At 36.1% G+C, this 72,089-nt stretch overlaps 1 protein-coding gene across 1 annotated transcript; it reads right to left on the bottom strand.

Annotated features, from left to right (window-relative positions):
• Positions 1–27,421: 27,421 nt before the first annotated feature.
• On the bottom strand, positions 27,422–58,518 carry LOC108965511 (protein Optix). Its single transcript, XM_018927986.1, has 4 exons — positions 57,393–58,518; positions 52,481–52,599; positions 44,355–44,604; positions 27,422–30,487 (listed from the first exon to the last, which is right to left on the bottom strand). The coding sequence occupies exons 1-4, from the start codon at positions 57,674–57,676 to the stop codon at positions 29,764–29,766; spliced, it is 1,377 nt and encodes a 458-aa protein (XP_018783531.1). The 5' UTR covers positions 57,677–58,518; the 3' UTR covers positions 27,422–29,763.
• Positions 58,519–72,089: the final 13,571 nt, after the last annotated feature.

The raw sequence follows: 72,089 nt of genomic DNA, 5'->3' as shown, positions 1-72,089 counted from the left end.
GAGAAAGATTATCCGTTAATTTCAATTATATATCTCTCATATTGACCGACATATTCGATCAAAAGCCAACTGTAAGTCTAAAAAATCGGTACCTATAGATTTCCACAATTTTTATTTTTATTGGATTTAAATAATTTTGGGTGATAAGGTGGCACGTACTAAAAACATTGTTTGTGCAAAGTTTTATCCCGTTATATGAATTGCTTCTTGATTGGGGTACTGGAAGCTGAACGAATCAAGTGGAATTTAAAATTGTGTTATATGGGAGACATAAAAATGTATTTTCACACTCTCGATAGAAGTTCTTATAAGAGTTGTACTCAGCAAATTTGTTTGTTATAGCTTATGGTTTAGGAGATATTTACATTAAACTGGTTAGAGGGTGGGCATATGCCCTGGCTACTGCGATCCCCTGTACCAAATTACAGCTTTACATCTTTACATCTTTATGGCACTTTATATGTTTTTGGTTAATGGCGATTTGTGGAAGTGGCAGTGTTCGGATGCCGCCCATCTACCAACATTTCCCATTCATTCATCGGGATATCTCAATTCTTCAATTCTTGCTCAAGTTAGAGCTTGCACGGATGTAGGTGATACGTACGACCTTTAGGTGAACAAAACTATAATACTCTCTAGCAACTGGTTGCAACAGTATAAAAACGCTGCGAAAGACTTCAATACATACTGCTAACAGAAAAAGAGTAACATTAGCCGGATGTTTGACAATCCCGATATTAGTGATATGGAGTCTAGTGTAAGTTTTCATTCGATTTTATCCATTTCAAGCACAAAGATACTTAAAAGCACGTTCTGTTAATTACAATCACATTCATGGAGAGCATTATAACTGCCGATGAAACATGGGTTTATGAAATTGAAATAGCACTCGTTTTCAGTCGATCGCTGAAGGAGCTGAAGACCATCCCTAAAAGTCTTTCGAGGACTGGAAAAATCGTTGGTGTGGATTACTTTGAAGATGGAATAATAAACATTGATGAATAATTAAATATTTTGCACTTTATTTACAATTTCCGGGTACTTTTTGGTCACAATGTATCTCAGATTAATCGATATTTTCGATAAATGTTCGCAATAGGAACTTGGACTTATATATTTTATATCTGGGGCTTGAAAAGTTTTATTCTGGTTTTGACAATTTTCAGTCATAAAATGGCACACCTCAAAGATACTTTTTGTGAATTGTTTAATCGGGATAAATTGACTCTTGATTTGCATACTGGAAAATGAAAGAATCAGATTTATTTAAATTTTTTACATGAGAAGTAAGTGTATTTGTAGTCTGATTTGTCACATATTCGCACTGAAATATAATAATGTTAGGATAATACTACATGACGAATTTGGTCGATCGGTGTAGTAAGTCCTGAGATTTTTTACCCAAAAAGTTGGCGGTGCCTCGCTCTTAGTATAATTTCCCACTCCTACAAAGCCCTCTCGTACCATCTCGGATGTAAAACTTATTTAAATTTAATTACTCTGGTGTATTTTTTTATTTATTGGTCAAGCTTTTAGTCATTTTACAGGTTACCGTTATCTTCCGGTTATATCCAATTTTACTATGACAGTAGGGGTTGTTAAAGGATTTGCCCTGACCGAATTTGGTTGATGCTACGTCTGCACTGAATTATATGGGTGGAATAAGTAGTGGGCGAACTTGTAATTTCCAAAACAAAAGTAGGAGAAGAAGTTCGGACAACGACACACTAAAGAGTTTAGTTTCAAATGGTATACTACTATTCACAAAAGATACGGTTTCTTTACCATCTATTAATTTGGGTAGCGTACTACATTTGTGTATAATAATTACTACACTTCTTGAAAAAAAGTTGAAAAAAATTTTCCGCTTCCTTATTAGCTCAACTCAGCCTTACTTAGAAGTTCGAAAGACCACACATAGCAGTGCAAAGGTATATACCCTGAAGACAGAATTTGAAAGGTGGTAAGCAACTATCCAGGTTCTTCGTGCATACTATTACATTAGAGATATTATTACCAGAATGCAGACTATTAATTTCCAATGATTTGACTAAAACCGCAAATGGGTGTTAAGACGGGATTTTAAAGTGCTTCCGTAAACATACGTTCAATTCCGAGGATGCGGACATGGTTACAGTGGCTCGCACGTTATTTGTCTTATTTAGGTGCGTTTGTATGTATTTAAGTGGGTACGTATGACCCCATGCCGTGGCTTTACTGCATTATTGCTTACTTTGTGATAATCACTCTTCCTGAAAACCGAATGCTTCCATAAAGCGGATTTACAGATTTTCCCGACTAATATATCAATTTCGGTAGTAGGGTACAACAACAACGCATACAGCTGCAGATTATATCACTTGCAGAAAAAGGTTGTATGTACATAAGTTGCTGACTATTACACACACATTTGTACTTTCAAACAAACACACACATACATGTGGATATGCATACGCTCATAATACTCGTAGCTCTAATTGTCGGGCCACCGTATAATCGATGCGTGTGTATTTAACGATATTCTAACAAAAGTCCGATTCGCAATTGCCGGTAATTGCTGTGTATCACTCAGAGTCCTTTTTGGGCGCACACGGCATTGATTGCTTCTCAGCTTCAGTAACATGCACACACACCACCACAACGACATGTTCATATACCCATTTGTTTACATACACCGTTAATGTTTTGTTACAAAGTGCATATGGTTTATCTATAGTTTTCTACCTCCATACACACATACAAATATATTAAAAAATATGTGTATGTATATGTGTTTACATATATACATATACATATGTATGCTAGCAAATTCTGTTTATTTGGCTCAGCGCTTTAGTTGACTGCTTATGTGTATGTGTGTAGTTATCTGCTTATTTATAAATTTGTAATTGTTGGCTGCTTCCATGCGACTCTATTTCATTGTCGCATCTACCGTTTTATTTGTTTGCGGTGTGATTTCGATTTAAGGGATAATACGCCATAAAGGCAACACGATTGACTAGACGAAGCGGTGTTAACTCGAACAATAGGAGCCATGGCGATTTAAAAAAATTTCCACACACATACACATACCTACATATGTATGGATATGGGCTGGTTTATGTGTGTAGTTTGAAGGTGTATAGTATGTATAGTATGTTTCTATGGTTAGATCTTTTCGCATGAGACCGGATTATGTTTAAGTTCCTAATCTTCTGCTGTCAGCCAGCTTAGCACACTTTATGGTATTATTTTCAACCAAATATTTACTAAATTTTACAAATGCATGTTGGCGAATATAAAATTGGCACCGTCAACCGAAAGGAATTATAAATACTTCGCAGTCATTTCATCTTTGCACAACATCCAAATATGAATATATTGACATACATACATATGTATTTATACGAGTATATGAACTTGTACTTATATGAGTTCGCATACACCCGTCCCACGAAATGTAATATTTTTATACTTTATGGTTGGAACCATTATTTGTAACAAGTTATAGGTAACATAAATAATTATTAATATGTACATACCGTTTTTATACATATAATACTAGTGGATAAAGCCACGCGTTGCTGTAGTATACATTTTATTTATTTTTCATATAATAAACTATTCAACACAGTGAAAATTTTAGTTACGAATAAAGGCGAAAACACTTCTGCCGGTATAAGAATCCAATATGAAACATTACTGAATGTGTACATACCAATAAATTTCATTAAAAAGAACACGAATTTGAGGCTGCTTTCTTAATGTCTGGTTAGCAGCCTTTCTGTGAATTTTAGAGTTGTCCGCCTAATAGAGCGCCTATTTAGAGCTTTCACGGTATTTTTATACCCTGAACAGGGTATATTAAGTTTGTCACGAAGTTTGCAATACCCAGAAGGAAGCGTCGGATACCCTAAGATATCGTTTGCAATCGTCATTTTGTCTTCAAGAAGCTGTTAATTTGTCGGAGCTGCCGATATCGGACCACATATCTTCACGAAAATTGGTATGAATTATTGGTTAAAGAAATAATTTAATATCGGAAGAAGTTGTTCAGAGCGGCTCACTATTGCATATCGATCGGAATCAAGAGCTTGTATGGAAAACTTTCGCATTTGACCAGGTATCTTCACGAAATTTGACATGGATTACTGCCTAAGATAATAACATAATCTCCGAAAAAGTTGTTCAGATCGGATTACTATAGCGTATAGCTTCCATACAAACTGGACACATAGTTACTAAAACAAATGCACCTGTGAAGGGTAAGAGAAGCTAACGTTTTTACTTGTTTTATTTATGAATTTTTTTTACTATCGTATCTTGTGAGTTGTTTCGAACTTTACTAAAATCCGTTCAGTAGTATTGGAGTCCATCGCGGACACACAACGTGACAAGTACTTTTTATACTATATATGTATAAAGACTATACAGTATAACTGAAGTGATATATTTCGACAAAGTTTGATGCAGAAAATCCTCAAACTTTATAAGGTTCACCGAGTACAAATATCTTAGAAACATTTTGTGAGAAAAGCTTTTCTCATTAACTCTTCTAGTACTAGTAACTGTAATTCAAACTTCCATTTTGGAGGTCTAGTCTATTTTTGACAAGGTAATCTTTCAATTAGATATTCATACAGGTTTTTTTGCAGTGACCAGGCCGAAACTAGAGGACACAAATTTTTACTCACCAATGTAAAAAAATCCTACTAAAATATGGGTCAATGAGGGGTATTAACCAGCTAATGCAATCATTTGTAAATAATAGCTATTTTCAAACGTCCTGACTGGACATATGATCACCAAAGATCATGAATGCAATAGACATCCAAAAAAAGAAGCTGTTTCGGCGGAAATATCAAAACAAATTGCGAATAATTTTGGATGATTATTTTCAAAGGAACGTAGTGGACATATAGTTTATTGACATTTTTGCACAGGGACCCTCTGAACAACCAGGATTTTCAGGATTCATAAACGCTTTGAAAGAAGTTAAAAAATTCAAAGTTAAGGAGGAAAATTCGTCGGGACGCCGATACAATTTTTAAAAATATTAGCATATGTGAGTGCGCTTTCATAGCCTCCATATGGTCTCGATTCTCCAAGAAAATAATGCCATCGTCGATGCTGAAGTTAGAAATATAGAAAGCCTTCTTGTGGATTTCTGTGCGACCAGTTGAAAGCAATTTATAAAGAATGCAAAATTATTGAAGCGAATTTCGATCTTGTGGAGTAAAACTCCGGCATGGGATGTCGCCATCGCTCACGCTTCTGCACCATATAGCAGGACAGGAATAACTGGCGGTTTGTAGATTTTATTTTTGATTCGTCGAGTACTTGTTGGCTTGTTTTTGTTGTTGTTGATGTAATTTCAAGATAGACGAGTAGAACTACAACTTCAAACTTATCACTGTCATCTGTGAAGTAACAGCCAAGACATGAATGAGGTGATAGTTAATTTCATGACAGGAGATATTTAATATTGTCCTTTGCCTCAGCGAAAAAGTTATGCACAGAGAGATAGCACACTACAAAAAAATTTTTTAAACATTGTGTTTTTGGCAATTTTTGTCAAAATGTTCTATATATTTGTATTTAAAAATTTGTTTTAGGTATAATATTATATAAAAAAAAGCAAACACTAGATGAAAATGAACTTATTTTCTTCGAACATTTTTGCTTGTGGAATGTTCACCGATTTCGGCTGTGCACAGAAATGGCACCCTTCCGGAATTCTGTCAAAAAAACACGCTTTTATAAGAATGAGTATAAAAAAATTACTAGTTTACTCATTACCAGGTTAATACTTTTTGTATAGCCCCGATTTTTAAAGACAGACTGACATCTGTGAGGTAAGTTCTCCAACAGTTTCTGGCATCAACTCCGTGGAATGGAATACCAATCCTCTTTAATTCCTGCCCAAAAACTATCCAAACTTTTGAATATTTTTTTGCCCGATTTTAACTTTTACATTGTTCCAGAGGTTCTCTATTTGAGTTAAGATCGGGATTTTGCGCTGGCCATTTTAATACACCAAACTTTCGTTAGACAACCAATCCATTACTGGATACATGTTTTGGATCATTGTCATGCATGAATATATAATTTACAGGTATTGATTCAAATGAGAATGGCTCCGTTGTGTGTCTTAGGATGTGTAAATAGGCATACTGATCCATTTTACCAACAGCACTTTCTTACAGTTGTTTCGGATTTTATTTTTTATTTTTGTCTCTGGATCTGATGTAATGTCGTTATATACAATTTTTCTCGAACATTTTCAATATTTCCGCAATTTGGGATAGACTATTCCCGTTTCCATAGAGTTCGCATATTACGCACCGTTTATCTGGAGTACAATGTATTGATCTACCCATTTTTTTTTATTATTTATACAAATTAAAATTCTAAACTAAAATCAATTCCTTTCTTGCACAGTTTTCGAATTTCAAATGAGAAGTGATCAATAACAGCCAAGTCTGCTATTTCTCTGTGCATAACTGTATTTAAACACATTATACATTAGACGCATATTTTTAAAAGGCTAAATAATTTATATATAAATTAATTATTATTATATTTTAAAACTTTCATATTTAATAATGTAAATATTTGGCCGCTTTATTTTATGTTTCAAAAGCACAGAATTCACAGCAATATTACAAAAACACAAGCAAGTGCGTATTCTTCGCAACGATTCCCAGATGGCCTTTTTTCGAGAAGAATATGCCGAACCATATGTATATAAATATGTGCATTTGATAATACGAGTAGTTCAGAGGGTTCCGTCTATCCGAACCCATATGATGATTGGTTCTAGTGAATTATCTAAGTGAATTTGAATTTCAATTCAATTGAAATTTGGTAAGTTTGCGAAACCAGAGCGAGACGAACGAGCAACAAGCCAAAAGGCAACATTTCCGCTTGTCTTGTTCATCAACGACCTCATGGCAAACGAACCCAATTATCTTTCAATAAAGAGAGCACAAAGCATCCATCCTCAAGTTACACAAACTGTTTTCTTGCTTTTACTGCCCATTTTGTTGTTGTTGCTCATGTTGTTGTTTTGTTCATCCTATTGTTTTGTGTATGTAGCGGATTTGTATTTACTAAATCCAAAAAGCCAAAGTAATATCAACAGCGAAGTGGGAAAATGCTTTCAGCATTTGTTGTGGGCTAAAGCCGTCCGGGGGTTGCGGCAAAGCCGTGAACTTGTGAAAGGGGATGCGCAGCATTAGCTCCGCAAATTCGTAACTCGGCGTAGTTGGGCTAAACTGATTTAGCGTGCAGAGAGGGCATAGCTAAATGCGGCGAGTCGGGAACGAAATACAAATCTCGCCTGCGGGCAAGCATTTTTATTAATTCATAATCAAATCCAGACAGTTTGCGTACATATACATACATATGTAAATGCATGCATGTATGTATATATATATTTATGTACATTCATTCATATGTATGCGAATACTCGTTCATATCTATTTAGGTATGCCCTGCACTACCCAATTGGTAATTGTGCTGTACGAAGTAGCTTTGAGAAAAATTTTTTCACTCTGCACGAATACTTTTACAAACATGTACATATGTATGGACATACATGGATTATTTTGCTTTGCACTAGTGGCGGTAAGAAACGATGATTCTGATTTGACTTCGGCGTCCGTCATTGCTGTAATTTAATACTATTTTTCAATTTTCGAATTTTACAAGCATTCATAATAGCTTGCGAGCGCTGTTGGATAGAGCGTACAATAGTCGAAAGTATTTAAATAGACCAATGTATTATACATACATTAGGGCGAATAGTATATCATATAAAAATTATACACATATTAGCGTACACATAACTGTGTGCGTGTGCATTTTGGTGAAAATTGCGGTTTTACTGATTCAGTTTTTGAACAATCAATTTTCCAATTGTAGCCCTGCAAGCGAATCGTTCACACATTTGAAACACCTAATAAAGATATTAGATTGTTCGGTACACACGTTGGACTTGGTCGAGCCTGGAAGCGTGTGAGGTCTTTAGAAGCAAAAACAATCAGTAAGCAGCAGTTAATACGACTAGAGCTGTGATACGAAGTATATTTACTTTAACATGGGTTCTCTCATTATTTTCCTTTTGAGATTGAAGATGAGATAGGTACGTATTTGTATATTTATACAGGACGACATTTAGCAATATTCGGAGGTCGGTTAAGACATTTTAACATACAGACATTGAGATAACGACCTATAATTTTGTATTAACGTATGTATGTATATAATTGTTTTGGCTTCTCATGTGTCAGAGAAGTGGCGAGCCTAAAAGGGCTTTTATAATTCCTAAAACACGTTGTAAAAATTAAATTCTAGACTACGGTTATACATTATAGTACATATGCCCTTAAACTTCCATCCTTCACATTCTCTTATGTATCAACAAAATAGGTCTCTGTACTTACAGGTGTTCATATTGAACAGTGATATATGAAAATTTACAACGGAGTAATATTTATACTTAGTTCTCCCACCCGTAACGTGTTCTAGATTTTATAGTAGTCTTGCTCACATAACGGTTTTTGAACCTTAAAACTAGTCGAAAGAGATAGAGTTTTATGCCGATAATAGATAAATTATAAAGTCATTTGACTAAGTCACAGCGAAGCTCAAATTTGGTTAAAATGATTAGATCAGAGAGAGGTATATACGGTAAAATATTTTTTAAAAGCGTGTGCGACACAAAAAAAAAGCAAAAGTATTAACAAAAGTAATTGAGAACATGTGGCAGGGCCTCTACGGTCGTGCGATATAACATCTCTGTCTTATTTTTTGTGGAGTCATGTGAAGTCGCTTTTCTACGCGGATAACCCCGAGACGAATGACGCCTTGGAAGGGAATATCCGGCGCGTATTGCTGACATATCGCTCCAATTGGGCCTCTCGATTAGAATTTATTCGATCCAGCTGAGGCGGTATTTGCCCAAAATCATTTTAAAAACACAATGGTTAACTCGTATCCGTACAATAAAGTTATAAATAAAACAAGTAAGAAGGGCTAAGTTCGTGTGTATCCGAACATCTCTTATTCTTTCCACTTTCCAGGATACACTTTGAGGCACTTAAGGTTTGTTGGTTATATGCGCTCAATGCCAATTTTTCATTTCATTTTGTCCATTTTAGGTTTAAAGTGAAAATGTTATTAGCTAAACACCCTCTCTTCATTAAAATAACTTCCAAATTGGTATAAAGTCTCCTGGAAGTTCAAAAATCTTATTATTATCAAAGAAACATTTTTTTTCGAATTTCGATAACTAACACATCTCACATATACACAAACATTTTCGGCAAAAATTGAACCAGACGTACTGATATTGATTGGTGCTTAATTTCTGGAAAGGAAAGTAACCATATGAAATTTAAAAATATGCTATATGGGAAATAGGCAGGAATGTAGCCCGATTGCGCCCATTTTCAAAACAGAATAATGTTATAGATATTGATAGATTGAATTTCGGTATTTTAATTAAATGGCTGGTATAGAACCCTTTTGTATCATCCTGCGTGTAGAAATAAATGCCTCTGGGGCATTTAGTTACTGATTTATAACAAAACCGTTATATCGGGAGAGGGTGGGGCTTTAATCCGATTTCAACCATATTCTGACTGTCGATAAGAGTTGTCAAAAGAATTGCTCAAAGCAAATTTGGTTATTGTAACTTTAGTTGTTTATTTTGAAAAACGATTAAACATTTTTTTAGTTTGAGTTGAGTCCGGCTTTAAAGTTGAAACTCACTTGAGAGTGAGTTATAGAACCTAAACAATGAATTGGAAGTGTTAAATGCTTTTAGGGTCCGGCGTCGATATTAAGYTGAAATACATACATACATACATTCTGATGACCCTCATTGATAACATACAATAACACATAACATCAGATCAAATCTTCTCTCTTTGTTTCACAGAAGGTGTCATTCCATCGGCATTCTAATCTGCTTAGTTGAAGAAGGTTCTACATACAATGATATGCAGAATAGGTTTGATGCTATTATCCATGCGCTCTTCTTTACCATTCTCAGTTCCGCACTCCTTAAGCAGTATCTGCTTATGCATCTGTATGTGTAATCTGCATACTCTGAGCATTAATGAATGCAGCTGGATAAACAAAGTCAGCATCCAGATTAGAAAATGAAGCTCTCTCGCTTAACGGAACGAAAAATAACAAAACAATCGTCGCCCGTAACTGCCTTGTATGAAATTCAAGGGAATATAAGAGTATATAGTAAAAGCTTCTATTCTTGTTCTACGGTTGAGTTAACTGTTGGTAAAATATTAGTGTAATTTAAAAGAAAGTAGTTTAATAGTTGCATTATAAATACTTTTACGACAATTGTCACATTCTCTCCTACCCGAAAATACGTAAAGCGATGAAACTAGATTTTCTAGTGATGTTTAGCGTCGACGGTCGAATCATAAAATGAAAAGCGTCGAAGACCAGAACTAGTCCGTCAGTTTTTAATTGATCAAAATCAGACTTTTGTATGGAAAGCATGGATTATTGTCCAAATAAACGATACAACGCGAAGACACTGTTCAAATCAGGTCACTATAACATATAGCACCCATACAAACTGACCGATTTAAGTTCTTGAAGGAACTTTTGATATTTGTGAAGGGCGTTATAGCCTCGACGCAAAAAGAGTTTACGTTGTTTTTATTTTTATTCAACATACAGAACATTGTCGTTGTGTACGTGCTACCCAACATTCCAGCAGGGTTTGTTGATTTTAGTAGGCTTTATGGCTTTATTGCAACATAGTAGTAATGAATGTTTAGAAATGTAGCAACATACTAATGTATTTATATCTCGACTCTTACATTCATATATAATACTTATATGTACATATGTATATTCGCGCAACATATATCCTGCTTTCATTTGCGCTTACGGATGTCAGGCAAACCCCTATCTACTACATTTGGCGTGTTTATTCGCGCCATTGAGCACTTTTTAATCATAAAATCTGTTTCTAAATTCAAAAGCCACTAAAAAGGAATACATATATACATACAAACAAACCTTGCTATAAATAAAACCCAACATGGTTGCTCATGAATTTTGATGTTGTGGCAGTGTTGAGTTGTTTTTGTATTGCGATTGAAAACCTTTTTATTTAATGTACTACTAATCCGCTTTAAAATCTCTAAACTCTATTGCAACCACAACCACAGAGCTAACCCCCAAGTCACAACAAAGCGAACCAGCCCAGGAAACGCATGCGATATTCTCTTAATCTGCATTTCTCTAATTGCTGACGATACAACAAACACTTTGGGTCGCAGCATTTATTCAACGCTTGTCGCCCATTGTTCGATCTCTGCAGTTTTGTCATTTGTCGATTTCGGCGCTTATCAGCCGCACCATCATCATTACCACGGCCGACATGGACAATGTGTCACCAGCGGTGTCACGCTACAATGTAACTCCAATCCGAATATCCGTGACAACACAATCAAGTTGGCAATCTTGATCCTTGGCTGCCTGGTCTCGCCTCACCTTGCCTGGCCCGGCTGAGACTGGCTGAAATTTAGTTGGCATTCAATCACACATTGACATATCGAGTTATTTTGGTGGTTGTGGTTGTGGATGTGTCTGCTCCGCATCATAAATGGCTTTTAAAAAGGTTTTATGACGCTTTAACGCCTTCGTCGAACAATGCACCGGTAGAGGCGTATCGTCTTTCGCCAACATTCATCTGGCGAGTTGGCAGTCCGGCGTAGTTGTTGCATACCACTGTCACCACACTATAGCAGCGCTGTTCTCATTCAAATTACTTGTTACATACCTTTGTGCAATTCTATTCTCTTTATAAAATACCATTTTATTACTTATTCCTAAGAATTCAACCGAATCTTTAACTTGAAAATCCTATTAAGCTGAAAGAAGTCTCCAAATTCCATTGCAGTAATTGTGGTTGGTTGCCTTTTGGTAACAGTACTCTTCGCTAATGAGACAATAAGCATAAGTGTCAAATTATTTGTAACCGAGGGCGCGCCCACACTTGGATTGAGTTTCAAGGACTGAGCAGTGCTCTTTGGAAATTAAAGGAAAATTTCGCGAGATATACAGATATATGTTATGGTATACATATTTAAATGAGTGTATGTATGTATATGCTTTATTATTTGACTCAATTATCTACATTTTCCAATAGTTCAAATGCGTTAGCACGGATTATTTAAGTAAAGTCTTTTTTATTTAGAACATTAACCTCTATGTTATGTGTCGAGCGAGATTTGTAGCCAAAACTAGTAACAAAGGAATAATAGTTCTATAAATACTAGATCCTAGTGAAACTTTGAAGCGAGATTGACTTTGCTAAGGGCATGTTGTTCGGAGTACCACTAACGGCTCTCTCTGGGTCTGAAGCGTCTTACTGTCGCAGAAGTTATGGTTATTGGCCAGCGCTTGCCGCGTCTGGCCTTGCAATTTCCGGCGATTCCGCTGTGACCATTCCTCATACAAGTCTAATATGGAAAAATCTTGAACCTATTGATATTGATGTCATGCCCTCCTTAACTACAAGTAGTTTTGAGTGCACAGTCAACGAGCTCAAAGCCAGTATAGGCACTTGGCTATCGGAGTAAATTATGCCTCACTGAGGAGTACACTTAATCATTACATTCTAGTGCTACCTTGATAGCAACCACCACCCCTTGAAAGACGCTATAGTGGTCTGGTAACCTGAAATAAGAGTGGATGCAGTTGATGCTTAACTTCAATCCACCCGCGAAAATCTAACTGTTCCTCTTCTCCAACGGCTTCGTTCAGCCTATAAATCACTTTCAAGTGTGTACGTAGATACGGAGTCAGCAAGAGAAGACACCGCGAAGCAGCACTACCATCGAAGTAGTGAAGAGTCCTTTCCCTTATAAGCGTCAGCTATATATCAGGTATGAAGGGAGCGTTAAGATACAAATGTGTTGTTAAGGAAGACTTCATTTTTTTCCCCAGTCATTGAACAGGCAACATCACATTTTTTTTGAAAATTGAAAATTTTGTACGGTTAACGTTTACGGAAAGTATTAATTTCTTTTTTTCCATTTAAAGAAAAGTCCCATTGAATGATTGTCGGGGCATATGATGACCATACTCTATCAGAAGCAACATGCAAAAGATGTTTTCAACGGTTCAGAGATAATTATTTTGATGTCAGAAATGATAAACGTGGAAGACCACCAAAATAGTAAAAAACTGCAAACAATACTGGATGAAGATGATACTTTGAGTCAAAAGCAAATTATAACCATGTTGAATGTTGCATAACAAACCAGTTCAGATCAGTTGTGGAAAGATCCAAAAGTGTGCAAAATTGGTGCCACATAAATTGTAAAGACAAATCGAAAATCAAAAAACACTTGAGAAACCTGCTTTGAATTGTCGCAGGCAATAAAAATTAATTTATTTAAAGAATTCTAAACGGAGAAAACATGGCTTATTCCGGGACAACCATCAACATCGACTGCAAAAACAGATTGGTTCAGTAAGAAGGCAATGCCCCCTGTGTTCACCAGAATTGGTTCCTCCGGCTTACCATTTGATTTCATCGATGGGACTCGCAGTGGTTAATATTCTAATATTTTGACAACAAAACATTCCTCTTTCATACGAGTACAGCTGGTATGTTTATAGGTGTGTTGTCCTTAGTGCACAATATTAATTGTCCGAAGTGCCCGTGCATTTCCCTATTCCGCCACAACCGTTCTGTCATAAAGAAGACTATTGGTGATATGCCTTGACCTCAAACTTATTAAGAGCTCCAATAACAGACACCAAACTTACGTTGGTGAAGGCCTTCTCTTTATCAAGGAAGAAACGCACAGCAGAGCATTTAAGTGCTTCCTCCAGCCGTGCCAATATTTAATGCAAGGCATTTCCCATAATTAATGGAGAAATTAATGAAAGACGCAAATTGGAAAGTACGAAAGGTAATTGTAAAGGGGGGAAGAAATTGCATTTTTAGCACATTTTTCAAATTCGTTCACGACCTACATACATATGTGTATTCATATGCGGAAAAACACTAATTAGTAACACGGCTTATGAGCACAACATTACAATGGGCTATGCGAAGATAATCAGCTGTCAGACCGATTTTATTAAAGTTTCCCACACATATGGGTTCAATCTTATTTCGAAAACTTAATTAATATTTGCAGGGCCGGCGTAGGCAAATACCAAATTCTCTGTACTTTCTAAACTCTTGTTAAGGTATAACAACAAAATTTACCCTAAAATTATTTGAGACTCAAAAAGTATTCTTTGAAAAATAAGACCAATATTTTTAAAAATTTGGGGAATTAGATGCAGATTTGAAAACATTGTTTTTAAAATATTCTTCACCACAACTTACTCAAGTTGCATGATTTAAAACGTATTACCTGAATAGTTCGCAACTATATAATGGTTTGGGCACAATTGATTTACCTCAATTCAGGACTATGGTTAGGTTGAAAGCGTAAATGACATTCATTCATGACCCACATCATTGATTCAATAACTGTTTTCGCAACATCTGATGTAAAATAATGTCTGAAGAGGCTCTCGTTCTTTATATTCACGTATATATTTTTACCATTGGGTCGTTCACTAAGTAATTTCTTTTGATGATAACAGCTTTTTGCTGTTAGCTTGCACTTAACCGCTTTACCAGGCTTGTTTTGTAAACAATTGGTGGTCGAAATCGGTGAATAACAAGTCTAGATATAAAATTTGTCTAACACGACCGATCGCATGCAAATGAGATGAATTAATTTCCTTGCTATAAATGAGTTCTCATGTTCATAGAGCACAAACATTCCTTTTTCGAATTAACGATAATGATTTGCTTATAAAACAAGTGAACCATTTTTGAAGCACATTGCAAATCAACCGAAAGGTTAGATAAAATAACAATTTGGTGGGATTTCAAAGAGATCGTTTAATACCATGACTAATTCTGAAATTTACTGTGATAAGCTGGACAAATTGAGCGAATAACAAACAGATGTGTCAAAGTTGATCAATAGAAATTTGTAGTGTTGTACTTTTGAATGAGATGTGCTACCACACCCCCATAATCTCCAGACTTGTTAAATTCGCATTATTACTTGTTCAAAAAATCACTTGATCCAGTCTTTGCACGCAAGGATCAGAAATTATACGAGCGTGGAATCAATCCCTTGCCCGAAAGATTGAAAAAGTTATTGGATCAAAATGGAGAATATATAATTTCATAAAATGTTTTACACAATAAAAAAAATCGTGTTTAAATTGCACTTAAAAATGCAGTTACTTAGTGAACGACCCAATTTAAGGGCATATGTACACCACTCATGTATGTATGTACATATGTAAATATATATGTATGATTATATGGATGCGTGCGTACTTCTATGCCAACTTTACCTTTGAATGGCAGGAAGAGCTTACCAACTTACTCACTTATTAACGGTTGTTTACACTTGAATCAAATAGATGTCACCATTGGAAAGGGAGCGAAAGTCTTAGCTGCCAACGAGTTGAAGCTCGAGGCATTTGCATATTCACATTTTATTTTGTTTGAATTTCCTTAGTTCGACAATTGGATCTTGAGGCACTTCAAAGCATTGTTTGCCACTGCGCACATCCGACTTTAAATTGCTCTCGACGAGTAAACAACAACAGCAATAACGCTCACTCCTAACTAGTGACAGCTATGTCAATTTGAGATTGTTCATTTATGAAATCGTGCAGCAACAGAAACATGGCAAGCGGGTGGTACAGGAACTGCGTTGGCTGGCAAAATTCGGGCATTTGCTCAAGTCTGACCATCTATTTGCATAGAGTGGAAAAGTGGAAGCTGCTAAAAGACTGACATGTGCTCTAAGTACACAAAAGGCGCAAAGGCACATTTGTCATGCTACCAAGATGTGGACAGGAAGTCGGTCTATTGGCAGTAGCGATTAAATAAGGCGTGAAATGTCAAAGGGTTGTAGAGGCTGGAATCTCATTTTCCTTGTTTGTTGTTGGTTGCTTATTAAGTAAATATTTGGCGAAAAGTGACAAATAAATTTCCTACGACAATAAAATAAATAGGTAAATAACATGGCTACATAAGCAAACTTGTAAGCAAAACGAATACGATATGTGGGTTAAAATATGAGTATCATCTCTTAACTATAAAGGATATTTAACAAAATTAAATTTCTTAAAAATTGCATTAAATTTGAAAAAGTCTGCTCCATACAAAATATACATGGAACCCTGAAATGATAATATTTGATCGATTACATGATTTTTAAGTAAATAATTTTGCACGAAGTTGGTTTAGTAGTTAAGAAATATTGAGGAGTCGAAAAAGTCTTTTCGTACTTTGCCAATAGATGTCGTTGCAGTCGTATATATCCAGTGCTACTAATCACATTTGGTCATATCATATAGTGCTGGAAAGGTGAAATTTTAAGCTTTATTTAATCAAGAAAAATTAAATTCGGCGAAGTTGAAGAAAAGTTACGGTGGTTCAAAACTGATTGAAAATAATGAAGAAATTATAATTTAAATTTTTGTGTAAAAAAGTCAAGGATGCCATGCCAGGCCACCAAGGAAATTTTTGAAATTTACGAAGACGATGCTGTATCAGTTCGTGTAGCACAACAATAGTTCGCTCGCCTCCGTTCTGGAAATTTCGATTTACACTGATGAAAGTTTTACACTGATAATGTCTCTAGCGGAAAAATGGCAAAAAATGGTCCCCAAAGTGGTACATTTTTGTTTATTTACTTATTGGTATAAATATAAAAAACATGTTGAAGTTTGACTATACGAAAACACTTTTTCGACTACCAATATTAAATTAAAATAATTCGAGCCTCTATGTTATGCTCTGTTTAAAGAAGTGTTTCAAAAACTTCATTTTCAACGCGCTCGTTTCTTGGCACACAAAGTTCAATTGAAGATATGCAATGGAAAGTATTATAACAAACACATCGACACATTAAATACACTTACTCAATAAAAATTTTCCACCAAAATCTGCCAAAATAAATATTCAAGGTTACCTAAATTTACAACAAACTGAATGCCAGTGAATATGTTTAAAATATGATTAAATATAACATACTACAAGTTCTCATCGTTCCGATATGTGGAAGTAAAAATTCAAATTTCAAGTTTGGTTTTCGTGATTTTCAACTTTATTAGTGAATGTTATTCTAGTTGCGGTACTTTTCCTGTTTTTCAAACAGTTTCTGTGCCAATGGCGAGGGTATTCATCGGTAATTACTGAATCAGTTGATTCTAACTCATTTCAGTGATAATATATGAATAACTACATATGTACATGGTATATAACTGTTCATACTTACAAATATATGCAATAATCATGTGCTACTGTAAGTGCGCCTACAGGCCACAACCGGTTGACGATCAATGTTCATCGGCCTGTCTTCACATCCGGAATAACGTCTGCCTTTTGACACCAAAAAATGGCCAACTGGCAGTGACAAAACAAACCGCCGCACTGATGTGCTATATCTATGTATGTATGTATATGCAAATGCGATAAGTGTAGAAATGAGCGCTTACAATTGTCAAAACGTCTCGTAATGTCATGCTAAATAATTGATTTTACACTCAAGCATTTAATGTGTCACACAGATGACAGTTTGGGAAGCTCAAACCACACGGAAAGAAACCGCACACTCTAACCGCTACATACTCACAACATTTCCTATCTACGTAAACCCATCCGTGCATACATATATACATACATATGTATTTCAAACACACCGCGGTTCAGCCCATCAGCACCCACGAACAATAGGCAAATCAGCTCGTAGCTGCACGGGCAGTTAAATGGATGGCTGAAAAAATTACTGCTGTTGTTTCATCGAATTAATTCACATTGTACAAACGGCGAAATGCTCACAAACATTCAAATAGTAAGTATGTAAGTATATGTAGATATGTAAAAGTATTTGTGGGTTTGAGCGCGTGTGTTGGCTTGTACAATTTTTAAGGGAGACACGCAAAGTGCAAACAAACAGACAGTTCGCACTACCGCTCTTACCCGTCCGAACGTACCCACTCATTATGTAACGCACACATTGCATCGCCTAGAAGGTGGGAGATGACTCAATTAGTTTAACCACAAAATAAGAGCGTAAAAAGGTTTATTTAAAATTGAATTTATGCACCCTTCGGTAGGAAGGAACTTTTTATTGCTTGTTGACTTAAAGAGACATATTTTCAAACAGTAGAATCAATGAGCAAAAACTCTTCCATAATAAATGGCTTGGGATTTGAACATGTGAATATTCGGATGATTATTTTCGAGTGTTGTGAAATAATTCACATCATTAACACAGACATTTTCACATTTTTTTATTAGCTTAAGGCAAATGAGATCTCTTAGATTTCTTTGAAGAAGTTCACATATGATATCTCAGATGATGCTGAGATGTTAATGATAAAGGAAATCAAATGTTAAGATAATAAGGTATATAGGAATATAGGTATAATAATAGGTTCTAAATTAAGTTAGTTTCCAATTGATGATGGATCAGAAGGTTGCTAGTGCGACAAAAATTTACGGACGAACTGATGTCGGGAAAAAGAAAGGGACAGGGGTTGGAAGTTTTTCGATTTTTAGCCTAACTAAGAGTCCAATGAAAAACAGTTACAAAGCAAAGTTGGAGGTAATGAAAAAATCTACAAATTTTATAATAGTACATTTTTCATATAAATTTAAAATTTAAGATAAAAATCCAAATACACAAGTTTTTCAATAACTCTGCATTTTTATATATTTTAAATGTTAAGGAATAAATATTTCCACTTGTTATCGAAAAAATTCTAATTTCCAATAAAAAATTTTCAGCTTTATGTTTTTGACATACGTATCTACTTTCTAATGGTGTACCAAATACATAACATAGAATTTCTCATAAAATACAAAAAAGTATTGAAACTGTAATCGTTTTCTTCGTCGACCTCATACGAGGCGAAAAATACGTGAATTTAAAGCAACAGTTTAGGGCTTGATTATAAAGTGGAAATGTATTTGCTGGTGGGAAACAGTCTGCGGCCCACTGTCTTATCCTCACTCAACGCCAACATGGATTTAAATGCAAAAACAGACAGTTACATGTATCAGGCCCACCCCGGTGAAAGCGTTCAAATAGGCGTCATTAAATGAGCAAATGTAGTGTAAATAGACAAACGCGATTTGAATAAAAATATGTACCAGTAAATATAATTTTGGCATCTACATATTAGCATAAAAATAAGAATCTGAATATAAGTTTGTACATTCCTCTAATATGCAAAAATATTAAGTTAAAGAGTTGAAAAGGTCTACCACGGATTTATCTTTAGAACGGTACGTTTATATGAGAGAGTGACGTTTCGAGCTTATCATCATAAACAAACTTCTCATTAAACATCGTGAAAGGGAGTAGAGGGACTACAGATACTGGGGTCCATAAATTCGGTACATAGGGGCTTGAACAGTTTTCGTTGGATTTGGATGTTAGATCATAAGGTGGCGTACTGTATAAGCACTGTTCGTCCAAAGTTTAATTTCGTTATAGTAATTGCTTCTTGATTTGAACACTGAAAAGGTTGAAAGCAGGCAAGAAGGCTTCGGGGTATGTGTCGTTATGTACAAGTGGACGTTCATTGTCCAACCGGCTACTATAAAGCTGTCTCAAACCTTCTCGTAGGTAAAATTTAATGCCTCTGGCGTATTTAATTATTGATTTATCGCGCTGTTAGTAGTTTTTACCAGTAAAGTTATACAGGGTGTGAGCGGGGTTTTAACCCGATTTCTTCCATTTTCCCTCTGTCGGTAGAGATCCTACAGAATTAATCATGAGCGAACTTGGTTATTTTAGCTTGAATAGTTTGATAGATATGTACATTAAACCTATTAGAGAGCCCCTAGTTGCCTTTTTTTTTACTTGTACAGCGATTTCATGTGCCGTTCAAATTTTAGCTTAGTACTTAGTTAAAACATTTTGTAGATTTTAGTTTAATGATCGTGGCAGTGGCTCAACTATGTCCATCTGCAAACTCGTCCTTTGTTTTTTTGAAAGCAAACCGTTTACCAATTTTCTTTAGGATGTATCAATTTTTACACAAGTTGTCGCTTGCGCAGTCAGACAGACGGACGGGTTCGTCTCATCATCTTCAACATTTATATAGGTAGAATATTACGCTATATCTAACTCAACAACCGCTAGGTGAACGAAACTATTATAGCCTGTAGCAACATGTTGCAAGTTTACAGACTGAATTTAATTAACTATTTTTGTCACCCTGATCATTTACACCCATATATACATATACTTACATTTTATAGGATTTCCGACGTTTCGTTCAGGTTGTTACAAACGCTGTGGCGAATTTAAAATAATATAATTCGCTTAATACTTATATCAAATATAATATTAAAAAAAAAAAAAGGTAAAAATCGGTAAATTATAAAATGTATATCGTCACCTGAAATGCAAAATAACGTATCATCAAAAAATTCCAAATTAAGTGTCTTATTGATTACGCTTCACTACTTCAAATTACACACTTAGTATTCCATATGTTCAACATTTTCAGGTTCTGTGGTCAGATATAAACCAGTTTTAACCAGTGTTAAAATTTTGTTTCCCTCATGTTCCATTTTATTTCGTGTTTCATTCATGCCAGTGTAAATTTTCGAAAATGTTGTTATAGTATGTATTATATATCGGAAAATGTAGTCATCAGAGTTAAAAAGGGACGTTTTCTTCGATTTCTGGTTAGCAAACATCTATCAGTTAAGTTCTGGTTAAAACAAGGCTCTTTACCGAAAGAAAGTGGTTAAGGCTATAGGTAAGTTAATGATATCCATAATATTACTATAATGCATACCGCCTTTAATGTTAACATATTAAAAGAGTATTAAGTGCTTGATTGTACCCGAATTTACAATTTCTCTCTCTTTCTTTAGCCCCCATCTACGGTAACTTTACATTTTACAGCAATATATTGTTTGTACCTTAAATACTAGGTCTCATTCAGTTAGTCATAAATTACTAGGGAGAATGTCGATACTAATTTCAGAAATACATGAGTTTGACGTCTAGAACGATTATAAGGCTTTAATATTTTTTCATGTCCTACAAAAATTGTTATATTAGTCTATTCAAATATTTTAGGTATTAGCGCCATATGGTGGTGCAGTGCGTCTCCTTGACATGACATGACTGGCGCCCCGTTATTGGCGCCATTGACTTAGTCTAAGGTAATCAGCGCTTGCTTTTGCGTGGGCGCGTCTATAATACCGCTGCCTTACTTCAAAACAACCAATTTCAAACGTAACGCCATCTCCATTTTAAACTTTCATCGAAATGTCATAAATCGTCTCTGAAGCTCTCAGGCTGGTTGAGCACTTATAGTACATGTGTATGTAAGGAAAGTATGCAAGTACTTTCACACAAGAGCAGACGCGGCAGTAGCATTCGTTTCCGCGTCTCAACATCATCCGCGTCAATAAGGCAACTCATCATGCGAGTGTACCAGCTTCTTATTTGACCCGATTTCCTCCTCTGTCTCGGCTGCTTTGTATGTAGATTTGGGCAGATAATTGCTTGCCCGCTGAAGTGGTTTGCTCATCACCGCGCACAACACTCAAAAGTGCGACTCACCTTGTAATTTGATTCGAATAATTTTCTGAAAATTACGAAGAAGGAAGCACTTACGAGATCATGCACTCACAAACAATCGCTCCTTCAGTAAATGCTATGTAAGCGCTCATATAGACTTACGAATTGTATTAGGGTGATCAATACCTTGGGTCTAATGATATCAGGAGTTATGGATTGTAATAAAGAATTTCTTTAAAAACCCAGAATTACTATAAAAGAAATAGCGATTTAAAGGTATTACACTTTTAACCGTTTCAAGGTAAGCGGGACGAGCTGAGTTGATTTAGCGAACTGAAATTTTGCACATGTCTTTTTCTTACCAATAAGCTGGTCTTTTTGATGGGACTATGGATATGGGACTACTCAGCATAATGCTTTTATTCAAACAGATTCATCAATTTGGATTGTTCTGTAAGACAAGGCTACAATCTCCGAATATATCGTTCATTTCCGACTACCATAGCATATATGTAGTTGCATTCGAACTGACCGAACAAAATCAACCATTGAAGCAGCCAAAGTCATTTCTATTCTCTGTCTATTCTGAGAATACGCTACTCAGTATTTCCTCTAGAATTGATTTATCAATAGGTGCATGTAGAGCCTGAATGTCGCTGGTATATTTTTGTACGTCGTTTTCATTTAAGCATTCGTCTTCCAATATAAATTAAAGGGTTTTTGATAAATTTTTGATCACCCTAGTACCACCGCAGGTAGCATACATACGCGTATACTCGAATAATTTGTAGTTGTAGAAGTTTTACACCAATATTCGAAAATAAGCGTCTATCTGCCACGATCAGACGAAATGCATAAGCATATTTGTCCTACACATGCATACTTACATATATGTTCAATAAATATAAGTGTAAATATGTATGTACATATGTACACACTGCACCCTGAACGCTTCTAATCGTCACAGATCGCACCAGTCAGATATCGGATGGCTGAATGAATTCGAAGTTCTTAACCGCAAGCAGCCGCTTCCGAGCTGCAGTCAACTGACAGGCAACGGTTCCAGAACCACATCTACGAATATGCACATATACATACATGTATGCACTTTGTGAGTACGAAGGCTGCGTATTATTGACAGTGACTCGTCAATTTTCTTGCATTTGCYTGCTGACAACAACAACAAACTGAACCAACATCGAGCGCGAAAATTGCCAACCGATCTGATTCGGAGCGTTACGATGCCCCGATGCCCAAAAACAGACACATTCACCCATATGCGTGTACGTGCATATTTGAATTTGTGCACATATTTGCTTAGAGTGCATCTGCACTTCCCCGCCGTCACGAAAGAGTACGGCTCTATTTTCATAAGACAGCTAAGTAAACCACTCAAGTAGGACATCAGCGTCATCTCAGCGCTTAGTTGCCACGGTGTATTGAATTCATTTCGTATTATTTAAGTTTTGTTGGCGTTTTTGTGTTTTTTTAATGACAGCCGCTGCGTCGGACGTGTCATCGTTGGCGCCAGTCACCAAATCAGCCGACGGACTGGGAGCCAGCACCTACACGTTGGCAGCACCACAATTATCAGGCACTCCGTCAATAGCCACAATCGGCGATAAGAACCGCATCTGGGCAGTGTGAAGCGCCTATTCTTCTTTTGGGCCAGAGTTCGGTAAGACTTCGTGAAAGGAACATTTGCTTATGGTCGACATCATGTGGATGCTCGCATTAATGTATGCAGTGTGTGTATGTAAATATGTTTGTGTGTATGTACATAGACGTAATATTTTCGAGTGTGGGGTAGCGCCTCTTCTTTTGTTATTGTTTACACAGAAATGGATATTTTATTTCCAAACAAAACAATACAAAATGGCAAATTACTTAGTTAATGTCTTCCAGAGTAGATCTATATGATTTTTTCGACACATGCTCGTAAGCTGAAACCGATTTTATGTAAACAGTTATGCATATGTACATATGTGACTTATAAAGGAAAACAAATGCTAATCGTACGCAATCGAAATCTTAAATGAAAAATGAGATTCTCTTCGATGTTAGGCGAAACTTTATAGCAGAGACCGGAACTTAGTAATACCTTTTTATAATCTATATTTTTGCATTTGTGATACTGTGATATATCACTGGGGCAATTTAAAGTTAGTTACTATGAACTAGCGAGCCAGGACAGCTATGATAGTACCTGTGAAAATTAGTTAATAGGCGGCTTAGAAAAGAAATGAAGGAAGTGTTAAGTTCGAGTGTAATCGAACATTTTATATTCTCGCAGTTTGCAAGGATCTAAGCGGACAAATACTTTCCGGTCTTATCAAAACTTTATATTAAAATTTTTTTCTAACGTATTCATTTGATTTATTCGAAGGAATTACTTACTTTAATCTCATTACTACTTTTCGTAATGCCGAAAAAGTCAAATCGCGTCATATTCAACACTATACCGCAATACTTTAAAGAAGTTTATATAATTGTATTCAAATGTCACAAACATATTTTAGGAATAAAATTATATTATGCATATCCAATATTATATGTTGACCTAATTTAGCTAAGACAAGTTACTTATTGGCCGATATATTGGCTATCAATTGGAAGTTTTAAATTCGTATTTTAGACAGATAAATTCTAGGTTTATTATTGCCGCGTTTTATCCAGTCTAGACATGAGGCAAAGCAAGAATGAAGACATGTTATTCTATATCTTCCTCTGCTTCCATAATAAAAATTAAATACGCGAATGAAACAAAAAAACTAGATCTCTGTCTGGCAGCTCTGGACAAATATGCAATATGCACATTTAGAGCTCTAGGTTTGTCACACCAACCTTGAGACAAAGTGGACAACCGGATCCGATCATGCATAAAAGACCACTGACGCTAGGGTAAACAAGAAGCAACTAATTTATCTTCTTAAAAAGATTGGTATTCTGTTCCATGAATAACCAAATAGCTTTCCTATTTTGGTTTACTATCCTACCTTCCCAATTCATTTGTGGTCTTAGTTCTTTTGACACCTTAGCATCACGGAACTTAAAACTATATATCCATAACTTTTCCAAAGAACCTTGATTTAATAGGTGCCTTAAAAATATTAACTGTATTGTAATATAATATTTAGGGATAAAATTAAGTAATAGACTGAACTACTTCCGTAGGCAAAGGAACCGATATAACCAACACTATAATCACCAAAACCTTAAGTTCTTAATCTGCATCAAATCAAAAGACCTCCCTCCTCTCCACTTGGTCCTTCCAACAGAGTGGAGGTCTTCCTCTTCCTCTGCTTCCCCGAAGGGTACTGCGTCGAATACCTTCAGAGCTGGAATGTTTTCGTCCATTCGGGCAACATGACCTCATATCTCATACAGCTCATCGTTCCACCGAATTCGATATTCGCCGAGGCCAACGTGCAAAGGACCATAAATCTTTCGCAGAACTTTTCTCTCGAAAACTCGCAACGTCGACTCATCGTTGTTGTCATCGTCCAAGCCTCTGCACCATATTGCAGGACGGGAATTATGAGTGACTTATAGATTTTGGTTTTTGTTTGTGGAGAGAGAACTTTGCTTCTTAATTGCCAATCCAGGCTGACATTGTTGGTGGTGTTTACGCTGATTCCAAGATGAACGAAATTATCTACGACTTCAAAGTTATGACTGTCAACAGTGACGTGAGATCTAGTCGCGAGTGCAACGATTGTTTGTTTGATGACAGGAGATATTTCGTCTTGCCCTCGTTCACTGCCAGACCCATCTGCTTAGCTTAGTTGTCCAGTCTGGAGAAGGCAGAAATAACAGCGCTATTGTTGAGGCCGATGAAATTGATACGATGATATGTGTACAGCAGCTGTACACTCTTATAGAAGATGGTACCTTCTCTATTTAGTTCTGCAGCTTCAACTATTTTCGCCAGAAGCAGGTTGAAGAAGTCGCACGATAGGGTATCGTCTTGTCTGAAACCTCGTTTGTTATTGAACGGCTCGGAGAGGTCCTTCCCGATCCTCATGGAGCTTTTGGTCTTGCTCAACGTCAGTTTACACAGCGGAATTAGTTTTGCGAGGATACCAAATTCAGACATCGCGGCATAAAGGCAGTTCCTTTTCGAGCTGTCGAAAGCAGCTTCGAAATCGACGAAGAGGGTGGTGTATATCTGGTCGGTTGTAGATTTGCCAGGTCTAAAGCCACGCAAAGGGAGGATGAATTTGATGATAAGGTCCAATCAGTTTGTTGACGGTGGGGTTAAATATTTCACCCAATACGCTCGATAGAAGCTTATATGCGATGTTGCGGAGACTTATCCCACGGTAGTTGGCGCCGATTGTGGGGTCTCCTTTTTTATGGATTAGGCAGAGCACACTTAAATTCCAATCGTAGGGCATGCTTTCGTCCGACCATATTTTACAAAGAATCTGATGCAGTTCCTTACCAGTCCTTTTGCCGCCGGCCYCCGCCGCTCTGCTGTTCTTCAGGAGGGTAATTGCTATTTAAACTTCTTCCTGGTCGGGCAATGGAACGTCTGCTCCATCGTCATCGATTGGGGAATCGGGTTCGTCTTCTCCTGGGGTTGTGCGTTCGCTGCATTCAGCAGGCTGGAGAAGTGTTCCCTCCATAATTTAAGTATGCTCTGGGCATCGGTGACTAGATCACCTTTGGGGGTTCTACAAGAGTATGCTCCGGTCTTGAAACCTTCTGTAAGCCGCCGCATTTTTTCGTAAAACTTTCGAGTATTACCCCTGTCGGCAAATGCGTCTCGCTTCCTTCTTCAATTCTCGTGTTGTGATCGATCGTAACGTTGCGAGGTATGCAGCCTGATTTCTCTCCGCTTTGACAAGGCACTCCTTGTCGTACCAGCTGTTCTTTTGCACTTTCCGAAAACCTATGGTTTCGGTAGCAGCTGTACGTAAGGAGTTTGAAATGCCGTTCCATACAAGTATAAGAAGCTGCTTTAACAAGAAACTGAAATAAAGTAAAAGAGAAACAAGACATTTTGGAACAACCAATCAGCGCTGCATTAGATATAAATAATATTTCTATACTCTAACAGTTTGACGGCTGCTGTCATGTAATATTTTAAGATGTGCGATTCAAAAGTGGGGTTGATCCCTGCTCAGATCATCTTTATTACGTTAGCCACAGAGAATAGGATTTTGTCTGGCGCATTTTGTATTCGGTTGCATGGAAACTATAATACCCTTCTCAAACACAAAATATTCTACACAATAAATTGATTTTAATCGGTCAGGTTGTATGACAGCTATTTGCTATTGTGACTCGATCTGACCAATTTCCTCGGAGATTGCACCGTAGCCTTGGAAAATAATCCATGACAAATTTCTTGAAGATATCTCGTCAAGTAAAAAAGTTTTTTTACGTGCACTTTATTCCGATTGTTCAGTTTGCTGTATATGCTATAGTGGCCCGATATCGGCGGTTCCGATAAATAAGCAGCTTGTTGGTGAAAAACGATTATCATTACCTCCTTTAACTGTTAAATTCTTGCCATACTTTCGTGTGACGTTAACTTGATATATATAAACAGGCTTACGTAGGGCCGCGAATATCCCACTTGAACAGCTGGAGACGCCTGACCGTTGTGATGCCCAGAACTCCTAAGTATGGTTTAAAAATAGCTAACCACATCTGTATATAATATGTAGCAAACATTGTTTCTGCTTGGTTGTTATTTCCAAAGCTCCTGCAACATTTTTGAAGTTAGGTCCCCCAAGAAAAGATTTCATTTGGTTTTCATTTTGTATTTCATATTATCTTAACTCATTTATCTTTATTGCATTCTAATGATAAGCTATATATATAGTATATTTTTGGATCTTATAATCTATTTACATTGACTCACTCAAAATTAACATACGATTTACGTACATATTTTCGAATATATTTTTGATTTCAACTTTCGAAATTTTGCTTACTTTTCCTACAAACGAGCTACAGTGAGCAAAGCAAAAAGTAATTTCAAAAGAAAACATATGATACCTTCAAACTATCAATAACTAGGAATAATCGAACTGCTAATGCTATATTATGCGAATATATAAGTAGATTAAATAATGGTAATTTAATTTATTTTTGAGTAGAGCGATGCAAAACTATTAACAATTCACTCAAATCGCTTCGCCATAAACTTCTATCTTATCTGTATGTTCATGTATGGGTGTGTGTGTGTGTGGATGCATGCATGTGACTGGGGATATGAATTAGTTAATTTGATTATATAGTTTAGAATCATTGGATCACGAAATACCAGCTCCGTCATTTACATATTTATTTACATCGAAATCGCAACTTTGCACATATGTACATACAGACATAGTAACCAATATTTTAATGAAATAACGAAATCATGCTGTACAGTGAATGGTAACATTGCATATGGTGAACTAACATCTAAAGTATGTATGTATGTATATTAGAGCAATTACCGCGGAGTGGAAAACGCGTAATTTTTTATTCATTTGGATTGTTGTCTTGTGTTTGATGTATTTGACCAGAAAAGGTACACAAATTTGCTTAAATTGCTCTATTCTCCTATGGGTATATTCACAGATTTATCTTAGGTCACTACCCGCAGCTGAGTTATTAACAACATTAGTTGAATCATCTTTTAAAATTAAATTAATTGTTCGGTTGTTTGCGATTATGTCCGGGATTCTTTGCACCATACCCACTTCCGACTTATCCTGACTCATCGCCTTTCATCGCAACCGAATAAACGAAATTATTTGAGGCAAGACAAAAAGAAGAATCGTTCTCATCGGTAAAGCCAGTTAAATCTAAAATGGCGCTGTTAGGGGTAGGCTAAGTAGAGGTCTAACTAGGAGTGTATCCTTAGACTTAAAGCCTATAAGAAAAATACTTCGGCGGGTACGTAGGTTGTCTTTATAATTTGTGAGTTAGCGACAATTATAGGCATAAGTGGGAACAGCAAACATTTAATACGTAAGAGATAAACTGATAGGTTCGACACCGGATGAAGCGGGTAATGCGTTCAAAACGCATGTTTTCAAGATACTTCAATGAGAGTGGCAAAAGTTCTTCGAAAGTTGGAATCGAAACAGCATGTTGGTCTTAATGGAGAATATGTTTAAAAACATTAAAGCGTTTCGCGACGATTAAAATTTGTTTTGGTTTTTGAATCCCGAAATATAAAAGTCAATGTACGCATAAAACAAATATAATATGCAAAATTAACATATATATTTTTCAAGTCTCAAAACGCGGATAATGTCTGTGGAACTTCCATCAACACTCAGACACATGTTTCTAAACTTTTAAGTCAGCAACATATAAAAAATAATATGCGAGGAATATTCTTGAAATAATTATGTGAATGTGGTAACAACATTGCAATCCTAATTACGGACATGAAGGTTCGAAGAAAGATTTTGTTTAACCTGACAGAGAAGATGGCTTGATTTTCAAATACACTCAGAGACTACTTAAGTATATCCTTGGAAGATTCTACTTACAAATTTTGTCTTTCACAAAACTTTTGCTGAAAATGTTTCACAAAAACTTATAAATAAATCGAACTTTTCGAACCAGGTGGAGTACAAAGATAATTCGCTACAACTCAGTTAGTTTAAGAAGTGAAGTTATATATATTCCGAATAATTGCATTTGTAACAAATATCGCTATTTTCCATAGATTAAATTGATAGATAAAAATAATTTATGAAAACTTAACCGTCTAAGAATCATTCCTCTGTATATAAAACCGTTAGCCAAGTGAAACAGTCAGAGAGCATCCATGTAAATACATAAGATATAAACCAGACTATTGCATTCAGCTTTAGTGCAATGTCCTACAATGTCTAAAACATTCTAAAATCTGGAGGAATCGAACAAGAGTTTTTGAATTGAAAAATAATAGCTTTATGTATAATCTATGATGTCTGAAAGAGGCGTAAACTATTCGCTCGCCGAAAACTATAATTCATTGTGAAATTGTTGACTGGCTCTCTAAAATGCCTGATTCATTCAATGTAACACCCTTATTTGGATTCTGCAAACTTGTGTGCCTCTGTTGAGAGAGAGAGCGAGAGCGAAGATCTACTAATTGAAGTGGTGCCTAGTATTAGTGCTTGTATGGGTGCCTGCGGCTGGTGTATCATGTGATCTCCGGCGGTGCGGCATTGTGGTTGTTGAGCGGCAAATCCGGTGACGTAGAGAATGGTCGATGCAAGAGCTGGGCGCTGTGATGATGGTGCTGATATGCCGAGGTGTCCTGCAACGCCGCAACGGTACTTAAGGTGGCCGCTATGCTGTTGGCTGTCGAGTTGAGTTTTTCTGGAGAATTGACACGTATTTTTGGAGGTGTGCAATCCACCGCATAACCTGGTGGCGGATAGTTTATGGCGGCGTGCAGGTGACTGCCATTCAAGCCGTGCGCCTGCCCCGGCAATTGTGGTTGTGGTCTAATGACGATCGGTTGAATGGGGAATTGCTGAGACATTTCTTTGAGGTTACTAAAACTTTGTAAATAACAACCGGCATTGAAGAGACTGGTCGCTGTGTCCAATTTAAATGGTGGCAAGCAGGTGGATAATGGTGTTGCTGTGGCGTATGTGGATGCTGCTACCAAATTACTAGCCGCAATGGAGGTGGCCAAGTCACGCGGTTTGTCATCATCGACACTGAGACTCTCTTCGCGATCGTTAGCACCGTTCGATGTGGAGCCAGGACTATGCTGTAGCTGAATACTACTAGGAACAGGTGAATGGGTGCCCAGTGAAATATCTGAGTCCGATGTATCTGATGCTATCGGGGATGGTGCTCCATCCGGCCGGCGACTGCGGCAAATGAGTCCAGAATTATTTTGATTATGTTGTATTCTGAAATGAAATAAGACATATTGGTTGTTAACATCTTGCTCGCAAGTTTACATACATAAAAGTAGATATATACATACATATCTATATAAACTACAACTTTAAAAGAGAATTGTCGACTAAGTTCGATAATTATATTAATTTTTATGAGAAACACGTAAGCAAGCTCTAATGGAGGAAATTTACCCACAGCCCAGAGTCCAAAGCCCAAGGCCAAATACCTATGTACCAGTTTTCATCACGATATCTCAAATTTTGCTCATGTTATCGCATGCACGGGCAGAAAGGTATCGGAGCGCTGATCATTTAAATATGTATGTAAGTATGTATATACATATAACCACATCCATATCTATATCGACTAGTTTTAGGTGTACAAACAACCGTTAGGTGCAGAAACCAATTAAAACCTCTGCAACATGATGCAAGGGTATAACAAAGTCGGCCACACAGTTTCTGGAGCAGTACTTCGGACTTATAACTAAAGAATAGAAAAAAAGCGAAGCAAATTGCTTCTGATACTTCTAATTATTTAATATTTTTTAATATAAAAAGAGATTAGCAAATAAAAAAATTATTTTTTAAATGAAAAAGTGTAAGGGAAAGACATAAAGTCAATAAAAGCATTCTCTGTCTGCTCTTCATAACCAAAGTTTTCGTGGACTTAGATCCAACTATCATCGAATTCTATAGTTGTGGTGTTCTGCTTCTGTTGCGAATCAGCGGTAACTACCACGAGGGTGGCCAAAATAATTCCGTTAAACATACAATCATTTAACAAAGCAACAAACACCTGAATACTCACATTACTACAATTGGTCAAATTGTTAAATAAAGTTTTGTTTCATTTCCGTTTAGAAAATTCCCATAGACGAAATAAAAACCTTCGCCACGGGAGCCAAATTAAGCTAAAGGTGTGAGATCTCCCAATAGCAAATGCCCTTACACCATTAACACTTACATATGGTATATCGACATAGGTATTTGGTGTATATAAGTATGTTTTTGGGTATCGTTTTTATACAATTCTAATTTCCAATCTAAAGTGTTAAGAAAAGTGGATAATTTGGGCGATTTCACGGCTTTAATAACACGTAATTTAGATGAAAAGCTTTCTATGATGTCAGACTTTTATTCTCACCATGCAATCACACATTTGTAGCGTTTCAGGTTCGCACCCAGCTAATCTCCCAAAGTATGAGTATTTAGTGCACATTCCTTATCTCACACGTTGATTTCGGCGAGCTTGAGAATATTTGGTTGAGTACTTATCAAAATTTGGTGTCAAGAAAAAACTACGGTTATTAAGTGATTAAAAAGTCTGCGCCATGTTGTGCTGAAGGAATTCAACATCTTAATATTGTTCCTCCAAGCATTCGTTTGTTCGGCTTTAATTTGATTCCGTTTCGTTGTCATTTATTGAAGGTCAAAGCAAATGAGTATCTGAACCAGAGGGTAGGGATACAACTGAACTCAGAGTAAACGTACCGTGGCTTACAGAAGTATGTATGTAAGAAGTAGTGTGTAGGGAAGAGCTCAAAACACTGATTGTTGCTTTGTCGTTTGCGAGACTTTTTGTGGTGATCATATTACCAATTCGGCCTCTTCACTTCAATGAATACTATAAGAATGCTTGACATGAGCCGATTAAGATTTTCCAAGTTTTGAATTTCAGTATTTCGTTCCGAAACACAAGACGTCAGTTCAGCGTTTGGCCAGTTAGCTAGCCAGACCTGGTTTGTGCTGAGGCAGCTACACGGTTAAGCAGCGCACAAAAAAGTCAACTTGACTTCCGCCCGAGTGCCAATGGAGTTGGCCAACCAATGGCATCGTAATAATGATGTGTCGCTTAGGTAGGTGCCACTGTATCACATTTCACAAAATCCTTATGCTGATGATACCCGTATATGGGACTACTTGTATGTTTAGTCAATTGTGTGGAAAATATTGTTTTTATGCGCTGAAGTTTGCAGTCGCTCTGATAAATACTGACGGTGCACAATGTCTTAATTTTAATCAGAAGTTAGTATTAATTACGGACAAGTAACCTTGAAAGCAGCTTCTTTGTCACGTACAATGCCAAGATTACGCCGATCTCGTGCCCAAAGTGCGGCAGTTACTTAAGTTAAGCTGAGAGGACAGGTAGTCAAGACACAAGACATCAAGCAGAAAGAGTCCATTGCTAAGTACTCGCAAGCAAAATATACACTCAAAAGAGCGATATCACAAGAAATGGCCTTATTTTTAAATATCTTAAGATATAGGATGACCCTTGGGAATATGAAAAATGTATGGACACATCCCACATAAGTTTACCCTGAACTGGGTATATTAATTTTGCAAGAAGTTTGTATCCCCTGGAAGGAAACGTCGGAAACTCTATAAAAGGTATATATGCATATATAGCATGATGAGACAATTTCGCCGTGTCTGTTTTTCCGCCCATCTACATATACGCTAACGACTTTCTATGCTTTTGAGATATCTCTTCAAGGATCTATTCGGTGTAATCAATGTTAATGTTTTTTATTGTTTTTTTTTTATATACTAACAACAGTTGCTCCCCATCAAAGTATAATTAATTAGGTTTATAATGTCTCTGTTTTTTTACTTGAACTATCCCGACTTTTATCTCTGCGGCAAATATACTGTGTCCCGGTTAAATCAAACGATTACTAAACAAGCAATATATCATGTTTCTTCTGATATGCCCGCTTGATGGCTCTGGCTAAAAACATATGTATATGAATTTAAGTATGTATTGTTCAAATGCCACTTGTTAGGGTAGAACAAATGGTTTTAACAACAATATCTCACTGAGCATCACATTTCATATTATTTGGCTATTTATATGTAATTTTAATAATTAACTCAAGTGGTAAGCATATATGGGTGTTTTTTACGAATATTACGACTCAATTATACGATTATGTTTTGACCATTCAGCATATATGTAAAATGTGTGAGGCAGTATTCCTCACAGCAGGTCCTACTCCTTAGAAGTGTGATGAAAAATGTACCCTATCAACTGACAACACAACAATTAGCCCACAAGCGCCGCACACGGCACGGCAGAAAAGCGAAGGAAAAGAGGTCGTGTTGGGAATTAAACAATTTAAAACTTCATTTGCGTCAAACGTAAATCAGACGTGTGAGACATCGGCGAGTTGAAGGCGCGACGTGTCAGTAGCTGCCACATAACGATGGCAATCGAACGTCGTTTAGATATGATGCCGAATGACTTTCGTACCGCGACGACTGAATGAATGCTTCTAAGCGAGTTGAGAAGGTGAAGTTGCACAACTACTATTTATGAAACTCCACTTATGTATGTTTAGTCGTCGGATCCCCACTTACCCCCTGGACCAGGTAGATTTCGGCCAACTGTGTGAGTAATGTTATTGTCATTAATCACTCAACACGAGCAGTTACCGCCGCTAAAACGCATTCACTCACTGCTCACTGCTCGCTGACCACCTCTTATAACTCTCAACTCACCGCCCATGGCTCGCTAATGTTGCGGTGTGAAGATGAGGTAGCGGTGAAGCAAGAAAATGCGACTGCACTGATTATTAATGTTATGTTGGGTCAATGGAATGCGAAGTGGAGAATGCTTTGCAGTGTAGGAAGCTCAACCGATAATTATGACAGAGCAAGAGTCAGCATGATTTCGATGATGTATTTCCAACATTAGGACCTGTTGGACACTCACTAAACCGTTCGCCAATTGTTCACCTACCAACCTTCCAGCTTACCAACCGATCTTCCCATCCCATTAGAACAGTGCAAGTGACAACACACACATTCGTCGTTGTTTTGCTTTAGGAGTGGCGATGTGTCGGCCGATGACTGATTGGATTCGTTTTCTGAGTGAGTCTGAAACTTATTGTTCATCGTTTGGTTGCCGCTTCGTTAATAGAGTAATCTGTAGCCAATGCGCTGCAGGCTGCTGGACGATTGGTGCTTTGTGCCGAGTACTAGTCGCCAATTGATGGGTAAGTAAGTGAGTTGTCCGTGGTGGCGGCGTGTATTGATTATTAAGTGTCATGCCGTGCTCCCAGTGAGGTGGATAGTTAGGAGGTCTGATTTGCTCCAACGTGTATGTGTATGTGACTGTGTAAGTGCCACCATGGCTATTATTTTATTATGTCTTTAAAGAGTACCGACTAACGATGGGTGAAAGACGATAAACGGTCAACTCATCCCTTGCTAAGGCTTAACTGATCACAGTCATAATTGCGTTAGCCTACGTTAGCCGCTGATTACAACAAATTACAACAAGAGCAATGATGAGTATCCAAAGGTGCGTAAGATATTATTCTACAATTTATCACAGATTGTTTTGTAAATAATAAGTAAAGTAAATATTATATACTTATATCTATTTTAGTCATAAAGTTAAAGAACAAGGAAGAATAGTTCGAGCACCGGCTCAGTAAAAATTAATATATCAGATTTGCTGATGCTACTGTGCCCTGCAATATCCGTTTCAGATGAATTCAAATCATGTATCGCCGAAGACTATTATGTGATATAAGGTCGACACAAGGATCAATATTAACTGGTCGAAAAGCGGAAGCATCTAAAGGAGCTCATCATAAAGTGTCGCAGACTACTCCATGAAAGGTTGGTATTTTGTTTAGGAAATAGAAAATACTTGTAGTGACATGATAATAGATCAGACGAAAACGGAGGGTAGTTGATGAGTTTTACTCTCCATTTAATTCATGTGGAAAACACGCACAGAAACCATTATCTTACCAAAATATTACTCGTAATAATCCCAACATTCTCGTAGTAAAGTTTTCACTGATACCAATAATTTCGCGATTTTTTCCCACCACTACAGCGCGTACACTATAAGTAGCTCGGGATGATATGGTCCTTGTTAGTGATTGATTGAAATTCTCATGGCCATTTTTAAATCGTATAAATGATGTAAATACAATTATCACAATATATAATATTCGCATCAACTCGTATGTCTCGGCATTCTTTTTATTTTTAAGCTTAACTCAAAACTTCGGACTTTGCTCCATTTCTGTTTTGAGAAAAATTTGCACAAGGAACAGGACATATCCGATTTGCCAAGAAGGAAACGTCGGAAACCCACAAAAATGTGTACATATGGTCAGATTGACGATCTTAGTCGATTTATCCACGTCCGCCAGTCTGTCTGTATGTACACGAATTACAAATAGTGCCCCACTCTTTGATACCCATCTGAAATTTTGCATACATCCTTTTCTCCCTGAGAAGCTGCTATCGCAACAGCCGATATCGGATAATTATAGCATATAGCTGTCATACAAACTGAACAAATCAAGTGAATAGCATTATGGATTTAGTGCAACCTCAACTAATGATTAATCTGGGTAATGTCGACTAATAATGAAAAGTAATAAGTTTTAGGTGTCAGTTTACATATTCCCAAATGAATCTAGTCCAATACCTGCTTTTGACACTTCAATGAGCGATGTCAAGCAGCGTGAACTGAAGAAGTGATTACTTTATTTCGTGTTTCATTCCCCTTTCATACGAATTCATTTACCAGTAAATAAATTATTAGGACTGTATAGCATGTAAGCATGTGTAATTCGGCGCCCGAAGAGGAATTACTCACACGCGCCAACCTGGTAAGTGTAAAGCATTATTAGCATTTGTGGCGAGCAGATTGCCCGCCACAAGCGACCACATGATAGGTCGAATCGCGCTCTATCTCGCCAATTGAAAGTGGACGTGGGTGTTGGTTGTTCATTCTGACAGTATGACGTTATGGTTACAAATACACATGAACACACAAGCATATTTATACAATTTTCTCTGATGAATGTGCGTGTTTGAACAAATGAATTGCAATTCAAAACATTTTGTATTTATCAAGTAAATTGAAATGAAATTACACTAACACGCACACACTTACAAAAACAACGTTAATAACCTACACTCCACATGAGTGGCGTTGAACGACGCAAAGCGATGATGTTTGAAATAAATAATAACCAACAAATGCGGCATAATAACAGCAACAATAACAATAACGACTTATTTGGGTTTGGATGTGTGGGTGTCGATGTGGGTGATCAATCAAAACTCTCAGAAATGAGAAAAGCAATCACAGCGTTATTAAGAGAAACTAAATAGGTAAGTGTTGGCACTGCAAGTAAATATGCTGGAAAATACTTAATATGTTATTTATAAGGCAATAATTCAATTTATACACAAGACTCGTGTGAATACTCTACTGAATCGGTTGTCGTTCCTAAAGGCTAAATATGAAACTGGGTAAAGGTTTCAGAGCATTCCCTATGGAACAAGTAATAAATTGAGCTATCTAAGTATGTATAATGGTGTTATCACAATCATCATTAAAATAGCGTTAATTCATTTGATTAAAAAAAAAAAAAAAACAATCTCCTATTTAGAGCAAACATGGTAACACGATTCTTATATAAAATACAACATTACAATTAAAGCAAGAAACAAAGTTTCCGGAACGCACTTGCACTGAATCATTTTGGAAAGAATTCCGAAGTTTCTGCTGCAACAAAGAATATAGTATCTATATGAAACTTATCCCAGAATTACCGTAAAGAGCACGACCATTTGTTTCTGATGCCAAGTTTTTTGAGCCAAAGAACTCATCTAAATTTACAGAATATTTTGAACTTTTCAAACTCCTATTGTTAGCCGATGGTAGGCACTTTAAAATCTGCACAAAGGGAATGTGTTCTAAAGCTAAAAGTCTCGACTGGAATGTATATATTTATAATCAATGCGCGCTTGACAAGAGAGTATGCGGATGTCTGAATAAAGTGCTTTAACCGTTATCTTCAATGCTACTAAGTTTTGTTTTGCATATTTTAGACCATTTTTATTATTGCGAATGGCTCGAAATACAAATGAAAAGAATACAATGAAAATAATGTTTGCAACACCCTCAAGGAAATGTCGGAGTTCCTATAAAATATATCGTATATTTGATCAGTATGACAAGCTGAGTCAAGTTAACCATGTCCGTCTGTATAAACGTTAACGGTTTTTGAGATATCGATCTGAAATTTCGCACATGGCTTTTCCCCTTAAAGAGGCTGCTCATTTGTTAGAACAGCCGATATCGGGATATTATAGCGTAACGCTGGAACAAAAATTGAGTTATTGAATGAATAATTTTTAATTATGAAGGATATTCTACTCTAATCTAATGTTTATTTTTGGGGTTTTTTTCTGTCATTTAGATAACTTTAAACTTAAAACTAATTAAAAAGTTTATAGAAGACTTACTTAAGGCGTTATTAAAATATATTTTGACGTGAAAAAAGCAAATTCTACACCACGAAAAGATCGTTGCACCACAAGTGCCGACCGATTGTTAATGTCTTCGATTCGGCACTCTCCACACTCCAGCGCTTTATAAGTTAAATAGTAATAAATTACAAATAATTAAATTATTCCTTAACAGTACTCTAAATTAATATTTTACTAACTTTTTAATTAAGTTTTAACTGTGATCTGATAGTCACAGGATTACTTTTTTTGTAAATGGCTATTTTCTGTACACAAAAACTTAGTTTTCGGAAGCAATTTTCTTTGAATTCGTGAAATACCCTAATGTATTTATGCACATAGCAAGAAAACTCGTTGAGACTCAAGTGCGTCTTGTAGAACACGAAAAGAATAAACATAGATACCAATAGTCTTGGAACACTTGACGTCAACTCAATCGATTCAGCTACGGCGATGGCAGCAAGGCGAAGAAAGCGCACTAGGAAAGCAAATACTTGTGTACATACATACATACATTAATACGCACATGTGTGTAAAAGCTACGGACTAACACTCGATCAACGCTGACAGCAAAGATTGTAACTAGAAAAGACTCGATATCCAATGACGCTTTCCAACTACTGTAACGGAGGCTGGGAACTAACAAAAGCAAACACATTTACATATATTACGAATCAATAAGAATCGTAATTCGTGTAACAGTAGGCAAACGGAAGTAGCTTGTCTTTGAAAATTCGGAAAGCAAGCGTGTATCTGCAAAATGTGAAAAGGAGAAAACAAATAGAAATTGATTGAGCATGAAAATGAAAGGGAGCATTTTTATACAATAGTATATTCGTACGTACATATGTATTTGAGCTTTCCGCTGCTTTGCTTGGGACTGCGAAAGCAATCTAGAATAAAGGTGTTGCAATTCGCGCCATGGGAAATTTGTATAAAATATTATAAATATTCAAAATGTTTGAGCTCAATTGTAAAGAGAAGTTATGTAAACAGTTTGTCAATGCCAGGTCCATGCTGAATTTGACACAAATGTTGATAACCTGAGCTGGTACTTAGGTGAGCTTTCGCTTTGATATGCAGATGAGGGTGGGTGGTGATTGGTGCATTCAATTAACACGTGCCCCTGTCGAAATTTAAATTCAGGTTCCATTTCATTTGGTAGTGTGCGAGTTCATATAGGTATACATATGTATATACATTCACAAGTGTATCAGAAAGCGTTTAAGTCAACAGATCGACTTTGGGTGACACTCTTCCGCCGGCAAAAGGTCCCAATTACTCTTTACAAAGTAAAAGTGTCGAATTTACGGTGTTGGGAATGATGCTAAAGCTTATTGGATTGTGAAGAACTTTCTGCAGCCTCATCATTTACATGCATCATTTATAACTTTTGATTGAACAATTATCACTGATTTAATGTGTAATATTTTAGAAAGCAGCGTCTCAAATTCAGGGTAAATAAACTTAAATAGACAAAATGCCGAGAATGAGATACGTCTCTTGAAGGGTCTTTTAACGACGTGAAGCGACAAATCGTAAGCCGTTTCAATTCATTTAGCAAACGGCAGCTGTTATGTAAATAGATAGGAATACATTTGATTATTTGCCCATCAATTATCACTAAAATGTTCCTGTCTTACGCCTATAGTCATAGAGTTTGGTGGTTTTCGAAGAACTTCTTCTATCAAGGAACCCTTTTGAAGAAATACTGATACTCTACAACAGGAATTAATTTGTAATTTACTAGACTTATTAGTCTTACGTTCCAATCGGAGTTAGGAAAATATTATATATGCGTACTATACAACGTTTATAAGGATAACATATCTTGTTTGCGCAAAGATTCAGTAATTTTTAGCTCCTACTCCAAGACTTTTTATTTCCTGTCTCAATAGAGTAGGACCGGGTAGATGGCTAATCCAAGGTTCGCACTTGGAGTACATACGAGTATAGTACTGTCCTTTGTGAATGCTCTCAATAACAATAAATAAATGAAGCAATTTTTGAGAAAACTCTATTAGACTTCAAAAATAATTTGAAGCATTATTACATAAACAAACCCCGTCACCGAATTCAAGGGAATTTTTGTTTTCAAAAGTATGTGGACGGATTCCTTGGCCAGTATAGAACAAATCTTGCAATAATGTCTCTATTGGAAGATTTGATGCACTATTCTAAGAGTTTCGGCTGCAAGTCGTACAAACTGAACATTTTCAAGACAACACAAACTTTGAAAGAACATTAAACGAACCAGGAAAAAATATTTATTAACCGAAAAACAAGTGATGTGTATAATACCTTACATTCTTCTTTGATTCGGACGGACAAAAACTATATTTTTAGATATTGCATTCCAAATCTTTATTATCGCCTTAAAAATAGCCAGTGAGCCAATACAAGCATGCCAACGCTTAATCCAAATGTCCTTACACTAGTAATAAGCATCATATGGGATGACCTCAGTGCTTTCAGCAAAGTTTGTTTTTTTGTTTCAATTTTGCCGTCGTAATGAAAGTAGTGGAGGGTCTTCAGTTACATTTTCAAGCACTACTATTTCTCTGATGTTAACATGACGATTTTCAAGCTTCGTTTATTTCGTTTTTCGATGTTACCGTCATTAGCACAGATAGATGAACGACTATTGAAGCAAGTTTTCAATGACTTCACGATCTTCACTGAACGTTTTATGCCACTAAAATACTTGTGTTCGAAATGAAATGACCTTCCAAAATAGAGGAGAAAGAAAGAGGTCCCGCATTTACTATAGAAAGATTCCATACACTGGATACAAGTACAAATAGCTATGATAATCAAATATAAATAGGTACTTATCTCGGTGGAATTTATTGTATTGATACCTATTTGCTTCTTTTAATTAATTGTTTCCATTTCTTAATTAGTGTTAATACTTCACATTTTGCTGTAGAGTCAAGACACTTTACCAAAACATCCTGTTTAAATATCGCTTTTGTTGGGATATTAAACATATTGTCATCCATCGCCCCAATTTTCGAATTTCTTTCAAGCGCTTTCAAATTATTGGTGAATTGTTACTGATTTGCACCCAAGGTATAAAGAAGAAAAGGTGCCGATCAGCTGTCAAACCAAATTTTCTGTTCGTGTGACGTAGTTTGGAAGTGAGACCTGAGTTAGGGATTCTAAAGAGCAAGACCAAGTAGTTCGTTTTAGTTTTCACAAAATCGAATTTACAAAGAGCTCCATAATCCCCATATCTAATACAACTCCATAGTACATTTCTGCGGCAGGTGTATATATGTATGTACATAGATAAGCGAGCATATGCTAGTACTACTTTGAATATTGCTTATATACATCCTCATGTATGTATGTTGATACAAACACACCTATTCTTAATCTTACTCTGCAGTTATTTAGCGAAGAACGAAATTACGTGTACATAAAGGTTCGTTTAAATATCCAATTTGCTGACATGCAATAAATTTTGCAATAAAACAACAACAACACATTTTCATAAAATGTTTTTGAGGTCAACGATAATGCAACGGAAAACAGAAGGGCATTGCGCTTCCATGGAAGTACTGAAGAAGGAAGAACCGACTTCACTCACTAAATACATAGGCGCCTTCACTGCGCCGTTGAAGAAGCTAAGGAGACAGCAAGCCTAGAAGGTGCAAACAAAACGTGAACAAGTTAAGTGTGCTGACGAGGCACAAAGCAAGTGTTACCTGTGTAAGTGTGTAAGTAAGCAAGCAAATAGTACCAAAATACGTGTGAGTACGCATGTAAATATGCTTATGCTATGGCATTTTGCTAGGTTGCCAATGGACACGTAAAGGCCAATAGAAGAGCGTTCAGCTGCTTGGCTTTGCAATAATAGCATGAAATTACAAAATATATATTTTTATAGTTATGCGCTTTTACAGAACAAACAATAAAAACCATCATACACCACAAACTGTGCAACAACTAAAGCTGTAATCACAGAAAGACAGCGGCGCAGACAACTATAATTGGAACTCAAAATGTTCTTATAATTATAAATTGACAAAATTTAGTGGCACACGTGAAATATTAAATAAAAATAGAGGTAGTTTGTATGACAACTTTATGCTATAGTGGTCCAGTTCAGACAATTGAGCAGCTTTTTGGACAAGAGAGGATGTGTGAAAAATTTCAGAACGATATTTCAAAAGCTGGGGGACTAGATCGCTTATTTAGAGACGAGTAGGCGAACAGACATACATACGTACTTGTGTATACTATATGTATATGATATGTATACTATACATACATATATTTTAGAGTCTCCGATATTTCCCTTGGGAGGTTGCAAATTCCTTGACAAACTAAATAAACCCTGTTCAGGGGATAAAAAGAAAATCAATATATTCCTATTTTTTTTTTTTTTTTATTTTTATACATATGCACACATCTTTATTCAAGTGTCGGTGTGTTAAAATTTTGCATAAATATGAGTATGTAAGATTTTCTTGAAGAGATTCTTTTAGCTTTATATGACCGTTCCTCTATGATGTTGATGTTAACGTAATATGGTAGTCCGTAGGTTCAGAATATTCTGCAATGCAGGCGGAGTGGTTAAGTACCGTGTTATTGGCGTGTTAGCCTTTCTCAAGAGGAACAGACTAGCCTACACAAGATGTATAGTAAAAGGAATGGGATAGAAAACACAAAAAGAATTATGAAAAGTGGCAAAATGTACTTTGTTTTTGTGAGAAGCAGTTGCATGACTCATCAATGTTGTAATGTTTAACAACGGCTCCACTCCAAGGCTACAAAAAATCATTGATTGATAAAACAGGTCGAAACGAAAATAAAGAAGAAGCTGAATATGAAATATACATATTTTTTTAATTTTACTTTTTTTACTATAATCCGCTAATATTCTATCTAAAAAACTTGATCCTCCGTTAACATAACGAACTATAATAGTCTAAAATCATAACTTGAGGGCACTATGGCATGCTCTTAACAGATTTGGGGTTGGTGTTTTTGAACACCTTTTGACTTTGATATTTCAAGTATGATCAAAAAATATTTCCACCTGATTCTATTGAGATAACTCACGCATGAAATTATATCTGGATAAGGAGAGAGCATGGAACCGATTTTAGTAATTTGTTGATTTAAAAAATTATTTTTAAAGTATTATAGTTATGTAGCACTAGCGGCTTCGCTACGTACAAAATTAAGCAATAGAAGAATTTTATTTTAACATAAAATTCATTTATTCGAAAAAAAATGCTTTATTAATTGCTAGGTACCTTAAAACTTAATTGTAATCGTTGGAATAAAAATGGCATAACAGTTGGAATCTTATGGATACGCGATATCGTAATACTTCTCCTTTTGATTTAGCAGTTAAGATCGCAGCTTCAATAAATTTGGCAACAACTTTTTCACTGCTAACAGCAACAGGTTCCCAGAGTATAATAATTTTTGCAGAATAAAAATATGTCATTTGAAATGTCGAATTACAATTGTTGAACATGACTGAAAAAAATTATTGAATGCAATCTCACTTTGTCAATCCAATGTATGAGCGCACACTATCATCAATCTGACTGTTGTAATTAAAAGTAGTACGCATTATTTGAGCTAAAATTGGACGACGCATTCGTGATCGCCGTGCAGGATTCAGTACAAGTACCGGGTCAACAGCTTTATTTCGTGCCGTTCGAAAGATTTGGTTTGGATAGGTGAGCMCGTTCTTAAGTTATAATTTGCTTTTCGGGAAAAATGTTTTGCACTTAGTTTTGGGGGAGCACGCCGCTTAATGGACAGGCGTGTATTGAACTCATATTTGTCATTGAAATTTCAATACTTTTATCGTTTAGTGTATATACACACATATGAATGCAAATGTGTGTGTGTATGTAAATACCAGTGCATTACTCTGCGCATTCCTGTGTATCTTTGGACATGTGTTGGTATAATGAACACAAGTACGACTATTTACAAAGTGCCGCTCTATCGGCGGTCAATTTGATGTGGCAAGAAGTATGAAAAACTCTTAACCGCAAATAAGAAATTGAGAAGCATGCGTGCGGCCGGGGTCAGCCGTGTGTTCGGTAGAGATCAATCAAAGATCGTACGAATATCATTATATGTAAGTTCCCAACGGTGGTAATCTTGTTAAGGAAAGGGTTAACAATGTACAGTAAGAACAAAAAGTGATTACTCGCCTATGCCCATAGGAACCCATCAAGTTTACATACTTATGTGTGCGAGTATATGTTTATGGCTACTCCATCAGATAGTATCCGATTTCCTTTCACTGTACACAGCTTGCGCTTGACTTGCTTCGGCAAAGCGTGCTTGTGAGCCATTACTCCACAATCGGTCGGGCAACCGCCTGTGTGGATCGTTTCGCACACGTGCAAATTGACACAGGACACACTGATTTATTTGTAACCAGCTGCCATCTGCTTAGTGGTTTTCAGTGAAATGCTACACTTTCCGCTAATGAGTTTTAATATTCTCCGATCTACAACAACAACGCATGTGTAATTACTTATGTATGTGCGCATGAAGAAAACGCATTAATAGCTTATAGTATTTAAATGAATATTGCACTCACCTATTTTTGGCAGCAGCAGCTCGATCCCTCTGCCTCCGGTTTTTGAACCAGTTCCCCACTTGAGTTGGATTGAGGCCGGTTGCTTTCGCTAATTCACGCTTTTTTGTCGGATTCGGATACGGATCCTGAAGGTACCACTCACGCAGCAAACTTCGCGTTCGCTCCTTAAAGCAATGTGTCTTTTGTTCACCATCCCAGATCGTAGGTGGTAGAGGAAACTTCTTTCGCACTCGGTATTTATCCACAGGACCTAGACAAGAAACCACAAAAAAATTATTTATAGGGATAATACATTTTTGGAATTTTACTAACTTCCATTAGGCACCAAAAATTAAATTTTCTTATTTATTTTAGTTCGAATAATCTAAAACTGTTCCAACATCTGATACTGTTCATTCATTGTATGAGCATGCTCACAAAACATTGATGCTACAGAGCAAATATATTTGACATTTATCGATATTGGCATATAATCATCGATGAAGAAAATGTTTTGGTAATAATCTCGATTTTTTAAGACACTCTGAAATTATACTTTTTCACATAAAAGGACTTTTTTAGTAAGCCAACATTTTGTAAAAAATTTTTACTGGTCTTTCGATCATTTATAATTATAATAATTTACGAAATAATTGATCACTCATTGTTTGACAAAACTGAAAGACTTTGAACCTTATTAAGTTACTTAGATAGAGATTCAGATAGATTCATAAGGTACCTCACAAGCAATTAGTTAGTTAAAAATATTGACCGATATTTGCGATATTAAGTCCGATGGAAGTTCGCAAATCTTTCTATTAGGTTTATGGGGACTTAGGGAGTTATTAATCCGATTCAAACCATTTCTGACACACGGGATATTATTATCAGATAAGGATTCTCTCAGAAATTCTGTATAATTTCTCAGAGCCTTATTGGTATTCTCGATAAAATTTCCGTAATAGAAACCGGGGTACATATATTAGATACCTGACTGTGTGAACAGTTTTGGACCGATATAGCTAATTTTCGGTCATAAGCTGACATACTTAAAATGCAAATCGTCCAAATTTGACATCAGCTCCTATAGAGCCACCCCATACTTCTTGGGTGTACAATTTTATGTTTATGACGCATTTATTTATTGATTTTTTGTGCTTTTGGAAGTTTTTAACATAACCGTTATATCCATCTTAACAATATCGATAGGGGTGTTTAAGGGATTTGGTCTGAGCGAATTTGTTTATGAAAGCTTAAGTAGTTTAGGGCCCACATTTCCAAATTTTTTAGCCCAGTTTTACAGTTGCGGGCATATTCTTCTGGGTCCCCTTTATGTGATGAATGCCGGTTTTGAAAAATTAAATACCGAATACCAGCCGAAATACATATATAAAACGGTAAAATATGAAGGTGTAGATATCATGGTTTGGAAGTTCCTTTTTGGGCAAGGTGCTGGCCTCATTGTCAACATAGCATTGATTTTTAACCTGCTCTGACGTACTTTTTTGGCTTCGGCTCACTTTTGCCACGATATTCAGCTTAAACACATGATTCCTGGGACGTAAACATACATATGTATATCCAAGACTAATTCTCCGTAATGATACGTTTCATGACATTGTGGTAGTCGGAAAACAGTGTTGCACATACGTTAACGCGACGGTGTTTTTAAAAGAATTTATATAATTTGGAACCAATCGTGCCTTCACTTTTATTAGGTCCAAATGATCGTTTAAAATGGTTTTCATTGATCCTTCCGATAATCCAACATGACAGTAAGTACTAAGGAACCAAATAATTTATTTTATTGACGTGTTGTTCATCGGTTGATGTTGATGGCCGTTCTGGACGTGGTTCATCGTCAACACGTTCTCGGCCCTCTTTGAAGAATCAAAACCACTTACTCACGACAAACAATTATCACCGAAGGCCTTTTTAACATTCTCAATGTTTTCAACAGAAATTTGACTCCGCACACAAAATTTAAAGGAACTTCTTTGTTAAAACATTTCTCTCATCGTAATAATCGCCGAATGTACTTTATGTACTTCAGAAAGACAAGCATTCTCTACACACTAATGATTATTTTGATATGACATTTGACACAGATCTCACTGACAGTCTCCGAAATGCACAATTCCGATTTCTTTGGCGCCACGATCTGAAGGTAAAGGAAAGAKGAAGTCCTTCTGATAAAAAATTTATTGGGTTATACCGCAAACGTCTGATTTACGAGATATTCGATTTTAAAGTTCAAACATTTCCAAAAATCAAACATTTCCACAAGCTATTCCACTACTTTTTCTACCCTTTTCACATCAAATTTATTTTATTATACTGTAAATATTTAAACAAATTCACATTTTACACTTTTTACAAACATAATAAGAAATTTAAAAAATTACCCTTTACACTCGTAGTGGGCATCATTTATGTGCTAACAATTATGAGGAAATGGATCGCTGCTGTATGATATAAGACAATTCGCGGAAATTTCTCGTTTTCGCTAAAATTCCTTTTTTCATGTATATAGATATTTTCTTATTTAAATATAATAAACAAATAAGTAATATTTTATATAATATAATAATATTACGTAATAAAATAATAAAATGCTTAGGTTACACTGGCTCTTGGCTGAAAACAACGCAGAAAGGATTACTACGCGAAAGTACTTCAGTTATAGCTTGAAAAATGTTGGAAAGAATTTTTATATTTTTAAGGTCCATATACAGCTCTTAAATAATTACTCAAGAAAAAAATTCTTGACGTAGTCAAGTAATTATGACTGCTGGTTACGCATTGTGAATAATCCTTATTAGAAGAGTAAGAGAAAATAAACTTATGTGTGTAAGTACGTAAATATCTTCATAGTGATTTAAGGAATGTGATTGATGATTGATAAGTTTTATACAACATTTCAATATCTATATATTATATATAAAAGAAAGATATGTTAGTTACACCATTTATAACTCAAGAATGGCTGAACCGACTTGGTTGAAAATTGCTGGGGACATAGCTTAGAACCAGGGTAAGGATACCTTTCAACTCTTTATGTTAGTATCCAATACAACTCATAAATACAAAAATCATATTTTAAATCATAAACATTTGTTCAAAATTCATGTTTGTGGGAATCAATACAATATATGTATACGTACAATTTTAAACAGATTCTTCCTCAAAAATTATACAATTTCTAAGTATTTGGAATAGAAGAAAAGAACTGCAACCAAATAAGCAGTGAAAAAGATTATATATTATACCACGTGCATCCCAAAAGACTGATGTCAAACCCATTCCAGCCGACTTTTTCGTCTTTCTACGCCTGAGGACCGGTTCATGATGTGCAGTCCACTAGAATGGCCGTCGATTGGACTCCAGTGGGAAATGATGGAGCAATGTTTCTATCACCGATGCAAAAGTTCGGTTTTATTCCGATTAGAGAGCACTTAAACACTTCTCAGAATCAGTTATTCGTTGTTTTTGTTGGATTATGAACTTGCGAGGCATCTACTTTGCTCATTTCGACTGTTTCCAGTTTAGCAAATATCTTTTCAGCGGTGGATTTCTCTGAGCTCAAATTCAACAGTATTTTCCCCCAAAAGGCGATGTTTTATTAACAACCGAAATGCTTTATGATTCATTTTTTTGTAACTAACACAATTTACTTCACAAAAATTCTATATCTCTTTAACTAATAGTTATAATCCAACTAACAGCAATCATATAGATGGTAGTAGTAGTATTATCTATGTATTAGCCACAGTGAAGCGTGGACGGGTCCTCTAGTGAACTATATTTCATAATAATGATATTAAATAATCGTAGCATCTATTTATTGATTACTTTGATTTGCCTTCAAGAAACAATTGTTGATTTCATGTGTTTTCGCAAAACCAGGATTATTTCGCATTTTATTGAAAAAATGTATAAGTATTAAAAATTAGTGCTAGATTTCTTTAGAGTTGCTTACTAGCACAAGAAAATTTTCACACGAAACCGAACGTTTTTTTATGAAGTTTTTACATTGATATGTGGATTCTTTCGTAAAAAAAAAGTCGAGTCTTTAGATGAGCGTAATCGGACCACTGCCACTAGGGCCGGATTTAAATTTTTGCCGCCCTTGGGCACTGGAAAAAATGCCGCCCCGTCACTGAAATTTCACTCAAAATTATATATAATACTTCAGTATAATATAAAAAATATATGTTCTTGTTCTTAAAACTACAAATTTGCATTATAATAATTTTTTTCACAGGCAAACACGCCTGACTTTTTGAATTGCAAACTGGTCGATTAAATCTCCACAATCTCACAATCTACTATGCACTCATTGTAGAACGTAAGTAGTTTTTAGCTCTTTTCAAACAAGAAAACGATCGTTCTGCGCTACAGTTTGTTACAGTTAAAGTAATAAATATTCGATATGCAATTTCTACGTTCGGAAACTCTGTATAAAGGTCGTTTGCACGCAAAAGTTTCAGAATATGGCAAGCTGAATTTTGTTCCATCTTTTTTTCAGTCCAATAAGCATGAAAATTCATAAATTCGTCCTCCAATTCTGATCAGATCTGAAGAATAAACATTTTGTAAATGTTTAGCTCGGTTACGAATCTCTCTATTATAAAAACTGCCAAATTCAATAATAACTGAGAACTTTTCATGAATCTTTTCATATGCAACACATCTTCTTCGCAATTCAGAATCTAGATTATCAAGAATGACATTGAAAGTGTTGACTCTAAAGTGGTATCGACCTGACAGTTCTACATCTCCATACCGTGATTCGTCAGCAAGTAATTTTCTCTTTCTTTTTCGTCGTTTTATGTTATTTTATCTCTGAAATATTTAAAGCAGTTTTTTCTTAGATTTCGAATTCATTTCTCGTATCAGCAACAACTTAAAATCTATATTTATCGCTGCATCCTGAAGTTCGCTTCCATGACGAATGTTCTGAAGTTAAAGTAGAACATGCTGTCAAAATGTACTATTATTCTATTAACCTAATAATACCAATAAATAATAAATATACATTATACATATCGATAAATAAGTCATTTTTATACTTGGAAAAATATGTAACTTTAAAAGATTGTCGCAACAAACCTTCATAATCTAAATTCGTACAATCTCTACTACTAGATTTTGAATTTTGTATTACATACACAGGCCGATCGCCACGCGTCTATATGTAGCATGTATGTATATATGTACATATATATGCATATTTTGGCTTTAAGGAGTTCATCATGAAATAGTTCAATTTCTACGCACGTGCTTATGTACTTTGATATAAAATACATATGTATATAGAAAATATACATACATATGTATGTATATAAATTATATGCAGAGTCTTATGTATGCATAATTTTTCTCATTTAACACTGAAAATGATCAGTTCGGTTATTTTCCTGCCCCTGATGTTAAGTGGTGAAACACGCTTATCCAAAACAGTAAATAGCCCAAAATTGAAATATCCCTAAATTTTCTACATCGTGAACCTTCTCTATAAATATATATAATAAGTTCTCTGCTATTACTTTTTTAAAATTAATTCGATGCTTCCCATTTGACAGCTGTCAACTGACAGCTCACTTTTTTTGTGCTTTCCAAATTTTGCCGCACGAGAAAATTTGCCGCCTTGGGCACTAGCCCCGACTGCCCCTAGTGTAAATCCACTACTGACTGCCACGCTCACAAATCGCCATTAACCGAAAACATATAAAGTGCCATAACTAAAAACTAATTTAAGATATGAAGCTGTAATTTGGTACAGAGCGCCTCGGTAGCACCCGTGTATAAAAAATTTTGAAAATGGGGCGTGGTCACGCCTTCTAACAAGTTTAATGTACCTATCTCCTAAACCACTTAAGCTACAATAACCAATTTACTGAGTACAAATTTTATAAGAACTTTTACCAACAGTGGATGAAATCGCAGGTAACCCCGCTCAGTCCCCATATAACGCTATTGTAAAAAACTACTTAAAGCGCGACAAATCAATATCTAAATAGGCCAGAGACATTAAATTTTACCACCGAGATTGTATGAGAGATCTTTATGGGAGCCGGTTTGAAACGAACGAAGGGTGTGGCACCGTCCACTTTTTGGTGAAATCCTATATCTCGTCACCCGTCCAACCGATTTCATCAAAATTTAGTATGTGACATTCCTATGTCCCATTGTGAAAATGGACGAAATCGGACAACAACAATATCTACTTCCCTTGTAACACAATTTTAAATTCCTTTTGATTCCTTCAGTTGCTAGTCCATAAATCAAGAAGAAATTAATATAACGGGATAAAACTTTGCACGAATAATGTCTTTTGTATATGCCAACTTATGACGAAAAATTGTTTAAATCCAAAAAAACTGTTCAAGCCTCTAGATACCGAATATTTAGATCCCGGGACCTATAGTAGATTTTTGATTAAAAATGTCGGGCAATGTGTGATACAAGCATATACATATAACTAAAAGTAAGGGATAATCCTTAACTTATAATGGTGGACTTTAGGACCAATACTTTCCTTAGCCCCCATATACTTAATATTAAAGATTTTCAAACTTTAGGGTGACTTTGTACCGCATATATCACCCAATATGTGAGTTATCCCAATGAAAATAAAAGAGCGTGTTTTATTCATAACAGTGTATTTGTGTGCCTAAAATATATAAATTTAAAATAAAACTTGGTCTATCCCCTTTATGACTAATATCAAGATTTTCGAACATTTCCCTGACTTTGATTCTTGTGAGTTGCAAGAGTATAAAAAGTTTGGTTGCACCCGAACTTAGCCATTCGTTACTTGTTTGTTTTGTTTTTCTCTTTATTTTTGCACAGCTAAACTTTCAAAGCTGATGTATGTTAAGGGGCGACAAGAAATTTTCTCGCCTTTTGCGGTAACAAATGTAAGTATCTTTCGAAAATGTATAATTCTGTTAAATTTTTCGTAATATTAGTATTTTAATTGAAAGAAGCAGATATTTATTTCCTTAATAAATTGTCTCTGTGTATTTTACGTATTTGTATTCGTGTTGTTTCGCCCTGAAGTGTGTTCGTCGATCTTCCATAGAGTAAATGTTATAATATGTTCGAACCGACAGTGAAAACATGTTTTCGTGGGAAAAATTGGGTTTCGCACAAAAACTTGTGTTTTCATCCATGTAAAATCTGTCAAACGAAAACACAGTTTTCGCTGAAAACTACTTGAAAACTTACATTCCACTCATTATAATCGGTGCCTCTAGTTTATCGATGTTTGTGGAAGACATCTCTTGCCGGCCCTAAATTGTCACTTGATATTTGTTTAGATTACACATACAAATACAGCTGTCGCTTGATATTCTCATATGAGGGCGATTCTCTTGCTCTTGCAAAACCTTGCACCGTGCAGAAATTGCAGGATTTTCCCTTTGGTGCAACGGCATAACAACAAACACACGCAGAAAATTCATTGCAATGGCTGTAAAATATGTCAGACCAAAACCCATGTTTATTTTCCTGTCATCATATATCGCTAGATTCTGCAATGGGTGCTCTCTTGGCCTTGCATAATTCAGTATAGAATTTTAGCATTTTATGTCATCGTGCAATCTTGCAAGAGCAAGATAGACAAATGTGTTTTCAATGTCGGTCCGAACATAGTATTCGTAAAACTATATTCTAAGTAGTTTTCCCAAATTTCAAAGATTTTGTTTTTTAGCTGTTTTTAGTTTGCCGCAAATGGAAAAAACAAAGAATCTTTCTTCAGTTTAAAACTATGCTTGTGTTTGGTAGAAAAGTGGAGAACTAGTCATTTAAATACTGCAAGACGGACCCTCAAGTGGAAAAGTTGTTGACCATTTTAAGTAAATTAGAACTTCTATACTCTTCAGCATATTACCGAACAACTTCAACGCTATGAGGTTCGAAGCATTAACGATTAAATGACACATCATCCATTAATATATGTGACCTGGTCTACGGAAAGGGGGCTTAGGTGTCAAAAAATCAATTTTCACTTTTTAGTTGATTTCGATGGAAGATGAGCTGCTTTTTTTTTACCAGCTGTTTCCCAAAAAACTAGTTTTCGCACGTTAGCTCCCTTTTCGTAGACCAGGTCACATATAATTATAACTACGGTAGCTACATACCTAGTGATCGGCCGCGCAATTTTTCCGCTTCAATGTAGTGGGCTTCGAGCCACATTGCTTGTAATTTGCCATAAGAGGCTTTTGTAAATTTATGATTTTCTATTATTGCATAAAGCTCCCTGCAAAGAAAGGAAAATATCATTGATGGGCAATAAATTATAAAGAACATTCGTAATTAATAAGTAAAATATAATAATATTCTTAAGCATAAAAAATGTTATTTACAATTATTACATGTGATAACCATTTCACATGTCCCTCGCATCACTCAAACGAAGACATTGGGATTTGAGATCTGCTATGGCAGAATTAAACCTATTCGACCTTGAGGCAATGCCCGAGATTGCATTTTACCTTAACCAAAATGGAATTAGCGATATTCCTTCCGAGTAAAGCGCCTAATTTTGGGAGATTTATAGGTTGTAAATATTCAATCATTACATTTACATTTTATACTCCTAGTTTTGTAATCCAATCCAAATGGACAGTATAGTTGGGCAGTATAGTATTGAGGAATACAATAACTCTTGATATACATATGTATGTATAACAATATTTTGTATTTCGTCAGTCCATTTGACTCACTTTCAAGAAAAGTATCTATCAGAACCATAGATTAAAGCTAATAATTAACAAAAAAAAATGTTTTCGAATTTACATATTTTCGCTTGTGAAATTAAAAATTGTATTTATTAGTTAAACAATTTGCAGCACTGATCAGAAAATTGGATATATTTAACTTCTGCTACCTGGCACACAACAGGAGACCGAACGGTAAATATGTTGCAGCAAATATGCAAAATTTTAAAATTTGTCATGGCACGCTGAGAAGTCGGATAGATAGCTAAATAAAACACCTTTTGCCGACGAATTGAAATTGACACAGAAATTATCGGTCCAATAATTACTTGGCTTAAGTAAAACTAAGATTTTGCTAGCATTGGAAATAAAGCTCAGCACTTATTTAAGAAGCTTTTTGAAGTATGCAAACTCTGATGAGATATCTCTCATTGATCGATGCATTCTAAATATGGAGGAAAACATATTTACACTTTAGTAGATCTTAAGACAACACTTTAAGATCACTTCCCGTAAGAGTACAAGTTCCTTGAATTGATTACCGTCGGCTAACATTGGCAAGCTTCCATCAATTATGTTCAAAAGTCGACTGGCCAAATGTTCAAGGGGAATGACAAAATGATTTGATTTATTTTTGGAGCGAGTTGCTACATATAATACCCAGGCTAATATAATACCAAAGGTGGGTATTTGGCATTAATCCTTTAATCATATATACAAAAAAAATAGTATGACCCACCCTAAAACTCATACATACATACATACATATAAACATACGTTAGTATATAAGTACACATTCAAATTCGATATTTTATTGCCGCTGAAACAATTTTGGCGAATGTGGCAGACTCACCCCCTGCTAGGATGTCACTCTGCGGGAGATTGTCGCATTTAGCCCAAGTACTTTTGATGAGCTTTCAAGGAAGTTTGTCATAAGTCTGTTGTTGACACCTTCTTTTATCACCTATAATTTTAAATTGCTTTCGAATCATATTTAAAAATGAAGTGTACGTATGTATATTATTAAATTTGAAACTATTTGGTGCCGTAAGTCTACCATGTTGTGGGTATAGCCAGGTAATTAAAGGTACATTTAGGAGCAAGTTTTTCGAGTACATTTTGGTGTTGTTAAATATCGAATTTCATTATTATTTCTATTATTATTATCTCGATACGCCTTTGCAATTCAAAAGTAAGTAAATAGTCAGTTAAATATTTATATTTTTTTGTCACATTGTTACATAAATAAACAGTGAGGACAGGAAATAACATTTTTGCAGACCAGTGTTATCTGTTACTTTAGCCGTCTACGGTTGGTTTTTTCTCTAATCAGATAAGATTACAATATTTCAGTGTGGAATATTATTATTATACCCTGAACAGGGTGAGACATCAATCGGAAAATTTGCAAATATCCTTTTCCCTCCCAAAGAGCTGCTCATTTGTCGAAACCGCCGATAACGAAACACTACAGCATATAGCTGTTATACAAACTAAACGATCAGGATCAAATTCTTGTATGGACACTTTTTTATTTTTAAAGGCTATCCTAGCTTCAGTGCAGTCGAAGTTAATGTGGTCGTCAAATTTTAAAAATGACTGCATATTGACGGCAATAGTTTCCAGCATAATTATTAGGATAGCTGAGAGATATCGCCAGTGAATGCACCATTTCTTATGCATACCGAACTTCTCAAACATTCAAAGACAGATCGATACTTGGATACTTTCGAGACTTCATCGCCAAAGTTCTTATTCGCATTTTAATAGCTAAACTTCTACTGTAGCATGCAACGGTAAGCATAGCAGTGTTTTTCGGAAGCTCATTTATAGCAAGAGAAATATAATGACGCCGTAAGATAAACATTCTTACTGTTGCTTAGTACAGTGGCATTGATCAAAATCCATGTCAAATTAGCAACTATTGTCAATCTCGGCATAAAAACCTGCACATCACTTAGAATCAAGTGCTATCATAAATATAGCCACTACTGTGATATGTAGTATTTACAAGCAAATTGATTTGCGCTTAAAACAAATAAGGCACACAAGCAGCTTGAATGCCCCTCATTGCATATTCATGCACACACACACACACACACACACATGATTATGCAGGGGCAATTCATAGGAATGCTTAAGTAATTAGAGTAGTCCTGAAGTTAATTTCCATCGTATTGTTGTCGTATTATAATGGGGCAATATTCAATTATTTTAATTGTTGAACAATGAGTCCCAACTACTTCCGCCTCGTGAGTGACTCTCCTCATAAGCAAAGCACGTATGGATCTGTGTTTTGCGAATTGTGTGCTTCCAAAGCTGGAGCAAAAAGCGGTTAATGCTCGCAAAAGAATAACATTAGATCCGACCCATCCCGCAAACGCGGCGGCGACGGTTGTTCCATTGTTCGCCATGCGCCGAAATGGTTGTTTTTATTGTCAACGAGGAAAGCTGTGCAATGTTGTAGCAACGATTTTCGAGATTTCACTGTTCCAAGGCAATACTCTAAAGAATCTTAATTAGTAAATTAATAGCATTGTTTATTAATTTAAATCCATTATATTCTCATTACTGGCAAGTTCAGCAAAACACACGTTCATTTCGTTCTGATCTGCATATGTCGGGCTTGTTTTGTAGACTGCGAAGTGCCGCTGCCCTGCTGGTTCATATTCCGCCTTTTGCCTCTGGCTCCGCTTCTGCTGCGGGTATCAAGTGTCATCTCATCCATCTACAAAATGTTTAACTTACAGTCGAATTCCTCTCATTGTGGAACTTGAGTAGGGTTTGTAAAATTCAAAAAGACGGATATTTGGAAAACAATATGTTCGCGACTGCTACCAGCTTGGAAATTTATGCGGATATTTGCTTGCAGCATACACGTACAAATATACATATGCATAAGTAAAATATCTCCGCAAAAGCAGCGCTGAAAGTTTTTTAACTTAAAAAAAACTCAGAACCGGACACTCACCGTAGCAGTGTTTTTGTCCGGCTAAGCGGGCTGCCTATACTATATATGGGAGCGTGGCAAAACCTAGTACCCGAAGCTGGAACTCAGGACTATATTTCTATTGAACTAATAAATATAAGGCAATGTCAACCAGGAGTGAATGAATACCTATTATATCATTAGATTCCGTTGAACCACCGGCAACTTTGCTGTGGCCATTTTATTTTTTAAACAACTCGAAAAACGCTAAAAACTAATAAGAATTTCCAAAATCGCGTACAGAGTTTTCTTGACAGGTTATATGAAATCTTTCCCGTTGATCATAGATAATGGCCACTGTGTGCAGTCATTCGAACCTACTCATGTCCGGATATACGAACTTGTTTTTATGTGAAAAAAATAAGGAAACATCTGTCCAGTTATTGGAGATGTCCGCGTCGATTTAAATTTGCCAAATGAACGGAACAATTGCAAATGCAGGAAATATTCTACAGATCATTCCGCACAACTTTGTTAAGAAACTATTGGTCTGAAATCTGTTATGGGCTAGCGAGGCGCTTTCAAGGTTTATATAATTTGTTTCATTAGTTTTTGAGATATCTGAATGACATTCAATACATAGGGGCTCTTTGATATTGATTATTTATTGGAATCGCCATATAACTGTAACATGTTGTATCTCCCATACAACCGATTATTCAGATTTCTAATTCCTCGACTCGTCCCGATAAAGCTGAATTTTTTCAAAAAGAGTTCGATTGTGACCGAATTTAAAGCCTAAAACGCAAAGTATACCATCGATCAACCACTGTATTCATCAGATTTGGATCCGTGTATTTTTTGTTCTTCTTCCCCGAACTGAAGATACCGCTCTGTGGAACCCGTTTTCAATCAATCGAAGAGATAAAACAAAATTTGCTAAATCATCATTTATCGAAGGGATAAAACAAAATTTGCTAAAGGAGCTGAAGGCCATCATGAAAAGTGCTTATTAAAAAAGTCTTTCGAGGCCAGGAAAAAGCGTATTACATCTTTTAGGGATTACTTTGAAGGCAAAAAAATTAATAACAAAATAGTTAAATCTTTTGCATTTTATTTACAACTTCAGGTACTTTTTTTACACAAATTTTGCCTTTACAGAAAAATACTTGCTCCTTTAAAAGTGTAGAACGCAAGAGATTTAATATGCATTTTTTATATAATTGCAAAAATTACTTCATAGGGAGATGCCTTACTGCAAAGCACAAAATTTATGACAACTATAATATATCTAAAACATTTTCAGACACTAAACATATTAAGTTTTTATGCCCTCATCGAAAGACGCTTTTGATACTTAATTTGAATAGCTGGAATTTATGTATTTATTGAAATTTGTCTCACCTGAAATTTCCGACGTGATAAGCAACAACCGCTCGCGCCCTGAGTACGGCTTCACAATTCAATATTTCATGCATATTCGGCAAGGCCACCGGTAGACTCCAGAGGAAGCGCGCCAAACGCTCTATGTCCCCCGAGTCCTCCAGCGTTTTGCAGACAATTTCCACTTGTGCGGCGGAGAAGGCGAGCGTTGGCACAGCCAAGATCGGACTCGGTGCTATAATTTGGTGTGTGGGCGAGAATGTCTCTGAGGGAGGTTGCTTGCCCTCCGTCGGTCCAACGGCCATTTTATTCGTTGAATCCACTGTGAACAAATTCGCATACTATTCCAGGCCACGAATGTTTTGCAATTTTTAGCGGCGGTAAGTGTAACAAAAGCTATAACAATAACTACAAATCCGCTATGCTCTCGAACTTCTCACACCGATTTGAAGTTAAATATAAAATACACACATACATGTGTCAATTACAGCACACAAACTTTATAAATTTGCATTCAGTTCATTAAACACAATAAAAAATCAATTGGATCGATTGTGTCGATTTCCAGCTGATGAAAGGACACCACACTTCATTTCTCATGGACACTTTTAGCTGTGAATTTAAATAAGATTTCGAATATTTAGACAATCTCCCTTTGTTTAACTCAATTCACAACACATTTGGAACTCGCATAAAAATTCGTTTTTACATTTTAAATAATCTGAAATAATTTTCAACACTTTTGCTGTTCGATCGTACGAATTCACACCCAATTTCACAGTACTGCTCCGCCAGTTTGGCTTGTAGGCTGAAGCTATTATCTGAACCGTTTCGACGTGGCGTATGGCCTGCGAATTAATCCACGGCTAAGTGTAAGATCTCGCAGGCAATCGGAACCGGATAGGACATTGATGCTACCGCGGTTTATTCACTACACTCCGAATCGATCAGTGCTACTTTGGCGACGGGGTTATTGCGCGTCCACGCGTAGGTATGCTTTGCAAGTAGGCGAATGCCAATTAACTGCCACCGCTTCTGCGTTTGTGATAGCCACTGTCACTGGTGGTGCCGCTGCTACCGTTGTGTTGCTACCGATGCTGCCAATACGGCAGCTGCTCCCGTTGTTGCCGTAGCTGCTGCGGCGACGCCTGCGTGTAAATTATCGGACTCGTTTCACCAAACTCGTTTTGCGTTTCGTATCGACGGTGCTAGCATCGAGCAGCACTCGAATCGTTGTCGTTGTCGTTGTCGCAACCGTCAACAAACAAAATCAAATAATGGCCTGTAACTGAGCTCACTACCAAGCCGACAGCGACTACCCCGATGATGAAGCTGTTTGTATTTGTTGTGCTATTGGTGGTGGAGGCGCAGAGTGGCGGAAGCAACGGCTGCGTACAATGCTAATAACAACTACAACAATAGCAAGATGCCAGTATTATTGTAAGCAATACTACGGAATGGAGATAACCAACTGGTAGCTTATGCTCATTCGTACGTCACACCAACACATCGACACCCCGAGCACTGCAATCGAGGCAGCAGTCATCCAGTGAACCAGCAAGCAGGCAAGCAAACAGGTATTAGGTAAAGTTGCCTTGATGATTCTCCTCAAATTCAGTGCAACAACGCGCTTAGTCGAGGCAAACATGTTGAGCTAGCACACTTAGGAGGCGTTTCCATAATTTATGGACCTACGGTGCTCTCGCTCTAACCGACGCCATTTTTTCCAATCACAAGTGACTCGCTTACTTATGTGCCCTGACTAGCTATTTCGCTCTCACTACAGGAAGGCACAAAATGAGTGCACCGTACCCATCCATACATATTAATGCAGATTTTTATATGCCTGCAATGCTGAGAGTGCGGATGGGAAACCCATTGTTGGTGTGCCCTTTCATCTTAACTTCTTTATGGAACAACAATGCGCTCGCTACAATGCGAAAAAATCTAATATTGGTAGGTACGTGAAAGTTTCGTTTCCATTTATCCTCGATTGGATGGGATCTAGTTACTTAGCATTGTAAAATTCATTAATGTAAGTATCACCAAAACTGGAGATATAAGCTACAGTGTTTCAGATTATATTAAGTTGATTTGACAATACTAATAGGTAGGCTGTTTTATTTTATTTTTTTATTATATATCCTATTTTCAGAACCTTAAAGGACTGTCGTTTTCCACTCCTGTTCCTATTAAATTCTTTCTTATGTATGAAAATGCACAAAATAAATATGACGTGAACCACTGATAACGGTACTTTATTTTCCTTTTTCAGTAGATTTCGCTTTTTTTTATATATTTACCGTATTTGGCGCTCAAGCGAGAGACCACTTGTCTAAGCTGGAAAAAAATAAAAACAAACTACGAACGAAGGAATACAAACAACTGAAATTTCTGAATAAATGCACCACTTTCTTAAAAAAGGTTTGCTCATCTTGGGAAGTTTCACTTTTAAGAAAAAAAATTACCTTACAATTTGGAAAAACGTATTGTGCTCTAATGAAAGAAAAATGAAAAAATGTGCCTAAGATGGCCAAAATATACTGTTTCGATCCTAAACATGTCGTTAGAACTCTTAAACATTGAGGAGGTAAAAATATTTATTAGAGATGATCTCAGTAGTTGGTTCGACACGATAATATACTGGAGGAGATGAAGAGGAAATAATTGCCTTAAATTGGTAAACTTGTCAAGAAATGGTTTTAGAACCAAAATAGTAGTGTATTGGAGTGTCCTGACAGAAATCCAATAGAGCATTTGTGGAGATATTAAAAAAAAGAATTGACAGTTTTAAACCACAAAATTAAGACGAGCTTTGGTAAAAATAAAACACGAGTGGTGTGCAATTGATTCCTCAACCTCCGCAAATGTGGTGAAATCGTTGCGGAGCTCTGCAGGCTTCAAAAATACAGTCTGTAACACCAAATATTAATTAAATATATGTTTTAATGAGGTAATTTGAGAAAGTCCAGCGTTTGTTAAGAATAATAATTTAACAATTTTCTTCCGATATGTATGTACATATGTATATAATCTCATTTTTATCAATGTGTCTGTCTGTGACGGTGCACATTGTAGCATTGAATTCATTATTACAATTTTTTTTGCTCTTGCTTTCTCAAATACATTCGCCGAAACAAGTAATCGCTTCTTTGTTGCTATCTCACTCTTTCGCCTACTCCTTAAGGCTATTCGCTTTTCCATTCCTATTCGCACCATTCTCTTAACAACAACACATTACATGGCAACAGCAGCAGAGGCAGCAACAATAGCAGTCGCAAACTTTAAGTATCACGCATATGTTGGGTATGTATGTACATATGTATGTTCGTAGGGATCTACACATTGTATAAATATGCATGCCTTATTGTGGTGTCATTTAAGTAGCGAGCATTATGATTACTGTTGCATAGATGGGCACCTTCTGACTGGCAGCGTGGCTGAAGCACAATGAATCGGTCGGGTGGCTTGTTTTCGACGGACAGGCGAAGTAGTGCAGTGGCGGCATCGCTTGGCACGTCTATGCCATAATTTTTTGTTGGAGACGGGGTTTGGAGGATACGTGTTTTCCGCGATAGCTTTTGGGCGTTGCCATACAGCGATAGCATTCTAAATATACATATTGTACATACATATATACAGTCATGGATAGAGAAATAGCACAAGTCAACACATACACTATCGTAAGATATTTGATAAAACTAAAAAATGATTTGAACAATATATTTTAAATGTGTGCTATTTCTCTGTCCATGACTGTATATACATACATATTTACATTTTCATATGTACAATCTGAACATCGGCCCATATCATGTTGTCAGAGTGTTAACAGATTAGTTGTTTACATGCCACAAGTAAATGAGTTCTCTTAGTTGCAACACAAAAATGAAGACTTTCATAATGCGCACCGACTGACAAAAAAAAAATTTATTGCAAGTCTCATCGGCTTGAGGTATGAAAGGGGATGTTTCTTGGTCAGCCGATAGAACGAATTACATAAATGGATGTTGTACACTCGTGCTGTTACGTGTGTGAATCTGCGATATTCTAAATGCGCTTCAGCGTTAACAAGTTGGCGGCCTCCGTAATCAACGTCTATATTATAACTGTTCTTTTGTCAGAGCAGTCGGCTATTGTGCATATGGATATGTACATAGAGCGTGTGTTTATGTGTGAGTAAATGCGGGCAACATGCCACATGCTACATGATTCTTGTTAAATCTGAACGATGACTTTTTGAGCACTTGGCTAAGCATTTGGGTAATCGCATTACGTGACGCTTTTGGACTGCTTTGCTTACGTTATCTACCAAAATACAGGGTGTGTGTATGTCTATAGCTAAGAATATCGCGTTAAATACATTTGTGTGTGTGAGTTGATACATTTTTACGTACCCATAAATACAGCTATGTGTGTATATATACAACATTATAACTACAATTTAAGGTTTCCATAAATCGCTTAGTTCACCATTCATTGAATTATGTTTATTTTTAATGATGATTTATTATTAAATATTGATTGAGATTTTTTGTAAAGTGTTTATAACGCATAATTCAAATGTTAAGTATTTTATCATCATAGAAATAAAGCGACCGAAAGAGGAGAAAATATTCCGACGTAGCTTTGAAAACTAAATTCTTCGCAAGGTTGCGAAGTCTAAATTTAAATCACTTTAACAGCTTCTGGGTCATTTGGTACAAAGAATCTGAAAGAAGGAACTTGACTTGACACATGCGGATTAAATAACTATTGATTAGTTAATAATTTAATGTTTTTAAATTGTTCCTGCACATTCATTATATATTCAGTCGAATAATTGCGCCGGGCTTCTGCTGCGGAAGATGGGAATCTTTTAAGAAAAGTGAAAAAGTATTTGTAGATGTCCGATATCGGACCCGTTTCCGAAATATAAACAGCCATGTGGGGAGAAAGGGACGTTTGCAAATTTTTTTAAAGTATGTGATTCATAAACTGATGGTTCAATTCGTGTCATACAGTTACGAAGAATAAAATAGAATCAAAGGTTTTGCTTTTAAGCAATGGTATAATTTTTTTGAAATTTTTGTTTTATGTAATAACTTTTCTGCATAATAACAAAGGCAATAATATATACTTTAAAAAAGAGAAAAAAATAGCATTCTCAAGTTTTACAGTTAGCTGTAATTTAAAAAGTGTAAATAGCTTGCCTCGTGCTCAGTGACAAAACAATAGAATCAATAGTTAAATTGTTTCATATATGAACAATATTGAATTTAAAAAGCGTAATAAGTAAGTATATTGACTTAATTAGATCTTTGGAATGAATAATTCTATAAATTATGAATTTATTAAAAAAAAAAATGGGTCGAGCAACACATTGCTCAGAGGAGGAGAAAGATTGGGTCACGCCTAAACCGCGCGTTCTAGCATATGGAATATGTCTCAAAAATAAGTGTTTGATGCCTTAAAATTTCCGAAAAAAATTTAAAAATTATGCAAGATTGATTAAGGCCTCCGCAGCCATTCATTAGGAATTATATGAAACAACTTTTTCACGAACAGTAAGAAGACGACTTAGAGAAAAACTGCTTTAGCACATAGTCCCGAAAGGCGTCAATGTTGAGAAAACATTTCGACATTTTATGATCTGAATGCGAAATTAATATAACAGGAAAACACCGTGGCGGCAATATAATGGTTAAGGATTTTTTCTCTTATTGTGGTGCGGGACCTATTTTTTGGATACAAGAAAACATAGACCGCCGTTTAAGTTTAAGATAAAGTCATACTCCCATATTGTGAATGGAATTTGTCTTGCATTTTGGCAATTACAATAAGAGAGCGACCCGAAACATACTTCGGGTCTTGCAAAAAATGGTTTTCAGATCATGTTGTTAGCGTTATGGCTTGGTCAGAGCAATCAACAGATCTGAATCCAACCAAAAACTTACTTTAATTGTTAAGGAAAACGTTGTAACTGTTAAGCCGAAAAATAAGACACAACTCTGAGAGAAGCTTCAGAGATCTGGTTTTCTGTTCCACAGAACACTTGCCGTAACTAATTAGGTCTAGCACTTGGAAAAATCCTCCGACGTGATGGCCATCACAGCCTTCTTCGATTCAGCTTTTTTTACCCGCAACACGAAGGTAAATCATTTCGCATTTCTTTGTTCAATAAATTCAGACATAGTAAAAATCAAGAATTCACTTTAGAGCCCCACAAAACGACGCGTATCTCAAATACTAACAAATAGTTTGGCGTGAAATTTAGCATAGATGTCACTAACAGTACTACAGATAAAAAGTTTAAATTTAAAATTCAATTTGATCACAGTAGTATATGCAGGCGGACTTGACTAAATCGATTCAGCATTTCATGCTGATCCTCTCTGTATGTTTGTAGATACTTATGTATACATATGTAATTTAGAGGGATTTCACGATTCTTTCTTTGACACTTTTTAGTCGTGAGATGGAATTCCTAAAATAGCCTACTTAATCGAAATTTTATTTCGATAACGTCATAGACTCTTTATGGGAGGTAGGCGTACTTGTCGTCCGTTTTCATCTATATTTATAAAGTATCATATGAAGATAATGTTATGTAATTGGCACTGATCATTATAAAATTTGGCACGACGCCTTTCCGTATCATAAAGGATGATACATTTAATGCTCCGGATATACACATTTATTTAGTGAGTCACAAATAAATTTATAAATAAATTTTTGATAGTTTATTCTACTATTACTGTTCCCCATCGTGAAGTTATTGAAAAATTATTTCAATTACTGAATAAATTTATTTAGTTTCCTCTCTGCAGTCTTACTTATGCGCTACCGTGTGTCAAAAGCTTTTGAGAGTCTTAGCACATTGGCCCTAGAACCTGGACATTGATTTCAACACACTCAATTAGATATCTCCGATCATATGTTTTTGTTGATTAATTAATCCTTATATCCAATCTATTTGAGAATTAGACGAAAATAAGTACCAAAGAATATTTTGAACTAAAGTTTAGACTAAATGTATCAAATATGATTTCATATGAGAATAAGCTTATTAATTTTGGTCGTGACGGTTCCTTTTGTAATATGTTATTTAACTACATTCGATCAGTTTTTAATATTATGGATTCTCTGACTTATTTTAGTACATATCGAGGATGATCTCGAAAGAAACACCTACCCTGAACGCTGTAACGTTGTCCCTGTAATGATACTTGCTGAGAAAAAAATAAAAAAAAAGGGAATTTTAATGGCGACAACCATGGACAAGAGTTATAGAATTAAATTTATTTCGATAATATTTGTGTCGGTGTGGGGTCTCGCACTAACGAAGAAGTAATAAATTACTAAATTCCCTTTAGCAGTTTCACATAAATTTCTGCGCTGACTATAGATATGTCGCAAGATTGCTATAGTTTCGACTATGTTAGTGCCTTCATTCCTAGGATACGCAATTGAGTACCAAGCTGGTATAGTTAGTGCGTATAATAGAGTAGAGCGCAGAGTGGGGCCTCTAAGTCAGGAACTGGCTGCTTTAATAATGCCTCCACCATTCTGGGTCCCATTTGGATAAACGTGGCGTTACAATTAATGTGAAAGATCTAATTTCGAGTTTGCAGGAAATGTGTTAGACCGGTAAGTCCTGCTTGTCGTTCTAATGAACTGATGTGCATTCAATGAAAAATGTTTAAGTAGGCAGGAAGGAAGGGGCAAGAATTTTGCTGACGAGAAAACCTATTCGTCGAAATATTTTTTTAGGATTGGTATGACTGCCAGTGATATATGTGTCAAATATCACATCAAAATAGTCATTAGTGTGTAGTCTATGCTTGTCTTTCCGAAGTACATAAAATGCATTCGGCGATTTTTACGATGAATGAAATTATTCCGCAAAGATTCCATTAAATTTTGTGTGCAGAATCAAAATGTTGGTGCCGAAAAATTTTAAATATTGGAAAAGGTCTTCGGTGATTGTTTGTGGCGAGCAAGTGTTTTTGATTGGTATAAATAATTCAAAGAGAACGAGAACGAGAACGCGTTGACGACGAACCACGTCCAGGACGGCCAATGATCAATAAAATAAAAGAATTTGTGCGGCGATTACCAGTTAGAGATCTTACTGTCAACCATTTTGAGAGATCCTTTGGGTCTAAGAAAAGTGAAAGCAAGATTGGTTCCAAGATCACTGAATTTTTTCGAAAAACAGCGACTCGTCAACTCTGTGAAACAATGCTTTTCGAACATTATGTTATGAAACATATTATTACTGGCGATGAGTGCTTAAGGTCCAGAAACGAATGATCAATCTAACGAATATCGTGGGAAAGATTAGTCGAAGCCGAAAACAACACGTCAAAGCAGGTAATGCAACGCTGCTTCTGCATAGATTCTTCATGTGCTTTGCGGCTATTCAGCAAACTCAAACCACCGCTCTGTGGAAATCGGCGCAAATACAATCCTTTAACGTTTACAACCGAATTTTCGATAGCTACTACCAACATTTCCACTTTAATCCACTTTCTCTTCCATCTATTCAGGGAAGATATTCAATTTAAATTGCTCCAAAGAAATGAGAACTAAATCGGCCCAAAACTTTGTAATTGGCCCTCTCCTCACTCGTATATACCGTAATATAATAAAGACGAAAATATTACCTATGTTCTTGATATAAGTAAGTTAATATTTCATTATGCTCCATGAAAAGGTAATGAAGTCGGCAACTGTGTCACTTACGCGAATAAATCAAATTCCACAGCAAATCAAATCATGTGCTCAGTGACTTAGTAAACAAGAAATTGTGTCGCAAATAGAATTGCGTCAATGGTTAGACCACTTTTGTGGTGGGTGTATATATGTACATATGTAAGTATGCGTGAGCACCTGCCGTCAGTAGTGTGGAGTGCAGCAACAATACCTGTATTCTTTCCTGAGCGCAGATAATCAACTCTGAAATTGACCACGGGCGTTTTATGCATTTTGCAGCAAAAAACAATTAAATACCAATTAAAATGTAATAACTACTACGTGGTTCAGCGAAAACGAAGTTTCATGAAATTGTTTTGAACGTGACAACTGAAAATGCATAAGTATGTACGCGTATTTGGGTATTAGTCTGTACACATTTAATATTGACTTGGATTTCGGATAGTGCAAAGGCATTGTCAAATTATTCACAAAACACCTTGGATAAACAAAACGGGGATGTTCTTAAAAGTGAAAAGTCATTACATTAATTATGACGACCAAACCCCGTATAACGGAGATACTAATTTTTCCTCAACATGTTGCTACTGAGTAGAAGAAAAGCGATAACTTGAGTGCTCACGATCCTTGGCAGCCGATATGTGAATCTGAGAGGCTACGTATCATTTTTACGGAAAAACGGTCAATCTATGAGATATAGCAAGCTGTTGCTGAGTATTATAGTTTTGTTCACTCAACGGTTGTACGTATCATGTAAAATTAAGCGTGATATATGTAGGGTTATCCAAGTATATATATAAATGATCAGGATGACGGGAAAAGTTGAAATCCGTGTGACTGCCTGTCTGTCCGTCCGTGAAAGCTGTAACTGGAGTAAAAATTGAGACATCTTGAAGAACCTTGGTGCATGGGTTTCTGAGTACAAAAAACATTATGAGTTCGTAGATGGGTGTAACAGGACCTCTGCTACGCGCACAAATCGCCATTTACCATAAGCCTATAAAGTGCCATAAACAAGCCCTAAACTAACATATAAAACTTTAATTTGGCAGGAAGGATTGCAGTAGCAAGGGACACATGCGGGCAAAAAAACGTGAAAAAATTGACCCGGCCTCGGCCTCTAATATCTTTAATTTACATATCTTCAAAACTATTTATGCTACCAAAACCAAATTCCCTAGACACAAATATTATAAGAACCCCTATAGGCAGTGAGAAAATGACCCCGCTCACAATTTTGTACTAATAATTTCTTTACAGTATGCCACCTTATGACCAAAAATTGTTCAAATCTAATTAAAACTGTTCAAACCCCTCCTAGGTACCGAACCCCAGTATCAATAGTTGACTTTTGAACGACAGTATCGGTAAATGTGTGTGTTATACAACTGAAATTCGGAGAGAATCCTTTCCTTACAATAGTAATTCTGTGTTCCCTAGCAAAAATGCGCCGTCGTGCTACAAAACTTCCGTAGCAACTATGTATGTATGTATATACTTCGTATAACAAAAAAAATCAATCTGTCACTTTCTTAACTCTGCTTTGATAATCCTTTCGAAAAGTGCTCAAAAGATAATCCTTCGTATGGGAGAAGTGTCATGGTTTTCTAGGTGTAATTTTATGATAATATGTATTAAAACTAACATTTTTCTTTCGCACTTCTCACTTATTTAAGAATTTAAGAATAAAACATAATAAATATAAATATAGTAGAGCATTACAAAATAGGAACCGAAATTTCCACAAGTCCTGTGTATGTTAGCCACATATAGGCTTATAATATTTGAAACACCCCATTTTTGACCTACGCCTTATCTTTAAAGGACAATACGCAAAATACCCTTATTTCTTTGTCCCAGATTACCTGTAATCATCATAACTCAATTAAGTAATTATTCGGCAGATTGAGAGAGTACATATACATACATACTTATTTACTTGTGTACTTATAGATATATTTATATTGAATAGTGAATATCTCGAATATTGAGTGATAATTTAAAGCGTAATAAAATTGGAATATTGATCTGAGCACAAATTGATCGAATTTACCTCCTTGAAATGCTAGTTTTCATCAATAATATCACAAAGCCTGTTGTTTAAGTCATAAAGTTTGTTAGATGGGTCGCTCACGTAGAACTTTAAACAAATATAACTCGTGTATCGTATTGTGATAGGCTGGACATAGTATGAGTGATACATGATAGTTGAGATCCAAACTTGGGTATACTACAGTTTGCACCATCCTTAAAATAATTATAGCAATAGGTTCCGATTGAATTGTGATATATTGATCAAGAAGAAGGGGTACAACAGTTGGAAAATTCTGCCTTTAGATCGAAAAGTTCGAAACCAGATCGATCATGTTGTGATAGATGGACGACACTCCGGGATCTAACATCGACTCGAACAACTATCTAATTGTAGCAAAGATACACGACCGTCTCTGTACAGCAAAGCATGCCTGTCAACAAACACAGGGAAGGTTCGACGCCGAGGAGCTACTACCCCACCGAAACGGGTTTTACTTAATTTGCACTCCTGCTCTATGAAGCACTCATCAGCATGGCATCTCAAACTCGAAAGAACAGCTGGTACGATGAGTACTGTTGTGTCGCAGTGGAATGAAAGCGGACAACCTACCTCGCAATGTTGCGATCGACCACAATTCGAGCGGGGAGAGATACATATGTAGATACCGAGCTTGAGTGAAAATTAAGATAATGAAACGGGATGGATTGGCAAGTTAGTGTTCATAATTGGGCATAATCAGGCCACTATCATGCCTACAAAATTGAAATAAAATGCAAAATCTAAGTATAAGATAATATACTACTAATAATATACCTACTCAACAGATATCGCCCAAATTTAGTATATAATATTATCTTAGCTTTCCTACGTTCCAGTGAATGGGTGAGATCGGACAACAACCACGCCTATTTCCCATATAAGCGAATTTTAAACTTCATCTGATTATTTCACTTTCCTCTATTCAAATCAGGCACCAATAAATCTATCACGATACCTTTGTGCGAATAGTATCTCTGAGGATTGACATACATGACATAGCCAACATATCCACTGTCTCTTAATTCGTTGAACTATGTCAATGTCGTCGTATATCACGTCCAACTCATCATTCCAGCGACTGCGGTATTCGCTGTTGACAATACGCAAGGGACCATAAATCTTTGCAGAACCTTTCTCTCAAAAACTCGTAACGTCGACTCTTCATCAACAGAGAACTCCGAGATAATATGAGAGAGCTTTATCGGAGCCAGTGTGAAACCACCTTCCACTTTTGGGACGCAACCGACCGATTTCGACTAAATTTTGTGCGTAGCTATTTTCTCTCATATTCCTATGTTACAGTAATCGGACTACAACCACGCTTACTTTTCACATAACACAATTTTAAATTCCATTTGAATCTACCAATTTCAAATATACAATTCCACAAGTAATTAATATAACTTAATACAATTTTGCGCTAGTAATTCTTTTAAAGTATGCCACTTTATAACCAAAAATTGTCCAAATCTAATTGAAACTGTTCAAGTCCCACCTAGGTCGTGCATCGTCAGTGTCTGTAGCTGATTTTTCACCGAAAATATCGGCCGAAGTATGGGATATACAATTGAAATTCTGAGAGACTCCTTTTCTGACAAAAGTAATTCTGTGTACGAAAAATTGGTTGAATCGGGTCAATACTTCCCTGAGCCCCTATATACCTAATATAAAGATTTTCGAACTTCCGGGTGACTTTATGTTGGAAATAGTATCAGCCAATATTTGAGTTATCTCAATGAAAATTACAGAACATGCTTCACTCATAATAGTATATCTTTGTACCTAAAATATATAAAATTGGCGATAACTTGACCTAACCCCATATAACTAATACCAGGATTTTAGAACGTCCGGTTGAGTTTACTACATACATATAATTGGTGATTGTATATGAGATACCTTAATGAAACCCAGTTAATATTTTTTAGTAAGTGGCACGATAAAAGTAATTGATAAAATTTGGTCGGTACTACCCGAACTTTTGTTTTTCTAATAAACCTTATGCCGAATAATAATTGCTAAGACTGCGATCTCTGGTTGTTGTTTTACATAATAATCTATTTCCCTGGCCTTGATTCTTGCAAGTTACCAGAACTAAACCTGAACTTAGYTCTTCCTTACTTGTTCCCTAGTAAAAATGCGCCGTCGTGCTAAAAAACTTCCTAGCAACTATGTATTTTTTGTTATACTTCGTATAAAAAAAATCAATCTGTCATTTTCTTAACTCTGCTTTGATAATCCCTTCGAAAAGTGCTCAAAAGATAATCCAACATGTTTTACTCATTAGAGTATGTCTTTATGCCTAACATACATAGATACAATTATGCGGCTGAGTTTACTACATATAATTGGTGATTGTTTATGAGGTACCTTAATGAAACTCATGGAATATTTTTTTAGTATGTGGCATGATAATAATTAATAGCTAAAAAGGGTCGATACTACCCTAAGACCCATATACTACACAGAATGATTTTCGTTTTTCTAACAAACCTTATGTTGAATATGTGGGTCAGTGTATGAGTTATACTAGTATGTAACAAATGTACATATCTATTAAATTGCTTTTATGCCGACCCTCCGATTGACGTTTTACACCTTAAGGTATTTCCCTGGCATTGATCCATCCAGGTTGCAAGAGTATAAAATATTCGGTTGCACCCGAACTTATACCTTTCTTACTTGTAGTTTTATTTCTTTATACATCCTGAGGCATGTTCCCTTCACCAATCAGCGAGATTATGGAAAGAGCACTACGAATGTTAAACCTATGGGCTAAGAACAATGGACTAGCTGTTAACCCTACCAAAACCGAATTGATGCTATTCAAAAGCAGAACCAAAATCCCCCTGTTTCAACTTCTGGTACTAAACTGTAATACACTCTCTCTATCCCCCATAGTTAAATACTTGGGCGTGGAGATGGACACCAAACTATCGTGGAAAATAATTATAGAGAAAAGAGTAAATAAAGCATATAGGGCCTACTATACTTTCAAGAGCATCGTCAGCAAGAGTTGAGGCTTTAAATCTAGTTTAATCATGCGGATGCATACGGCTGTCATAAGACCTATACTTACATATGGAGCCCTGGTATGGTGGCCTAAATAAGCAATACAACATTAGAAAATTATGTGGAGTACAAAGAACATCATGTGCAGGATTTATTGGTGCGCTCAATGCGGTCCTGCATCAACTACCCATAGACCACGAGAGGATACGTAAAACAAGCAAAATTTACAGACAGCTAAGCCCATGGCAAATTCCAGTATAGTCCACAATTGCAAGAAAACACTGAGCTCAATAAAAGACAAGCTCCATCAAGACTTGATCTGGGTTCCCGGCCACAGCAACATTTTCGGTAACGAAAAAGCAGACGAGTTGGCAAAGGCAAGAGCTTTACTTAATGAATCCGTACCGGAGCTAATACCAAGCCCGCTAGGATCGATCAAAAGAGAGATCAATAAACAATTTCAACAAGTTACAAATAACAGATGGAAAAACATAACAAAATGTTTTAAAACTAAATAATTATGGCCAACATATGACAAGAAAAGAACTAACGACTTATTAAATAGGTCTAGAAAAAGTATCTACAGAGTAACAGCTACCATAACAGGGCACTGGCCATTTGGAGAACATGCGTCCAAGGAAACAATTTTCCCCTTTCTCTGTATATGCTCACCCCTACCACAGATCCTACACAGAACACTTGGAATCCATCAAGCACCAAATCTTGAATGCATTTCTACTAAAAGCGAATTGGACATAAGTAGCTCTATCGAAACTTCAAAACGGTTTGAAAGAGAAGGTGAAACGTCATGGTAAATATAAAAGGTCTACGAATAGTGTATCAAAATGGCACAGCCAGTGCTAATTGAGCCCTTTTATCTTCAAATTTGATTATTTGACAATACAGAGTTTTTCCGCAAAGTAACAGGACTGATT

The sequence above is a fragment of the Bactrocera latifrons genome, unplaced genomic scaffold (genome assembly GCF_001853355.1).
Source record: "Bactrocera latifrons isolate USDA-ARS-PBARC rearing strain unplaced genomic scaffold, ASM185335v1 scaffold_141, whole genome shotgun sequence".
In the NCBI taxonomy this organism is placed as follows: Eukaryota; Metazoa; Arthropoda; class Insecta; order Diptera; family Tephritidae; genus Bactrocera; species Bactrocera latifrons.
The sequence above is the reverse complement of the archived record's forward strand: the minus strand, read 5'-3'. Positions and strand labels throughout refer to the sequence as shown.

What these genes read in the sequence shown, in the direction of transcription:
- LOC108965511 (XM_018927986.1), bottom strand. Translation starts at nt 57,676, where the DNA reads ATGGCCGTTGGACCGACGGAGGGCAAGCAACCTCCCTCAGAGACATTC. An exon ending in ATTGCGCGGCCGATCACTAG is followed by an intron (nt 44,605 to 52,480) that starts GTATGTAGCTAC and finishes TTTCTTGTCTAG; the next exon opens with GTCCTGTGGATAAATACCGA. An exon ending in GCTGCTGCTGCCAAAAATAG is followed by an intron (nt 30,488 to 44,354) that starts GTGAGTGCAATA and finishes ATTTCATTTCAG; the next exon opens with AATACAACATAATCAAAATA.